The sequence below is a fragment of the Taurulus bubalis genome, assembly GCF_910589615.1.
Source record: "Taurulus bubalis genome assembly, chromosome: 1".
Classification (NCBI taxonomy): Eukaryota; Metazoa; Chordata; class Actinopteri; order Perciformes; family Cottidae; genus Taurulus; species Taurulus bubalis.
The window spans coordinates 11,482,227-11,546,055 of record NC_136589.1 but is presented as its reverse complement, the minus strand read 5'-3'; the positions used below and the strand labels follow the sequence as shown (position 1 = coordinate 11,546,055).

The 63,829-nt window shown below is 41.3% G+C and overlaps 2 protein-coding genes across 2 annotated transcripts; both read left to right on the top strand.

The window, feature by feature from the left end:
- Nucleotides 1-18,240: 18,240 nt before the first annotated feature.
- cdc25b (cell division cycle 25B) lies at nt 18,241-27,127 on the top strand (the record flags this gene model as incomplete). The annotated part of the gene is made up of 15 exons (XM_079223078.1): nt 18,241-18,458; nt 18,622-18,704; nt 19,208-19,259; nt 20,916-20,957; nt 21,114-21,147; nt 21,477-21,611; nt 21,981-22,100; nt 22,195-22,335; nt 22,458-22,535; nt 22,825-23,016; nt 24,808-24,912; nt 25,001-25,063; nt 25,168-25,266; nt 25,488-25,733; nt 26,328-27,127. 15 exons carry the CDS (start codon nt 18,241-18,243, stop codon nt 26,466-26,468), a joined length of 1,749 nt encoding a protein of 582 aa, XP_079079204.1. The 3' UTR covers nt 26,469-27,127.
- A 6,076-nt stretch (nt 27,128-33,203) lies between these two features.
- ap5s1 (adaptor related protein complex 5 subunit sigma 1) lies at nt 33,204-36,863 on the top strand (the record flags this gene model as incomplete). The annotated part of the gene is made up of 3 exons (XM_079221998.1): nt 33,204-33,385; nt 34,460-34,751; nt 35,758-36,863. The coding sequence occupies 3 exons, from the start codon at nt 33,204-33,206 to the stop codon at nt 35,884-35,886; spliced, it is 603 nt and encodes a 200-aa protein (XP_079078124.1). The 3' UTR covers nt 35,887-36,863.
- Nucleotides 36,864-63,829: the final 26,966 nt, after the last annotated feature.

The window sequence follows — 63,829 nt, the reverse complement described above, 5'->3', positions numbered from 1 at the left end:
TGGGAAAGGCCTCTGGTTGATTCCTAAAACAATCCCGGTTGGTCTAAAGCCGGACATCTGCAGGCTGGATTCATTTTAAGCGAACTAAATGAAAGCCAGTCTCATTAGGCAATGAGAAAAGATACCTGTTATTGTGAAAATACAATTTTAAACCGGAAACAATATCCTTTTGTTTTATCGGTCTCTCATTAAAGGCTTGAAGATGAAGACGCGGCTTCTTTAAAGGAAGTGATTTGCTTTCTTACACCACCGCAGCACAAAGACAGCCTCTCTTTCAACTCGGATTATTGCCAGCTCTGCAAACTTTCCAGCCTCATTTCCATCATTTGGAGGTGGCAGAGAGGCTCTGCAGAGCCCTAAGTAACTGTTAAAACACATTTAAACACCGAAGCGAAGCGCCCGTTCCCTTTGACCTCGGAGCCTTTTATTTATCCTCTTTCACTGACACTAGAATGTCTAATGAAGAGGGCAAACACAGACTTTGTCGACCTGGCTTGAACAATAAGGAGGCTTCTTCTGATGCCTCTACGACCGGACCACCCACCCCACGAGCGTGTTTGCTGGCGTGCACTGCAGAAAACCTCCGACCTGACAGATCACTCACTTCACATTTAGTGTTGAAACCTCAAGTTAACATGAAAGCTTCAAGCTGGATGACGAGTTGAATTAAGATGTCAAATGATCAGAGTCAAAGCAGCTTAAAAATAAATATCAAATAAGGTTTTTATTTAGAGAACCCTCCCTCCACCCGCAACGTAAAAAAAATATAAAACTCAATTTACCTGTTGATTTCTCGATCCCTCAAATAAGAAAGGCCAACAAGTCAACTTTGGTCAAACGTGAATATTTGCCTGTTTTCTATGAAAGTAAACAAAACTATATTTGACTTTTGACTGTTTTGACAAGAAATTTGGAAGCCTCATGTTGAGCGCTGGAAACGTTTAACATTTCTTTTGGAACATTTTAGAGGCTAAACAATTACGATAATATTCATTATTGCAACCCTAAACCCCACATCAAGTAAAGAAAACCCAAAGAGGGAAATCTTATTGCCACTTGCAGCCACATCCCCCTCCAATATTCTGCCTGAATATGCTGACATGTCTTTTTCATGATATCGGCAGTGAACCCTGTGTGTCCTCTAATGATGCTGCAGTGAAGTCAACATGTCCTCCATGTGTATTGGAGCCAGACAAGGAATACACAGACCATTGTCCCTAAGTGTCCTCTTTTCATTGTCATGGGGGAGAGGAGAAAGAAGCTGAAGGAGCTGCTCTCTAACGGCTCATGGGCCATCCTTCCCACCAACAGCTTGAAACTGCTCATCAGCACTTCATTCAGTTTCTGCGGTTGGCTACAAAATGCAAAGTGGTCACTTATTAGGATTTGTTTTCAAAGAACAGTCAGAGAAAGACTAAAGGTTGTAGAAGTTAAATATTCTTCTCATAAAGCATATCAGCGCACACAAATAACTACAGTTATAAGCCGTGGAAAAACATAAAATTCTACATATCAAATTGCCACATACTCTCGAGAATTTGTTGCCTATATGGTTACGGTGTTGTTGGGTTTTTATGATACATAAATGCGTGTTTATAAAACAACTTGACAGCTGTACAGTTGTTCACTACAATAAAGGTAGAGTTATACCTGGTATGACAGATGTAATTTAATGTCAAGCATAGAATACAAATAATAAATTACAGTATTGTTTTAAATAGATTTAGACCTGCAGATAGTGGTGTACATATTTTAATTTGTATTCCATTTGCTTGACTAAAAGTAGCAATACAAATACTTTGTTACATGTCCTGTTAAAAAGTAATGGAATTATTATAAGAACAATGAGCTCAAAGTTTCAAAGATATAAGCCCTCCATGTGATAGCTTAAATTATTACAGTATAACTATATTATTGGATCATAGATGCGTTAACATGTTGTCATGTTGTAGATGGATGGTTCTGAACTCATTACAACACTTAGCAATGGAGAGTTTATTTTATGAACCTTTCAAAGAAGATTGTAGCTCTTCACTAAAACTGTCTGTAAATGTAGTAGAGTCAAAAGTAAAATATTTCCCTATGAAATGAGTAGAAGTAAACGGTAGCATAAGATGTAAATACTCAAAGTGCCTTAAAAGTTGTACTTCAGTACAGCAAACTTTCGTATAGCTTTCAGTTGTTTAACGTCATCTATAACAAAGGTTTCTCAAGATATATCAGATTTACATTTGGAAAGTCTTAACTCTTTCTGCATGTAAAAATGAAGAGGTTTAACCTCCTGTGAGGAGATTTAAAGATCAAAGTCATGATCTCTTAACAATGGTCACTCCAAACTTTATTAATATATAGTAATGGCATATGCCAGAGAAGCGAGATCAGAGAGAAGACACTCTGTTCCGTCTCTCCTTCCAGCTCAGCTCACACGTAATTGAATGAAACAAAAGCATGGAGAAACACTGTCATCATTATTATTATTGAGGTGAAAGGGGATTGTTTTCTCACCTGGACGACACATTTAACAGCCACTGTAATATGGGCCTTTCTTGTCCACGCACATCCATCGCTAATGAGTTTATGAAGCCATTTACAGGACGATCCAGAGCGGGCTCACCCTGTCACCTTGCTGCTGGTCCTGAGGGCTCATTACTGGGACCTGCTGGGCCTCGGCCCTCACCTTGAATGGGAGTCCAGTAAAAGGCCAGGTATGCTCCGTCTGGCTCTAATACACACTCAGTCTCTGCTGGGTGTGTATTTGTGCGTTGTGTCAGTTCTTCTTCAGCGGCATGACGAGCCGGATTTGATGGAAAGTTGTGACTGAAACACCTGCCCTGAAGCTGCTGGGAGAAAAAACGCACACTAACTGTCATTTGCTTCAGAAGTGTTACACTTGATGCAGGTGAATAAATGTGGCAAAAGAAAAAAGACATAAACACAGACATCTATTCTTGTCAGTTTAGATGAGAATAAAGCGAGTTACCCTTTTCCAATAAAGAACAATTCACTGTATATAGGATTCATTTGATTTTTTAACTGTGCACATTAATGCACATTGATTACTCACTAATGAGCCTCCTGTCTGGGGAGTCTAAAACATGTCTGAACATGCACACCTGTCCAAGGTAAACTGGAGACTTTACAAACATACTTTGCATATGAAGTATTTCTGTTCATATGGATGTGAAAAGAGTTTGTGACGTTGTATTTAGGTCATATTTTAACGTACCGATGTTAAATAAAATATATCTTTTATATATGTATATATTTTGTGTCAAAGTCAAGTCTAAAGTCCTGTCCAACATTCCTTCAATGCGGACCATTGCGCTGTTAACAAGCTGTGTAAATATGGTGCTTTATAGACCTGAGACCAAAATATTTGAATGCATATTTAACAATTAAACAATGTGAAGGCATGCACGAAAATGAGAATTGGTGTCCTATCAGTCTTGTCAAACCTCTCAGCCTCCTCTCGCTCTCTTTCTCTTTAAAACCAGGTACATTAACACCATCAGCTTAATGGTCGAAATGTGAAATGAACTGACTAATTCCAGCATTGATGCAGCGTCGCTATGCAGATTCTGTGTGTTTTTCATTTACACGTGTGGCAGAAGGGGAGGACCTCCGGTCATCCGTCGCTTCGTTCTCCCGCTAAGCAGCCATTAGCATTAGCATCGACACCAGCGCTGTGAAGTGCTACTGTACGAGCTGCTCTCCTCGGGGCCTAATAGGGGCCACTTAGTTCCAGAGAGTCTTCCATCCTCTCTCAGAAAAGACAGTCCATGTCATTACCAACTTAATGAGGGATTAACTTTCTCCCTAAACAGTATCTGTTGACGGCCCCGTCCTGGGAATGGAGGACGTGTGTATTCGACCTGTCTGACGCTCCATACAGCCACTAACTCCACTGAGCTGAAGAGAAACACATTACTGCAGTAAAGGCAGAGTTTATGCATTAAAAATTAACTAAAATAGATCACTATTTCCCATCAGAAATAGCGGTACTTGCTACATGGCTCTACCTTGCATTGCCAACACGCTCAACTAATATGTTAGCATGTTGTAGTAACCTCACCGAGCTGCTAGCACGACCGTAGACGTTAAGCGTTGATGCATGTTCAGGACAAAAGTTGTATGATTTTGTCGAAAGCAGCTTGTATCCTTCTGTCAGACTCATATTCTGCTGTCTATCAGCTAACGGGGAGAATTGTTGGAAGTTCAGATTCTGAAGGGTTATCACATCAAATCCTATATTTAGGTAACGTGCAGGGATGAAATAACAGTCAAGTATCTAGAAACTGGATGAAATGCAGCATTTCAACCCTTTTGCCAGGTGAAGAGCCGTCAACATGTTGCCATTTAAAGCATGAGATCAATGTCCCTCTCATGCATGATAAATATAAAGCCACAGTCAGTTAGCTTCACCACATCTTGTTGTTACCCGGCTGGTACTTTCCTGACCTTGACATTTGATTTGTGTGGTAATTTGGTGTTGAGAGCAAGGTGTAAACAGACGAGAAGTTCTTCTACTTCACAATGCCCTTTTTGCACTTGTAGCTCATCGTATAGACAAAGTCGTTTCAATCTTTTAATTTAACTCTGAAGAAAGAAAGCCAGTAAGCGCATTTTTAACAAAATGTCAAAGTCTAACAAAGTTCAAAATAAAAAGTTAAAAGTTGTTTTTTTTACATAATCTTTTCTTATCAACTTCGGGTCCCTTTTCCATTTCTCTGCAATGCACATGCATGAACATGTTTAGCAGTTATTGGTTTGATTCTTAATAATATGCAGGAGTTCATCATGCATTTAAAAGTGAAACGTGTTTGTCAGTGTATTATCAGACCACGTCAAAGGTCAAAGGTCAGCCGCAGACTTCGGAGGGATTTCATTAATCATTTTGTAGAACGTTGATACTTTCTCACACGGTAGCTCTTTCATTTTAAAACGAAACTTTTAGTCTTTTTTTTCTTACCACTTTAGTCAAGGTAACATGGCCATCGGTTTCTTGATTAATGCATAAAATGTAAATGTCCTGTGGACATTTCACATGTTTGCTGATTTGTAGAGCTTCTTTATGAAACCAATCATTGTCGTGTTTTAAAGGGGCCCCTTCCCAGGTGCTTTGAGGGCTCTGTGGAGACCCCCCCCCCCCTTCAACCCCCTCAACCCTCTTTAATGGAGGTGAGAATTGGCGGGTTGGACTTTAACACTTGACCTCTGTTTACACTTCCTGTGGGTGTCAGGGCTTGTCCATAAAGCGCTGCTCGCAGGACTCTGCTGCATTGAAAGAAGACAGAGAGCGGCCGAGCACCCCGGCGCTGCGAGCTGAATGCACTGCTGCTCCTGGGCTGTGATTATTAGGACAGGCCATTTCCTCTCTTCACATTCTCTGTTTGCTTATATTACTGCCACACTTCCTCGACCCCCCACGCACACACCTCCCCGGGCCTTTTATAGGAAAATGATAACAAACCTGCATATTCAACCTGCTAGTTTGTGTACGGCTGCAACTGGTGATGATTCTCTCTATAAAGGGTCATACATCTAAAATGACCACAGTTACCGATTGTTTTGTCTAAACAACAGTCCAAAACCCAAAGCTTTGGTGAATCTAGACACATTTTCTGTTGATTTATCAAAAGACTGATTGTTTCATCTCTAGTTCTTAGTACTATTATCCAGACGAAACGTCTCTTTGATACTGAAATTTGTCTACATTTCTTTTACATTTTTAAGTAAATGAGTTCGTCTGGACACTTCTGTTTCTTCAACCAACAGAAAAAAACAATTCAGTTTTATTGACCGTTGCTCAGTAAATACAGGAAAAATGTCAGAAAGGCTGTAAAGGCTGTAAATATCTTAAATTACCATGGAAATATGACATTCAGAATAGATTAGACTGTGTCTATAATTATATTATGGTTATAGATCATTCCTAATAACATATATGACTACACTTTAGATCTTCATATGTAAAGCACAAGTTAATGAGTACAAAACAGTATATTTGTTATATGTTTATAATGTGCAGTTCCTCTAATAGCATCAATTTATCTTCACTGTAACGTGTCATCATCGTCAAATTTAGTAATTTCTTACTTCAAATAAAGAATCAAATGCACCTTTTCGGGGTTGCAACATGTTTTTACTTATTAGGCTCATAAAAACCCATTTAATTATTTAAAAAATGCATTGAAACAAATGAAAATAATCATAAAAACAACCAATCTGAGATATATTCATATTTAATACAATATATTTAACACAAGTCATATTTGAAATGTGGGACAGAGATGTAATAATGTACTCCTTGAGTATATTGTTCACAACTGTTTATGATTCTTCTGGGACCGACATACACTGATCAATAATTTATGTCCTAATATGCAAATCAAAGGCTTCTCCTCCCTGGTCACTTGAAAGTGTCACTCGAGGCCTGAAGACGTTGTTCTTGTTGGATCATGTTCCCAGAAGGTTTTGTTGTAGAACCTCAGTTCAGGAATCAGACAAGCTGTGGTCTACACAATAGGATTCAAGTGTCCATCGAAGGCACAAAGACTAATCCTTTTAAATAATATAATTTACATATGTATGTATAATAGAACCGTTAGGTATATAATCTTCATTTTTCATTTCTGTCAGCAAATGGCATGAAAAAGGCAAACATAAGTCCATTTGTCTGCAGCCTTCAGCCCATTAGTTCCTTCAGAGGATTTCAATCTTTAAAAACTGAACAAATAATATAGTTTTATTTTTCAGAAAAGGTGGAATAATGTCCTTAAAAAGCAACACAGTTTTTTGCATATCACTTTTTTGTCAGGGACTATTTTCAGCGGCGGATGAATCCACGTTTGGTGCTCCAGTGCAACATAGTCTCACGACAGTTCTTGAAATAATCAGGAAATGCAATCTATTGGCCATGTTTACGGGGACGCAAATGTTTCCGTGCAGCTCGGCATGACTTAGTTAGGTTCAGGAAAAGCATCATGGTTGGGCTTGAAACAAAACAAACATGAGGTTAAGGCAACAACACCACAACAACCACACCACAACACCGGTCTCGAGATTGAAGTCCTGTGTTTGTTGGACCATCCACATGCCTTCATGCCCACCATAAGTGGTCTTTGTAAATATTGAATACTACGTCACTCTATCACTCTTTCCGTTAGCGTTGTTCTCTTTCTGAGTACACACATGTACACAAAAACAACATCTCACATCTCCTGACGGTTGAAAGACCTGCTGTGATATTAGGCTGTCTATATTTGGGGCAGCAGGACGGTGTGATGGGACTGAGTCAAATGAAGCTTCAGTGTGCATGTTCCTGGTAATCAAGGAACATGGCACCCAGGGAAAAAGTGAGGCTCATATGTGTTTTTAATGGAGCTCAGAGTAAGAAGATTTGTGAGTACATTCTGTGTTGGTTTAACATTAAGAAAACTATGAAATATCTCCAGCCTTACTCTTAATTCTTTGAGCATTAAATTAAACATAAATTATAGGGCTACAATAATGGACAATCCCCATGTACAACCTCTAAACACAATTTAAACAATACATAGGATTAGGGGTTAGGGTTAGGGAGGGTTTAAAGGGCTACATGTTTTGTATTGAGTGTGGATAGTTTCAAAAGAAGACTTATCTTCTAACCAATCAGATATAAAGCAGCATTTACAAGCATCAGACAACCACAACTTAGTTTTAGTTTTCAAAATGTATGGGAATACCTGTTAATAAATAAAGTGCATTCCTGCTTTTATTTTACCGGTGGTCTAACACATTTATTTACATTTCTATTGTTTCTCTAAGGTGTTTCTTTAATGTATTTATTTTTTTAAATCACACATACGTTTGTCTTGTATGCTTTTTCATTTTCTGCTGCTTCTCTTGAAGTGTGAGTTTTCTTTTGCATTGGCGGCAGAAAGAGAGGCCCATGTTTTAGCGGTCGCTCCTCCCTGTAGTGATGTAGGTTTACTGTCATCGCACCTTTGGTTGTTGTCTATTGTGTGTGTCCACGTAACTCTGAGCTGAACAGCAGATCAAAGCAGCAGTCGCCATAGAGAAATTCCAAACAAAGACAGATACGCTCCCAGTGCCGGGCCGTGATGGACTCTGAGTGTTGGGAGAGACAATTAGTGCAGACAGCCCAGCTAAAGGCACATTACATCTCATTTCCTCGTCCTTTAACGTATGCAACAAGCGAGGGACACCGTGGCTAATTTAGTGTTTTTACAAGAGCTGACTGAACACTTCAAACAAGACCACACACACAGGCTGACAGGTGGACCGCAGGTCTGATGAACATCTGGGGACATCTGGTGGAGGAGAGAGGAAGAGGCACTTCCAGTGAGGAAAAATCTGAATAAGCAATACATCCCATTGTTATGTCTTCATGCAGAGATGCTCACATATTTTTTAATTGACCAAAACTATTATAATGATAGTCAATTCATATAAAATCAACAATTGCAAATATCTTTATGAAAAGTAAACGTAAAACAATAAAAAAAACAAGTAAAGAGCTTAACATACATCTAATAGAAAGAACAAAATGTGCAAATAAAAAGGACCAAAGGAAGAAAAACTGAGTAAACCTTTTTCACTGCAGATGAGTGCCACATGAGTGCTTTTCCTGCTTTGACATTCAGAAAATATGCTGTCAAAAAGATAAATGAATGTTCACAATTGCATCACTATCAGGTGAACATACTTTTATGTGGCGGTTATTAGATTATTCTGACACATGGCACATTTCAATTACACAGATGTTTGATTGCTTTTATTAATGTAAATCATGTGTCATGTATGAATAAGAGGAGACGATGAGCGACCAGGTATATAAACACATTCAGAACAGTATCAACACTGCCCCCATGGGGTCATTATGCAGAACAGCATAAATCAAAATCACCTTTATAAGGAATTTGTATTTTCACAGAAATATAAATAACATCTAGGGACAAGGACAACAGAGCTGCTATCTACACAAGTAGTGAAACGAAAGGTGTTTTCATAAATATTATTTAAATATACTGAAGACGCACCAGGAACCAACAATCTACTTGTACAGATGTCTATATTTACAGCATGTAGGATCTATATTGACAGTGACAGATATGCACATACCAAAAAATGACCACCCTGTTGTATATTTTTTTCTCGCTGCACAATATTTAATTCATCAATATTTTATATTTATTGTTGTGTATTTCCACACTGATATGCTTGATGCTGCATATTACTGCATATCTTTAATGTTTTATGCGCCGATAGATCTAATAACTTCACATTATTAGATTAATAGGCACATTCTGGTCAGGAAACTCTTTATTTCTGCTAAAAATGCATTTGAAATAATTCATTAGAATGCTTTTTTATAATGGACCTATGAGTCTCTTGCTATTTATTCATAAACACATAATAATCTCTAAATATCTGTGTAATTCTTCAAGAGTCCTCTGGATGGGGTTCTTACCTCCTTTAGCTAAAACAAAAAGAAACCACCACCATTGTTGCAGTCCAGAATTTGTTGTAGTCCTAATTTTAATTGTACCCAGCATGCAGTCCCACAAATCACCAGCAGGTGGCATCTTGCTACAATTAAACAGTTTATCGAGGCTCTCTGGCAGTTGCTGTCACATATCACAGGTGTAGATTGAACAGTCTGTGATATGAATGAATCAGTGTTAAAGAAGATCAAATATCAAAAGGCATTTCATTTGTATTGTGAAGGTAGATGTTGTGAAAATTCACCGCCTCTTTCAAACTTCCTAATGCATTTTTCAACATGCCAAAATAGGTTACAATATCTGGGAATTTTGTGGGAAATATGAATTTAACTTTAAGTAATCCCTCTAATTAACAGCAGCAGGCTTTCAAGAGTCTCAAGTGAACCCTTACAATCAGTACCGGCCTCGTCAATATCTTTACAGCTTAAGGATGATTTTAAATGTGATTTAATGTATTTAACCAGGCACACATGCATACCAGAATCTTAGAACAAGACAAAATGTTCATGTTTCATGGCGACATACCTACAGAGTTTCAACTTTGACTCAGACAACGTCGGAGATTAAAAAGAGACCCTAAACATTTGGGATGTTTGATGACCATTAGACGTTTTTATCAAAGTGGTTCATCTCATCTAAAGATGCTAAAAAGACAATGAGGTGTATAGTGTTTCAGGCGATGGGTGCACTGTGAAATATGATGATGAGGTCGTGTTTGATCATAACTAACTCAGGAAATGAGTTTCATCTTAACGCCCTGAGGAGCCGTTCTCTGAACTTAAACGCTCCGCTGAGGGACTCGCTTACAAATTGGCTGTAAAGCATAAAATTACAGCTGACTGGCCTCTGAACAGGATGTTTAACCCCTGCAGGGAAGAATGGCATCACTCCCCCAATTAATCCAGTATTAATAAAGAATCAATCAATCGGGACATTATATTCAAGGGCTTCTAATTCGAGTCTATGAACATTTAATAACGTTACCTTTGATACTTGTTGAACTTATTAACTTTTAATCCCTGACCTCATCCATGATTAATAACTCTCTGTCTGATCCTTTTTTTTAAATGAGACCCCCGCTTAGCCTGTGACAGATGGGCAGCCCAACCGCTGCCAACTGCTTTCCATGCGATATTCAAGATGTATGTAACACACACACACACACACACACACACACACACACACACACACACACACACACACACACACACACACACACACACATACATGTGCCCATCACTCTTATTAGAAGTCAGACAAAGGGCAAGTGTCACTGCCACAACGGGCGTATTTCTGGACTGGAAATAACTCTTTTCTATTAGTTCATCAGTAAAATAGTGACACAAAAATCATTAACATATGAAGAGCAGGCGGATATAATAGAGTGAGAATGAGTTAAAGTCAGTGTATCAGACCTTGAGGTAAGAATTCACTATTTTCAAGATCAAGAATAAAACAATTGATTTGACATTAGACTTGAACTGTTTTAAACCTGAATCTGACTATTTAAAAACACACTTTGTTCATGTTTGTTCATAAGCCAATAAATATGATTATGTTTCGTTATACTGTTGTATCAATCATTCATTAACTATTTATATACCGTTTAGAGAGGCTACAAAGGAGGAATTATGATGTTGACAAACGCATCAGATACATTAACACTTAATAATGTTCTCATATGCACTTAAGATCACATTAAAATATGTTCTAAATGCAAAAAAAGGGTTGTTGAAATCAATTGAATTTGTTCTATTGTTTTAATGTTAAAAAAAGAAGTTGATAAATCTCCACATAGTAAAAAAGACACATGTAGTCTGTGCTAATCATGAAACTGTAACTTTAACCGTGACTAAAGAGTTTGAGCCCCCGACACACAGAGGTGCTTTAAGATCATCTAATTAAAGGCTCTCAACAGACGAGTGTATTTACACACACATTCTCACATTGAGCCTGTGTTTTTTTCTCCATCATCAACAGACAGACACTTAACAAGCCGCTAAGCACAAATGCACCGAACCCCTGTCTCACATTTGTAAATTGGCCGCAGAGTGAGCGGGCGGAGACACATTTGAACAGAGAGGAGACAACTCAACAGGCTGTGGAGCTTACATCTCTGTGAATTAGCAAATGAAAGTCAAGTCAATTTTATTTACGTGGCCCCAAATCACAAACTTGCCTCAAAAGAGTCTTCGAAGAGATATATTTGTCTACATTTCTATATTTTTATATATGTAATGCTTTAATGTGGCATCTATTTGCTTACATTTTCTATTCAAAGTGTATTCACTCATGTCTCATTCAGCTTCGGTGAGATGTCGTCAGTGTTAACAGTTATAATGTTATGTTTGCTGCTGTAATCCTGCAAATATCCCCACTGCGGGACTATTAAAGGAATATCTTATCTTATCTTATAAGAACCCTTATTTGGTTATGTTCATATTCATATCTTCATCATTATAGAAACTGGGCCAACTTTACCCAGAACCAATGGGTTGGGTTATTAACCCAAACAAAACAATGGTTATATTGACCGAGTGCAGCTGTGGAAGAAGTACTCAGATCATTACTTAAGTAAAAGTACAAATACCACACTGTAAAAAGTATAATCGGGAAAGTGCTCAAAAGTGCTCAAAAATGGCACGCTGTAAATGGTATACAATTATAAATTATATCATTAGATTATTAAAACTCATGTGTTAATGGTTAAGCAGCATTATATATAAATACCAGTTTACTGTTCCAGTTGATTAAGTTGGGAATAATGTTTTACTACATTATTTAAGGCTACAACTGTTTTCAATACGGATTAATATCTTTCTTTGAGAAATAATGTTTTTCTTTGTTTTCATTTGATAAAAGAAGCCGAACAAGAACTTTGTCTCAACTTAATGGCATAAATGATAATGTAGATATTGTTGTGATTTAAGAATAGGCAAAGAAAAAAACTCATTCAAAGCCAGATTTTTAAGTACTGAACAGCTTTTGATTCCCAACTGTAGTACTTTTGGATGCTTCTCATCTCATTGCCACATCACATGAAAATAAACTCAAAGCCTCTTCAGAATTCCTCTGAACTCTAAACACCTCCTCCTTCCTTCCTTTAACCCCCATATACATCCAGCACAGCCTCCCGTCTTCGTCCCCTCCTCATCTTTTGTCTCCCTTTCCCCCCAGAATTCCTGGCCAGAGGCTCGAGCCTTCTCCCTTCGTGCGGTTGTCCATCTGTCGGCGGCCGGGCCTCCTCCGCCAGCAGATGTCTGCTTCCTCGTCCTGAGCCTGGAGGTGTGGGGAGGGGTGGTAAGTGGTTGACCGGTGGAGGGGTGACCTTTACCAGGGGAGAGTCTGCATTGACACTAGTGGGGACAATAAGAGGGAACAATGGTATGGATGAACACCAGGGAGGAGGCATGTGGGGGGGAGCAGTGGCTGACTGACTGAGCGTCTCCATGCAAACGTGCATTCATTCCTCTTTGAAAGGAGTGTGGAGATGTAGAGCAGAAAAAGTCTGTGTGGTTACATATTAAACTTGCTTCACAGCAGCACTGTGGAAAAATATGCAATATTTCCCCCCATGTTTCCTCAAGTCAAATGTTAAGTCATGTATTTCCAAAACAAAAACCTGGAATGAAACTCAGATACTTCACCCAAACTAGGATATACAAATCTAATAATGCTACACTGGGTGTTATCAACTTTGCAGTGGTGACCCTCCTTTGGGTTACTCTACTGACGAGAAACACAACGTTTTGGCAACATATCTGCATCGGCTCAGTTTGCTCATGCTTATCTTGAAAAGCCTCTTATCAGAACAATCTGCCGGCGGGAAACTAGAAATCTTCTGCTAAGGCAATGAAGCAATGAAACAGCTGGGGTTGTATGTTCATAGTTCTTTCATTGAACGGTAGCTATAGGTGTAGTCATGTCGTAGTTATTCTCCTTCTAGCCGAGAGTTAGATGAGAAGATCGATACCACTCTGGTGTCTGTGAGCTAAATGTAAAGCTACAGCCAACAGGCGATTAGCTTTGCTTAGTTCAGCAGAAAGACCAGAAGCAGGGAGAAAACATGTACATTGCCTGCCAGACTAATTACTACATTGAATGTACACAAACAGAAATAGAAAAAAATAAATAAGTTGTGGTTTTATAGAAGGCTGAGGTGAAATCGAGAACTGAAACTAGCTCCAAACTAAATTTACAGCACCGCCTCTATCTATCTGTATATTGAAACCTCTTAGTTTTGACGACACGTTGAATCATGTTGGAGTACTTTTGATATTAATGCCGGTCTTCTTTCATCTGGGCGTCCTCATAGATTAGTATTTATTTACTCCTTTGACCCTCGAGGGTCAGAGAGGGCTTAAGTTAATGTTGCTGTTGTGGGCCAAACTATTTGTTTGTACTTTGATTTAGCGAAAAACAGAGCTCATACTGGGTTGGTGGGACTACGAAAAGATAACTTTTATGGCAAGAATGCTGAAAGATTTTGTTATAAATACTGTGAAACTGATAATAGATTTTTGGCGATGGTCTTAGCTGTGCTGGTGACAGTAACTAAAAGGTCACAGATAGCCGAGAGAGAAAACACATGATAACACGCTGCTGAGGAATGACGTCGGGAGACATTTTTCCTGTCAGCAGGCTGCCATGTTAATCAACCAGAGCGTGGTGCGTCATCCGTTTGTGGAGGTCTCCTCAGTCCACGTGATAGTCTGGATGCTCTGCAATATAGCTGCCTCTGAGTCTGTGTCAATGGCCTGTTTCAACTCGTGTCAAAGTTAATGCTGTTTCATTTCATTCACAGATAGGACAAAATACAAACGCACAAGTAAGTGTCCACTCAACTGCTCTTTGACTGCTCTCACATCGGTGTCCTGCACTGAGAGTTTTAGTTCAGTTGCCCCCCTCTAACCCAGTGGTGGAAAGTACTTTTACTCAAATACTGTGCTTCAGTAAAACTTTGAGGTACTTGTTATAGAGGTATAGTTAGTGATTAAGATTTTGCATCCAAAATGTGCAACTATAACACATTTTTTTAGATTAAACTTGTTAAATTGACTCCCTCCATGGCTTTCACGTTTATTAATTACTATGTATATATACTTAATCTTTTTTATGTCAGGCATTTTAAATCTTCTACATTTAGCTGCCGGGAGGGTTTAAGTTGTTTAATATTGTGATTTGAGTCCTCGTCTGTGTGGATTATACTGCAGCTCTAACTAACGAATGTACTTGCTTTTTCAAGCATTTAAATACATTTATCTGATAATACTTCTTTACTTCCATTCAATCATTTGAATGTTGGACTTACACTCTGGTGTTGCATCTGGACAACTTGAAACTAATTATCTTTGCATTTTTTATGTGTTTTCAAAGCTGCTTTATTATTTTCTGTGTAAAAACAAGTTGTGTGTAAATTGTTTCATTACTTTTAGTTTTAGTGGAGAGTTGAAGTCAATTGAGGGTCTAAACTATGTTGACAACAAGAATACATTGTGGGACACTGAATACTGTTTTTTTTCTGGCGTTTGAAGAAAGGTCACCAAGAGACTTCTCACCCACAGAACTATAGAAGGCAGCTTGTGTGTGTGTGTGTGTGTGTGTGTGTGTGTGTGTGTGTGTGTGTGTGTGTGTGTGTGTGTGTGTGTGTGTGTGTGTGTGTGTGTGTGTGTGTGTGTGTGTGTGTGTAAAACCCTCCCTCCCTTGAAGCTACTCACAGCTGTAAATGGACGGCTTGAAAGCAGCTCAGATTGTTGAGTATTGAGGCCGTCAGCAGGGAAGAATCCACCAGGAGTGTCCCAATTACAGGTTACCTCAGTGCAACACAACAAACTGCCCGCAGATAGCCGCACACTGTGCGTTTACCTGTGAGAGGAATACAGATAAGACGGGCTCTATCATTTACACACTGCAGTAATAAACGTTATCCACAGAGCGCTTTTTATCGCAGCGTTTACAAACGTTTATAAAATGATGATGATTGTACTTTCTGTTTGACGCTTGTTTGGGCTGGTTAGTAAAATTATTGGTCTTCCTTATTTTTAAGGAAGGAAGTTCTAGCTCTTAAAAAAACAGATCACATTCTTGCTGACACAGTTCTGTACACGTGATACTGAAGACAAGGCCAAGCAAAGAGTTTCAGACAAAATAATACAGAAATCAGTCAAGAGATAAAACAATGCTAACATTAGTATCATTAGTGTTATTAGATATTTAGGGCTGCCATTTCAACATGGTGGATAGAATTAGTCCCAGAGTCCAAACTAACGTCTTCAGATGTGGTTCTGACCAACCAACAGTCAAAAAATATTATGGTTCTCTTGTAAAAAGTATTTATTTCATTTTTGCTTAACACATTATAATCGATTATCAAAACTATTAATCAGCTTAGTTACATCTCTGCCAGTCATTAAATTACTCTGTTTATAGTTTTTGTTTTCCCTTTGAAGAACTCTGGGGTGATGATGGCAAGATAAACTCAGTCAAATATTTTGAGAAAGTTTTCCCAGAATGCCTTTGTATATAATTAAGCATAATTACAGTTAGTGAAGAAATATAAGAGTAGTTATCTTTGACTTTTTTTATTTGTTATGGTAGCTCCTCTTTATATGTCTGTTGGTGTGAGCTTATGTAAAGAGGAAATCGGTCAGTGCAGGTTTGGTGGGAACAGAAGGTGTCGGGAGGTTTGCGGAGGTTTTTTATTTGGGATGAGTCTGTCCCCCCACCCCTCTTCTCTCTTCTTTTCAGATTAGGGGTATGGAGCCCGGAGTCGCAGGCCTGTGCTCTTACCTCTCCAGGGAAGTTCATTAAACTTCATTTACATTGCTGATGCAAATCACGCAGATACTTTGGTTCCTCCACAAGCCAAAGGTCGGTACACCCCCGTGCTTACAGCTCCAAGTAGAAAAGAAACTGAAAGACCTTCCCATTGGAATACAAGAGCACTGGTTTTGTCCTAAAATGGGTGCTGCCTGCATGATAAGTTATCAGATTATGAGTGACATATAACTGCACATTTAGCATCGTAAATATAGCCAGGACTGTGCATGAGAAACGTGGACTCCTGGTGGAAGAATCTAAATCAAACACAAAGTAGCAGAACACTGCATAAACCTCAGGCAGAATACTGAGGTGTTTTTACTGGTCACATCTGTCTGGTTGTGTTGGTTTGAACTGCCTCAGCAGTCTGGTTGAACTAGTTGCAGGCATGTCTGTGTCTGTTTGTCAGCAATGTTGTGTTCGACTTTATACACATGGGTTTTGGCCCCTGTTTGCAGAGTGACTAGTGCTTTAACCTTTCAAAATGGAGTCCTGAAGAGCAGCAAGATGCGAAGAAACAACCACAAATACACTGAAACTAAGTTTGCTTCCTTGTAAAGAAACATGTCCCATGCTTTGAGTTAATGGAAACCAGAAGAAGCAGTGACGATGACATTGTTTCCTTCTTTAAATGAAAACATATTTGTGACTTTTTATGGCTTTTTTCAGGGACTCCAGTTGCTAGATTTCTCCCTTTAGAGACACGGAGTGATGCTGGACATGAAATTGTTGCATCTTCTCGTCTGTCCATTTTGTCTATCCCAGTTAGAAACATTCATACATTTGACAGGATTAAAGAGAGAAGAAGAATGCATGCTCTGGTGAGACAGAAAGGGAGAGAAACAGCAAAAAATAAGTAGTCATCTGTGGAAAACTGATTTGTCACTTTGTGTGGGAGGCGTATATGTGCACAATGTGTTACTGTGTTTTATCAACATTTTGCAAAGATATCTATCTATCTATCTATCTATCTATCTATCTATCTATCTATCTATCTATCTATCTATCTATCTATCTCTTGTAAGAATTATGCAACAAATCTGAATCTGATTTCAGCTTGCATGTGTGACCTCAGTTTAGATGAATTACTGGTGTTTATTTGTGAACTTAAGTCATGTCCTTATTTAACTTGCAATGCAGCCATTTTGTAACTTAAAAAGCTCTGTCCTGTTTTAATCATCTCATTCCAAATCTTACTCCACATTTACTCTATTAAAATGAATGTAATGCCCCAAAAGCAGGTATATTTATCAGTAATATATATATATATATATATATATATATATATATATATATATTGATATATATATATATTATATTATATTTTTAATAGATCCATTAATAAAGAAAAATGGAGCCCACAGTTGAGAGTCGAGAACAAAAGACATCTGAGAGTAAAGATGAACATTTTCAAGGATTGTGTCACATCCTCTGTCCTCTCCCCATCCGGTGAGAGGACAACAGCGCAGCTCGTTCCGCGCTCTGATTGGTCCGCCCGATGTAACAACAGCGCTGATTGGCTGAAGGATTGCCGCTCCAGAGCTTCTATTTTGAACATAAATACGAGCTACTGCAGCTTTTTTTCTTCTTCTCAGAAACCAGGGGCTGTCAGAGAGAGAGAGAGAGAGAGAGAGAACGCTGTGCTGCAGCTCTCTGACGCACACAACAGCTATGTGGCTTTAGTCATTTGCAGGACCGAAACAACGTTTTACTCCACGCGGAACCAACCGAGTCACTTTAAGGCGGTGTATCGGATCTTTGGAAATGTTTTCTTAGTTTGTTGCTAGCTTCCGGGTTAGCTTGAAGTTTGGACCGTCCTGCTAATTTGTCTCCCCCTCCAAACCCCTCCATTCAAACTAAATCTTCCGCAGAACAATACCGTCTGCGGGATTTTAAACAAATTGGACTACTAAAGATGGAGTCGGACGATGTTTTTTTCTGCGGCAGTCCTGTTATTAACACCGTTTTGAAGCGCAGGCCCGATGGGCTCCCCGGGCTTTCCTCGCTCTCTCTGCCCGAGTTGAGCACAAAGACCACGGACTGCAGAGACCTGTTTTCCCGTGGACCCGCTACGGTGTTGTCTCCTGTCACCAATCTGGCTCTGGACATGAACAACTTGGCTGTACTCGGAAGGTATTGTACACATTTTACGTGTTATGTCTTCCACTTGTGTACTTTAACTACATCTGCTGCTTGTTTTTTTATTGGATGGATATTAATGTATTCCTGTTTTGCACAGTCTGAATTGAATGTCCACATCACTGATGCCCATGTTAATGCTTTCCCCTCCAAACAGCCTCTGTGATACCCCGAAAAGGAGAAAGCATGCACCCCTTGAAAAGGTTCCCTCCTTTGCTTCTGACGTCTCATCTGATGCTGGTGAGCCCTCTAAAAGACCTATTGTCTGTGTTAATTGATGCTGTTAGGACTGATGCCCAAAGGCCTAATGCAAATCTATTGCATCTCCTGTCGTAGTCATGTCCTGAAGATGTGTACATGTGATTATTCTAATTGGTGGGGGGGGGGGGGAGAGGGGTTTGTACAGAACAATAATTTAACTATTGTGTTTTTAAAAACAAAATCAAAGCATTACCCTATTTCCCCAATTCTCAATTAGGAGGATTTGCTACTTTTTCTTTATCTTGCATATTTAACTAAATATAAGTATTGTTATATGAAGCTGTTTGAAAGTGAAAATAATTGAAGCACCAATACGTGCAGTTGCACCAGTCTTAAGTGTAAAATATACTCTAAATGTACTGGTGCATTGCTATTAACTTAATTAAGTATTCAACTCTAATCCATCGATATTCATCTGGCCGTTGATGCCACTTTACCATCTGATGCAGATATTAACCTGTGACACAAATCTCCTCCTTCAGGCCTTGGCATGGATCCCCCCAGCCCCATGGATGCTGTTGAAATGGAGGACACGTAAGTAGACTGTCCTCGTCATGTCTGTTTTAATCAATCGGCCCGTGAGCTGTGCCCCTCCGCTCACCCAGACACCACCTCCCCCACCTCCACCCTGCCGCTTGGGCTCAGCTGAGCCAAGCACCATTTCTCAGCTGTAGGATTATTGTTTCTACCGTTGGCTTTAAGAGGACGGCTTCATTCATTTATTTATTTTGTACTAAGAAGATTAACTGATAAGGACATGTGATCTTAACTTTCCTTAAACTGGCAATCCTTCAGATTTAAATCCTGGTTAATGGCATAATTTCGATTTGAGTGCAAACTGTAGACTTGTGCTCTGAATTTTGCAGGCTGGAGTCGTTTTGTTGATAAATGAGCTTCAAGTTTTCTATATTGTGTTCATAGTTTAGTTATCTTGTGTGTAAAGAAATTGAGACAAACCGTAATACAGTATTTTTCCTCCAGGAATGTCACCACAGACACCCAGCTAGTAATTTAGCAAATGTATAAATATTGCAATACTTTAATCGGTGGGCCATGGGTTTGATCACCATTGTGTTTCCTCCAATGACAATAAATAGTGACTTCACAGACGTTAATGTAAATGACAAGCTTTACATTTGCTTGGAACGTGCAGGTCCACCTTGTTATCTTGGCCAGTTTGTCAGCACATCCTCGATCTGCTAATCTTGGGTGGCCCCTTCGTCTTAATTCTGAACTGGGTGAGTCTCTGCAGACATCTGCCGCTGTCTGATGTGAGACTTCCTTTACAGCAGCATTTGGTCCTCAAGACCTCATTCACCTCCAGCTTGGTTGCTAGGAGTTTTCCAGGTTGGGGGAGGACATGCCCCGCGCTTGGGTTTAATGATAGCCCGCCACCCCCTCTGGGTTTTGGCACACTCTTCCTATGCACTGTTATATCAATAGGAATAGGGGGGCTGGAGTTTCTTCTGCGTCAGGGCCATAGAAATGAGGGCACCCCAGAGAACTGCCCTCCCTTCTCCTGGTCTGCATTGAATGGGACACGCTCTCTCCTCGACAAACAAAAGGCTCTTGCCGAAAAGGGGTTGGCGGCGTTGGCTCCAGCAGGCATATGGTAGATTAGCTGATCTCTGCATCCCTTCTCCCTAGGCCCCCCCCCCCCTCACACACACACACACACACACACACACACACACACACACACACACACACACACACACACACACACACACACACACACACACACACACACACACACCGAGCTCTCCGCTCATTTAGCATACAGGTGGGCATTACTCCAATGCAGAGACCACCTCTTGCCTCTATGCATTCAACCAACTTCCTCTCTCCCAACCGTTCCTCTCTTTCCCAATAGAGCTTCAGATTCTTTGTCTTTGTAGTTTAAGAGCACAAGGTGTTCTTCAACTGCCAATGAAGGCCTTCCGGCCTCTTCAGCAGGTTTTATTATAAAGACATGTTGCTTTTAGTTTGAGCTGAAATCCTGGACGGAGAAGTAGTTGTCAATTTTGACTTTGAAAACTTAAGGATTGCTAAACAACATTTGATAACTACATAAACAACTTTTTTTTTCTCGTCATTTTAGTATAAATTATTGATTGTTGGTTGCAGCTCTATTTTTCTTTCTTGTACTTTCATCTAGTTTTTAATCGTTTTTCGTGTTTTCTGTTCCAGATTTGAAAAGGCCATTCAACAGTCGAGCAGAGTTGTCAACGAGTAAGTTGCTTTATTGTCAATAAACTGAAATCATTAACAGGTATTTTTATTGCCTCATTATTTGAACAGTATTGCTCTCTAAGGAACTAAAACAGCCTGACTGCCTTTTTGTTTTGTATTCACCTCAATGCTTCCTCTGTCCTCTATCAATTACAGGAGGATGCCAATTAGAAGAATCAACTCATTGCCGGTAAGGATATTTTTCATTTTCAAATTATATATTTTTTTACAGCTCTGCATGTCTTATTTTAATTAGTCTAAACATTGGCCGATGTTCAGTGCAGGCCGATGCTGTGTTAATTTGGCCGTCAATCATCTATAAAGCACACAAAAGGGAGTTTTAAAAGAATCCCAACTGGCTTTTAAGCCTCACAATAAAATAAACATCAAGCTGTGAATTTGTCTTGAGGGCAGTTTTTCATATTTAATGAGTTTTTCCAGTGTAATCCTACTACCGCTTGCTTAGAGTTGCTGAGCCTCTACTGACTTAGAGTCCTCTTCTCTCCCCCCCCCTTTCAGCTTCAGCTCCAGAGTTACAGTCCATCTCAGAAAGGACAGGAAACAGATTCCCACCGCTATGGAATATTCGGACAACCACCTTCCCAAATGACGGCCTCCACGTCTCAGCGCCACAACAAAGAAAACATGCCGGAGGTCAGTGATACACATCATAGATACAGTAGTGACCATAGAACTTTATGTAATGTAATACTCGGAAAACTGATTTGTTGCCATGGAAAAGGCATTGCATTATTTGTCTTAAAAGTTTGGCCAATCCTTATACCACTAAATTATTATTAGAATAATATATATATCAATATCGGTTGTTTAACCCAAACCCAGGACAAGATTGTTTAGTTTGTTTATGGTGCGTTCAGATAATGGGTGTCTGTAGCTCTGCAACAGATTAGTAGCCATTCAGTTTTTAAAGAGTTTGCTGCGCTGTAAAAAAAAAGCTTCTTAAAAAGTTGAACATGGATTCACTCTTTTTTTTTTTTTTTTAATTATCTTTCTTCTTCTCAGGAGGGCTTTGAATTCAAGAAACCAACCAAGCCGGTGTCACGGTGTCGCGTGCGCTCCTTCAACAGCAGTCAGGCCAAGGACGCGTTTGCCCGCCGGCCCAGCTCCGCACCAGCCCTCATGGTACTTGAACTTGTGATGAATGAGCATTCAGATTTGGGCACTCCGCCCGCTTCTGGAAAGACGCTGACGCATCTCCATCTTTTCTGTCGTCCAGTTTTCGTCGCCTCCTCCGATACAGCAGCTTGACTTCTACAGCTCCAGCCCCATGTTTCTGAGGCGCTCCTCCCCCCCTTCCTCGCCAAACGACGACGACGAGGACGACGGCTTCCTGGACAATCTGGACGACAACATGGAGGTAGGTCGAGTTACTCATGCCGACATACACGGAAATTATGTATCGGTTAAATTAATTTCTTTCCAGAACATCACACTTTTATTTCCATGTTAACTCACTATTTGTTTCCTCGTTGCCTGCAGAACGACGCTGGGATGCCGATGGGAATGGCCAGCTTGCTCACTGCCCCGCTGGTGACCGACAGTTCAGGAGAAGACTCTGTAAGTTTGTCTAGTAGGAAACAAAGGCTCTGTGTTTTTAACTTTATTTAAATGTGAATACCTAGTGAGACTTCAGTAAGAGTTTGCTGGAAGTAAATGTTGTCCCATGCTGTTTCACATCACATGAATCTAGAAGATGAAACTTTTACTTTTGCCCTTTAAACATTGTGCCATTTTAAAAAAAAAGAAAAAAAAGAAAGAAAGAAAGCCCACGTGTTAATCATACTGTATTTATTACGCTCATAAACTCTAAATGTATTATTGAGTTTGATAATTTTTCTCTCCTCAGCCCGTGATCCGATGCCGGCCGCGCAGCCTGTTCCGCTCCCCCTCCATGCCAAGTCCGCTCCCGTCCCGGATCTGCGCCAAGCGCCCCGACTGCCCCGGAGACGAAAACACGCCGGTCCGGGTGAAGAGGCGACGCAGCCTGGCAGGAACACAGGTCACCATCGTGGAACAGAACCCTGAATCCCCAAGACTGGTGAGTCCTCCTCACTGCCGGGCGTGACGAGGGAACAGTATTTCTACTAGGGCTGGGCGGTATGGCCAAAAATTCATATCACAGTATTTTAAGATTCTGGCGGTTTCACGGTATTTCACAGTATTTTTTTTTCCGAGTAAAACATTAATTCGTTGACGCCGAAAAAGGACCGCCCACCAACTAAAAAGCTGTTGCAAGTGGTGAACAGCTGTTTTTACATTGCAAAATAGTGTGTTAGGAAGCTAAACAGGGAGGGACTTAGGACCCAGGGAATCTCCGTCTCAGGAAGAGACAGACCGGAAGGGTCTGTGGCCCAATCTCAATCTCCACCCTCACGGACTTTGAGGCGCGCTCCTGCAAAGTCCTTGAGGGTTTAGGGGTGTCCCATTGTCACATCGTAGAGTGCTTGAGGCTCTCTGGCAGACATTTTGAGCCCTTTTTGATCCCTTTCCGTAAGTCAGCATTAGATGCTGACTTTGCCTAAGGGAATTACCCACAGTTCATTGCAATGTGACGTTAAACACACAGTTCCCAATGGAAGCATGAAAACGTAAAAAAAAGAGAAGGTAAACAAAGACACGTGGGCGTTCAGCCAGATAAAATACATTTACACTACAACATTACGGATTAAAGATGGAACATAAAAACACATGAAATCAGAGGAATGCAAGCAGAAAATATATATAATATATTTTTTTACATTCATCAAACATTTCGTTTGGACTAAAACGAGTAAATAGATAATTTAAAATGACTTCTCATCTCGTGAGGAAGATGTTCAAATCAGTGAAATATAAAGTATAAAATAAATACACAATATTTGTTTATGTAGTCATGTGATATGTTGCAGCAAAGTGCTGTCCCATTCCTATTCACACCAGTCCAAGCCCTCACAGCCTCTCACACTCAGCCACTTAGCAGCTGACGTCAGTAAGTCCCTGAGGGTTCAGGGTTTGAGGGTTTAGGGGGGAGATTGGGCCTAAGTCTTCCTGAGATGGAGTTTCTGTGAAAGTGGGCGAGCTCTACCGAGCATGCAGTTTGGCGGTGTAATTTTATAAATGTACAATTATTAGTGTTACAAATTGTTTGTCACAAACTGTTGTCGTGATGTTTTATCCTGTTAAAGAGCGTTAGTTGTGGGTTATAAAGTTAGAAACCATGACTCTCAATATGGTCTCAATACACGTAATATAAGTAGCTCCGACCGTTCCAGCAGCAGTGATCTGTGAAAAATAAATGTTGCTGCCTGCTGAAGAGCGACAACTCTTACGGGAAAAATTCATACCATACGGCAAACCGCACGTGGTACAAATACTTTAATGAATGAATCCAGTGTTTACTTAATGGCAACAGGAATTGGCTCCTCACTTCATTCAGATATTGGTTAATCTTGCCTGTAAACATTGGTGTTGGTTACTGGAGCCCAATATCCAGGACTCTAGTCACTCACTGAAAATAGGAAGGTGCAAGGTCAAACTTCAATGTTTGACCTTGCACCTTTTAGACAAGTCTAAAGATCTTTCTTCACATCTGGGCCACATCGTTTTTTTAGTTTTTCCGTGTGACTATGTCATTTGACGCCTTTTTACAATGCAGAATAATTTGACAAAAGCTCGAGTCTGAATCTGCAGGGTGGAAACATATCTGTTACCTCCTTAGTGGAGGTGGAGAAATGGCTTCTGAAACATTCGCAGAGGCAGACTGGCTATTGTCACTAGCTTTGCAGACGATCTCAAATTACCCAATTTTCTCCTCTACAGCCTCTAACTCTTTCCCTCGTCTCCCTTCCAGGCCTGCTCACTGCTCCAGAGGTCCAAGTCCTTCTGCCGGACGGACATTGAGAAGCTGCTGGACGGCGACAGTGGTTCGAGCGAGCTAATAGGAGATTTCACCAAGGTAAGGAAGTCACTACTGTATTTCTTACACTGTTAACTTGACAGTGTGAATTTACTCATCTGATAAAATTTTCTGTTTTGTCTTTCAGCCTTTTGTACTACCCACAGTGGATGGTAAACATCAAGACCTCAAGTACATTACCCCGGACACGGTGAGTGGAGGCCCTTGGCGCCAATATCACAGATATTTAGTCTTTTGTCAGCATACATTCTTGCCCTATATAGACATTATAATGTGTTCTTTGTGGTTTTACAGATGGTGGCATTGCTGTCCAGCAAGTTCAATCATCTAGTTGAGCAAGTTATTGTCATGGACTGCCGCTACCCCTACGAGTTTGACGGGGGACACATCAAGGTGAGGAAGTCTCCATTTATTTATTTATATAACATATTTGTTTGCATTTCAACACGTGACTGCCAGCAATATAATACTTCAGTGTGAAAGTATTTCTCAAGTAATTGTTTTTTTTAAATAATGGAGGACTGTTTGTATTCTGAGTTAAATGTGTTTCTCCATGAATGGCTTTTTAAATTTTTTTATAAACTAAGTGGTTGTTTTCGTCTTTGTCGTCTTAGGGCGCTCTGAACCTGCACCAGGAGAACCAGGTGGAGGACTTCCTCCTCAAAACACCAATCGTCCCGTCCTGCCCGGACAAACGCGTCGTCATCATCTTTCACTGCGAGTTCTCGTCGGAGCGCGGCCCTCGAATGTCCCGGTTCGTCAGGGAGCGAGACCGCGCCGTCAACGAGTATCCCAACCTCTACTACCCCGAGCTCTACATCCTCAAGGGCGGATACAAAGACTTCTTCCCTGACTTCCAGGTAGGTTTTGCTTAAAGTTCCTCTGTGAGCCACTCGAGCGTAAACAGAAGCCATTAAACTGTTGTTGTTGTTGTTCGATCTCGCCACAAGGCCATTCGATTCCGAATTGTGTCACTGAATTCAATTTGTTCGGACCAACAATTATTGATTATATAGGCGAACCTGTACTGGTTAAGTTGGGAGCTGTTTGAGTAAATCATGTAGATGAGCCTTTTCAACCGATAAAGTAGCAAAGGATTGAAGGCAAGAATCTCATTTGGTAACTAATTCCTAATCATGTGTGATTGACAGATCAGGCTTTTAATGTTTTGGATCTTTTTAAAGAGGAATGATGTTGGAAGTTTATTCTAGATCTTGTGGTTGGTATTTTTAATCAAATTGGCTCATGACAAGGTCCACTTACTAGCTTTTTCTTTGCACGTCTTCTCTGCTTGCATGTTCAGAAAAAACTTGTGAAGGCACCTTTTTTTTAAAATTGTATTTATTTGAGAGGATTTTGTCAGATGTAAAGATCTGCAATCCTCCTGCGTAGTGGTGGTTTGAATGAAACCCCCCGTCAGTGCTTTGAACTCGTCTCGTACTCTTCCCGCGCAGACTCAATGTGAACCTCAGTCCTACCGGCCCATGCACCACGAGGACTTCAAGGAGGACCTGAGGAAGTTTCGCCTCAAGAGTCGCACCTGGGCCGGGGAGCGCAGCAAGAGAGACATGTACAGCCGACTGAAGAAGCTTTGAGCACCTCCTCGTCCTCCCAACTGCCACTAAAACACACTGCCCCCCCCCCCCTCCCCTCCTGAACTCCTCTCAGAGCCTGAGGCCTCGCCCCACCAACGAGGAACCTTTTGGGATTGCGTCATCAGAAGGGGATTTTATAAAGTCCCTAAAAGTTTCATTTAACAATAGCAAAGTTAGTTATTTATGCAAATTAAATGAGGGGAAAGAAATGAACGCTTGACCTAAAGTGGTCGCCGAGGTGCAGTGAACAGATTTGAGCAGCAATGTGATCGTTTTTAAAAACCACTTGGACCTACTGCCTGTTTTACCTTTTTGATATGACGCTGGCATTTGCAGCACGAATCACTGCCAGATTGCAATATTACAAACCAAACCACACTGCCAGTCTGAAGTTTGTCTTTCTGTCTCCTCACTGGATATTTTTGTTTATTTTGCATGTGTCATGGCCCACCTTTTTATCTAAGCACTTAATACCTTGAGGTGGTGAGGTGCTTCTTTTTTTGATACTGCTTTTATATATATGTTTTTTTAATGAATTGTGTTTACCCCCATTTAGACATTGATCTGTTGAAAGTATGCCTGTCTTTAGGTGTCCCAAAATGCAAATTAGCTATTTTAATGACAATTTGTACAGTTTGAGTTGTTGTTCTTGATCATTTGCAATACATGGTAACTTTTTTTTTTTTTTTTTTTTTTTTTTTTTTTCCCCCCTCACTCCGAAGATTCCAAAGCAAAAACGTACTACCTGTTAACTTTGCAGTGAGATTTTTCTGATGCTGCAGGTCGGCAAGTGTGAGGAGTTTCGATCTTTCTATCGTTTTGCTTTGATTCTTTAATTTTTATTTTATTTTCAGAGACAACATGTCTTCCCCTCTGCAGAGCTAATGATGTCAGTTCCTAACGACTGGGGTGGTTTAAATATTTTGTTGCAGGCTTGTGGGGGAGCTGCTGAAATAAAGAGCCAATGTGTGTTCAGATGTGATGTGCAGGATCTTTTCTTTTTAAATGTTCAGAAATTCGTTTTTGTGCTTCAATTACTGTACTTTAGGAATCTAATCAGGTTTTTCTACAACAGCTTTTAATTCCTCAAAAGCAGGACAACCAAACTTACAAAATATTTGTAATTTCACACTTCCAAGAATAAGTAATCCTTTTTTTATATCTGCTACAGCCGCATCGCTCCATATCGAACGAGACATGAGTTGGTTGGCTAACTGCAGAGTAAAGCCAGGGCTGTGATTCGAAATTACTTCTTTGTAGAGTGCACTACAGTTACTGTCACAAGTACAAACCGTGATGGCTGTGCAGCGTTCTCACAATGTCTCACAATGTCCCACAATGGAACAAAATGTTTGTAGCTTGCCGGCTTCTTGCTAAAATGCTGCAATGCAATTCTTAACGTTTGCTGTAAATTTACATTGGGACACCACTACACCTGTCTGGCAGCAACTGATTAATGACTGACATCTTAATGTACTGCTCACTTGAATAAACTGTTTATAATGTTGGGAATAGTCAAACAGGCCTTTTTATATTTTTTTTCAAAAATAAGTTGATCGCTTGAAGTAAAAGCTTATTTGCAGTCCAGCTTTACATATCAGTCCACGTCTGGGTTTGGTTCGAGGTTGTAAACCTGCAAATAGGATTCTCTCAACGGAGGCTAGACTTTCCTCTTTAGAACACTAAGAATAGCACATCTGCAGTTTTGTTTGGTCTTCTCCTCCGCAGGGTGAGGATACACGTATTTCCTGCACACACACAGAGCAGTTCCTGTTTCTTTCAAATACTCCCTCTCTAGCCGACCTTGGGAGTGGCCTCTCTGCTGTAGCACGTGCCCATGCATACATTTACACATTCCTGTATGCAGAGGGAGGGAGGCTTTGTGGGGACGGCGCCTGGCCGCCAGCCGCTCCCCTGACATGTAGTGACGGGAGAAGTCAGCAGCAGCTCCTGCTGTAAACACGTGACCGATCTGACGGAGCGTTGTAAAAGCTTTACTCCCTCCCTTCTGGCACTTTACCAAAGTTTGAAATCAGGCAGTTTCCCATCGGCCATGTGGGTATGTGAAAGGGGAGGGTGGGCCTTTATGTGCATTCCACAGATCTAAAGCCTTATTTACAGCAAACTGTTTGTAGCTGACAAGTGTTGTGCCACTCAACTGAAGATGCTTTAACTCTTTCCTGAACGCCTAGAAATAAGTGTTGCTGGGAGAGATCTCCGTGATCTTAACATGTATTTGTCAATGAGCCTTTTCCCTGCAAATCAAAGCAGCGACCTTTGTCTGCGCAGGACAACTCTACGGGCAGTTGCCAACGTTTAAGGGGCCTCGCACCTTCTCACGAGGCATACATAAAGCAACACTTGCAAGAGCCTCACGGGACCAGCTTATGTTTTCACTTCAACAGTAGGTTTTAAAATGTAGATGAGTGCTTGGCAGTTCTCTCAAAAGAAACGAGCCAGATTTTACAGCTAGGACAGGCCAAGTAGGGGCTGGAGGCTTCACAAAGAAATGCAAAAGACTCTTAATGGGTGCTTTTTCTGACTTGCTTGTTTTGTTATGTATACTATACATTCAGTAAATCTAAAATCATCATATATAAAATAAAAGCTAAAGATTGTTTTGGACGTGCTATAATGGGAAACTAAACTGTTCGTCTCAGTCTTTTTTCAGTTTATTGGTTACGGTTCTCTTACATTTTACAATTAAATCTGTAGCCGGTCTTATAAATGTGATTCAATTTAAAGGAGCAGTACGACACTTCAGGAAATATACTTATTTGCTTTCCTGCCGAGAGTCGGACGAGAAAATGTATGCCAATCTTGTATAAAGCTTCAATCAGCAGCAATTATTTTTAGCTTAATTTAGCTTCAAGAACAGAAACTTTATTTTCTGAAGATTAAACAAACAAGATAAAATGTGTTAATTAGAGATAAATTAATTAGAGGTTAAATAGAGAAGATTGTGTTGCCTTAGGACAGAGCCAGGCAAACTGTTTCCCTGTTTCCATTCCCTATGCTAAGTTAGCATACATAATTGAAAATGGTTTCTATCTGCTCCTAAACCTTGAAGAAGAAAGTGAATAAGTGCATTTCCACAAATGTTGAGTCCTCCCTGTACTTCATATTTTGACTTGAGGATCAGGAGTCACTCATATAAATGAAAGGGTTGGTATCTGGTGTAGACGGGGGTTAGCATCATGGTTAGCATTGGGTGCCAGTTCTCCCTGTACTGAAATACAAATCCATCTGCATCTCCATCTACAGTAGGGATTCCCAAAGTGTGGTGCTGCCTCTAGGGGGTGCGCGAGACGAAAAATGTAATGGTGGTCTAATGGTGTAATAATTAATATTAAACATATTTTAAAAAAAAATTAAGTAGGATTTTTTAATTATAAAAATTCCCTTTGTAAGATTTAAATTAAAAATTAAAAACGTACAATTTAATAAATAGATGCACTTCCGGTCCGGCCGCCAGACTGTCTTTTACGTACACACTAGCTAGCCTAGCTTGTGCACCTAACGTCATTTCATTCATTCAGCAAGATCCATGAAAATATGTTAAACTGACTGAAATCGGGAAGCTGTCAGGTGGGACATCTGAAGCTATCAGTAATAAAAGAGGAGAGGGACAGACAGAGAGTGAGGAACCGGAGGCGAGAGAAACGGAGAGACCGGGAGAAGAAATCGACCGGTAGTCGGAGAAAGAGGAGATGGAGGAGACCGAGAAGGAGGAAGGGATATCACAGACAAACCGGGAGCACAGAGGCCCATTGCGGAGTCAAGGTGAAAAAATTGGTCAGATTTTATGCGGCTATAAATAGGCTCTGTTGCGTTTTTTTTTTTAAGGTGTGGGGGATTGGGGGTGCGTGAACCCGGTCGGAATGTAGAAGGGGGTGCGTGGCCTAAAAAGTTTGGGAACCGCTGATCTACAGCAACAACCCCCTGCAGAGTTGCCCTCAAAAACTAGCCCACCCTTCCCATCACCATGTCTCTTTTGTGAGTCCACCTCTCTACCTCAGGCCTGTCCTGTTCCATGCGTTTGTCCAGGCCTGTCCTGTTCCTGCCTCAATCAAAGCTGTCCTCACACGAAGCTGCAGCCTGGGTGTCACCTTTAAACCCCTGTTTGCTCTGACCTGTTGACATTGACAGTAAACTGACAAACCGGCTTGTGAAACAGGGTTCTCACAACCTGGAGAGGGTGGCGAAACGCGGAGCGTAACACTGTGGTTTCAAAAGGAAGGGTGGAGGAGGAGGGGGGGAGGTTTTGTGTTTTCTTCTTTCTGAATGTTATTTGAGGATAAAAGGCCATTTTTTCTGCTCCTGCTGGTGTTTCTGCTCTCTGCACATCCTCCTCTGAGATGATTTCACCATGAGTTCAGGATGTTTTCATTTCACCCTGCTGAGAGTGCAAAAAGATATTGTAGTCGCACGTTGTTGTCGTTAGCTTCCTTTTTTTCAAACTCGCAGGCCTCGCTGTCATTGGTCCTCCCCTTCGCCCACATCCTGTTGTTGTTCTTATTCAGCTGGTTTGTTGCATCAGGGGGAACTGTGACTCAGAGTTCAAAAACACTAAAACTTGCTCTACCTCTTTCTTGTTTTTAGAGGTGTTCCCAGGGCAGCTGCACAACCTCCAATGCTTCCTGCTTTTGGAAATCTGATTCCCAGCATGCCCATGCTGCAGTGAAAATCCAATGTTGTGGAAATCTGGCTTTACTTTCACTTTGCATGTTCACACTGATTGTGGCTGATCATTTACCTGCAGAGATTCCGCTCCTTTACTCACCTGCAAAGCGCTCTGGGCTAATTATTACACACTGCGTGGGTGTTGCAGAAAGTACTTCTCATCCACACTTTTTCTGATGAAGAGCTTCACACAGCTGGACTGACCACACAGTGTATAGGCTTCCTGGTCAGCTTGTTAATCAAACCCCACCCTAGTCTAAAGTAGGCGAAGCTAGCCTTCTTGCAGAGAGTTTGTATGGTTAATATGAAGCGACGGTCGGCAGCTAGTTAGCTTAGCTTAGCATGAAGGCTGGAGTCAGACAACATTATCTGGAGGTTCAATTTAAGCCGTCATTAGTCTTGGAGAAGTGCTAATGGCCCTCCAGGAAATCAGTTAATTCAAGGAAATGCTGAGGACTTGGAGGTTTTGATCAGCTCGAGGCACGAGATGAAAAGTCAGAGGAACAAATTGTTCAGGGTTCATCTGCTGGGGCCATGAATATGTTACATTGAATGGAAATTCATCCGTTCATTTCTGAGACAGACAGACATTCCAATCCCTAAAACTATTAATGTATGCATGTGCTGCTGCTCTCATTTTACAGCTGTAAAAAACATAAATAAAAATGATACAAGTAGAGCAGAATGTCAGAACAGGAAGATTTTAATCCCCCAAAAATATGAAATCCCACAAACAACAAGAACCATCGTATCCTCAGATCTTGTTCCAGCGTGTCTCAGCAGCAGATCTGTGCAGGGCAGAGGGTGAGAAGGGTAACAGGACGGTGCAGTGAATGTCTTCCTTCTTTTCTCTCCCCCCCCCACACACACACACACACACACACACACACACACACACACACACACACACACACACACACACACAGAGAACAGGGGCCTCTCAGAGTAAAGAAGTGTGACCAGCAGCAGCTGTTGGATTAACAGCTGCCTCTGTTTGTCTTCTGAGACCCCCGAAACAATCTCTGGCGTGATCTCTCACTCAACCTCTCTGCAGCCTCCTTCTCCTGTTTTAATCCACATCTACACAATGCTACACTTTTTCAAACTCTTATCAGTTTCAGTCTCTCGGTTCCTTCTAATTCAATTAAGGTTGATTTGATCTAATCAGACTAATTTATCCTTTTAGTAAGTGATTTCCTCAATTTTCTGGCATTTTAGACAGAAAAATTAAGCGTTTTATCAAGCAGTTGCAAATAGTTGTCTTAAAGGTTATTTTCCTTAAATACGTATAATATAACCTAATCATATATACATAACATAATATTCCATTTCTCAAACCGCTTATCTTATTTAGGGTCGCGGGGTGCTGGATGACAGCTGGATTCCCAGCTGTCATTGGGTGAAGGCATGGTTCACCCTGGACAGGTCGTCAGTTTATCATAGGGCACATATAGAGACAGACACCATTCACACTCACATTCACACCTACAGAGTTAATTGGAGACATTCAGAGTCTCCAAATAACCCAAAATGCATGTCTTTGGACTGTGGAAGGAAGCCGGAGAACCTGGAGGGAACCCACGCTGCCACGGGGAGAACATGCAAACACCACGCCAATATAATATCATATAATATATTATAACATAACACAATATATATATATATATATATATATATATATATATATATATATATATATATATATATATATATATAATAAAACGCACTATAATATATTATAACATAGCATAATATAATACAACATAATACCATAAAACATACTATATTCTAACATAACATAGCATAACATGATATAATATAACATAACATATTATAACATAACATAATATAATATATACTTACAATAATATAATATAATGCGAGCGCCATCTGGTGGATCAAACAACGAATAGCAACGGTTACCCTGAGCGGTCAGCTGACCAACGCGGAAGTGAGGAATCAGTCGCAACATTACAAAGCTTCGTAAACACTGTTCGTGAGACGTTATTGCCTCTAATTCTTTTGTGTTGCTTTTTGTCCACACATGACGACATGGTTCGGTGTTTCCTCATCCACACCGTGTGTCCCGTCAGTGCGCTGGGTTCCGGAGAGAGTCGGGTGCTTTACTCCCGGGTCTTCGGTCCAGATGAGAGCGTCTGGTCCGACCAGGACCGAGGACTCAGTCCGGAGGAGAGGCGGCTTCTGCAGAAGGAGAAGATCACTGCGGTGGCGAGGTGAGTCGTTTTTAGGAGATTACTCTTCTCCATACCCCTATATTTTAATACCTTATTTAGACTAACCCAATGCAATTCACATGATCCAGCTGTGGCTTCTTATTAGTATACTGATGCTACTGCTCGGAAAGTTTCCTCATGACATCTGATCCTCAAGCACTTCCGGTCTCTTTGGTCTTGCTGCATTTCCCATAAATCTCTGTCAAGAGAACGCTGCTCTTTTCCATGTGATTCTTCTTGACGTTGCTGTTTTGAAGTATTTCACTTATTTATTGTGGATGCCTTGACTCCCAGAAGAACAGCGCCCTCTTCCTGTTTTCTACTGTATTGCACCCCCCTCTGTTCTGCGTCCTGCTGGTTCCCTGATTGCACACGACGTCAAAAGCATCAAAGAAAGCCAGTGGAGGCTGTCAATCTTTTGCATTCGCCTCATTTGTTTTCAGCAAAAGGGCATTTATTTCACTGTGTGTGTGTGTGTGTGTGTGTGTGTGTGTGTGTGTGTGTGTGCGTGGGGGGTCTCTTCTACCACATGACATCCTGTAACTACTGATTATTGTTGTCAAAAGAGAAATCTCACTCTGTGCAGTGAGAGAGAACGACTATACGGTTTTACTGCTTCTTGTCAAGTATTGACAACAATGTCATACTTTATTTGTCTATTTTTCATATTTATTTTCAAGCATGAAGGGAAAAACGGGCAAAAGACCTCATTAATATATACTACTAATGATAAAATACTGCACTGTGTGAGCTCAAAAGAAGGCAACGGGGCTGGGAAGCTTTATCCAATGTGGCTGTGTGACTAACAAGTTCTCAAATATAGTATTTTCTTGTTTTCCTTTATTTCATATCATTGTAAATGAAATACCTCTGGTGCTTTGTTTGACTTTTGGCCAGAAAAAAACATCATATTTTCCCATATTATTTTATTTCACATTATTTTCTAATCATTTTAGATGGGGATTGAAAATGACACAAAAACACCCCCAAAAAAGAATAGATTATAAGGTTAATTATGATCCAGATGATCCAGAATTCTGGTTAACTGCCTGTTTCTATATTTCCGATCCTCAGGCAGGTCCGGAGCGCCGTCTCTCTGTACCGGGAGGCCTCGGGTCGGCTGCTGGTGGAGACGGTGCCCGGCGAGGAGGCGCTCGCCCTGCAGGAGGCCGACGGCGGAGTGGTGCGCCTGAGAGCCGGAGACCCCTTCTCCGAGGAGATGAGCGCCCTGTGGCTGGGTGTCCAGAGTCTGGGCTTCACGCTGGTCTGCGAGCCCCACGAGAACCTCCTGCTGGCCGAGGGAACCCTGCGCAACCTGACCCGGCACTGTCTGGAGACTCTTCACATGCTGGGGCAGGGCAGTGAGGTGAGCAGATGCAGGAACCTCAAACTGGTAAACGTCAAACTGGTAAAGGAGCACAGGTCGCCTTTATGCAGCGGCAGCTCCAAGTGGCACCAAGGAGTAAACATTTTAGTCATTTTGAATTCCTCCAAAATCCTGTAAGACGCTGAGATGAGACTGTACTCAGACCAGTGTACTTAGATCTGCCAAACCATCAACAATGCGTAGCAACGGTTACCAAGAGCGAATGAAGAGGGAGATCTTTCAAAAATACAGTTTCAGGGGTTTTAAGCAGTCTCGGAAGTCTCCATTTTCAATTAAGTCTACTGGTCCACGATATTCATCACTTCCATGCTTCCATTCCCATTCAACATCTATGTAAGTTACCTTGTTAAAAAACATTCTGAAGGATCACCGTCCCAAATAAAATGTAAATAGTCATTTAATATGCGTTTCTATTATATCGCTTTTGGGATAACAATTAATGAGCTTTGTGTATTACCTACATTTTTCTTTTTTAATGGAATCCAACAATTAGGCAGAACCTCTGTGTCCCTCTGGTTGAGATGTTGTAAATGAAGGAAAAAAACTGTCAAAATTACAATTTTTGTGTTTTCACAAATGGACTAAAGGTTTCTGAAATCCAACTGGGGGTCGGGGAGGTTGTTACAGCGATGTGTAGTACCTTGAAGCGGTGTGGCAACAGAGGATCGGCTGAGAAATATTACTATCCCAGAAGTAACCCTCCGCTTTCAAACTTAGAAACGTGGGACAACACTTGGGACAACACTTTCAACACATCCCATGAAAAGATCAAAACCAACCAGAACAGTAGTCCAAGCTTCATATCTGGTTTTCCTTTGTGAGCTCTAAAAACACACCGTTGCTCTGGCTGACACTGTAGTCTATTTTGATTCAATCCCACACACACCGTCCTGCTGATGTATACAATACAACGCAGGTTTTTAATTACCATCTGTAACTAAAAAGAGTCCGTACGGCGTCGTAACTAACAACACTTCCCCTCCAGGTCCTGCTGAGGAGCAACCGCGTCGACGCCCTGCTCAGCCGCCTGCTTCCTCACGGGCAGCTCCTCTTCCTCAACCACCGCTTCGCCCAGAGTCTGGAGAAGGAAGTGACAGCTTACCTGGCCAAGTGACGCCGAGCTGCGTGAGCTCCGTTACTGCTGTCTCTACCGGACAAACTGGCCGGCTGTCGTTTACCGTTGGTGCCATTTTTCTGCGGCGGTAGAAGAGGAAGGGACGGACCGGCAGCTGCTGGTTACTGATTGCACGAGGTGGTAAACACACCGAGTGGTAAATATCTCCCTGAGCCACTTGCAGCTCACTGGTGACTGTTTACTGAGTGGGAGGCTTCAGTTCAAATCCTGTTTGTCAAATTAAGGAGTGGAAAAGAAAATGTGGCAGATTAAAGAGTGCAGCTGAAGAGGCTAGTTAAAAGCTACTCGTCAACATCAAAGGCGGGGATTTATCTGATTCATCATACTTTAAATGTCACAGTGTGACCTTGAGAAACCAGACTTCGCCTATTTTTTGGTGGGGAGAATCCTTGGAGTATAAATTAATCTGAAAGTGCTTTATTGCCTCACCGTGACTTCTAAACGCACCTTTTGTTCCTGAGGAGTGGGAGGAAACTAGCGTTTGTTTTTGTGCGGTGCAAAGTATGATTCAATGCTTCGTAAAAAAACGGCAAAGAAAGATCAAAGTCAGAGCTTTATAATGTGACTTTGAACCAAAAATGTCATCGTTGTTGAGACATATGAGGACAACGAAAACCGTAGGTGACATGAAATAATAATAAAAAACATGTGTAGAGATGTTGGCGTGCAAAATACAGAATAAAACTGTATACGAGGAAGTACAGCAAAGACATGCAGAATCAAAAAAACAACACATGTAATCCTGTACTTTTTTGAACGTATGTTGTACCTCCGACTGTGTCCCCCCATGAAGACAGACTCTCCTGCTCCTCCTCCAGGTCTCATATAAACCAACCAGTTGTTTTTCTGCTGGCAGCCAAAATCAAAAACCAGAGCGATGAGAAGAAGAAAAAAATCTGTCTAGATGCCAACATCAATTGCTTTGATCTTTTTTTCCGTATCAAAGAAATAAAACAAATTTTTAGCACCACCCAGGGCGTATTCCTTGAAACTTGTGTGCTCTGCAATCAAGGACACACGGTGCGTTTTCCAAAAAGACGAGGCCCCGGGGATCCCACATGAGAACACACAAGAGAAGGATTTAGAGGTTGTGTGTGTCTCGTGGGGGATAAAAGAAAAACACAAGCTCAGTGTCAGCTGGATAAAAACCTGTGAATTGAACAACAAAAGTTTTTATGTAAACCAGCAGAGGGCTATGTTGGTCCTGTCCGTTTTAATGTGCGGTGAAAGACAACGAGTGAATCTTTTTTAAGGTTCTCTCGTCGACGTTCAGAGCATTTATTTAGCATCAAACAATGGTTAGCTATGTCAAGAGTTTGTGCTTGTGAGCCTAGTCCGCTGGTCAGCTCAAGGCCACCCAGTGCACTGCTCTCAGACGGCAGTTACAACTGATAGCACCCTCCGCTATCACCCCGCAGGTTAACACTGGGCTCTGTCAGTGCACCGTTAGCTGCTAACTGCCAGCAGTCCCTGCTATGTTGAGAGCCACGTGGAGGCAACCAATATGGTATACATTTGGAATAAAGCACCTTTTTTTTAAAAGGACTTGAGAATACAGACATAATTCATTTAAGATAAAGATATAGCTATGAACAGTAAAGTGCACAGCAGCAAAGCAGAACGTGGTAAATAGAGCCAGAACATTGGAGAGTTACTTACATACCCCTGTATGTCTGTGCTTTAAAATTAGAATTTTAAAGAATTACAGCCATACAGGTGCAATGCACAAAATCAACTTTCAAGTATTTATTTTTTTCTAAATATTTGTTGCAGTCTAAAATATTGTCAATCATCACTTGAAGATGTTTCTGGTTTCAGCCCATCACTTGTCCTGGAAATTTGAAATAGTGCATCATGTCAAATTGTCAAAGTAGTTGTTGCGTTTTCTTGCTCCTAAAAACGCCACTGGTAATGCTCTTTCTGCCAGCAGCACTTAGGAAAACTATCTTGACTCTAGAGGTAACATTTTTTTAAGGCAGATCACCCAAATAGAGTTTCCAATTTAAGTGGGATATATACTTTGCCATCCATCTCCTTCATTTAGTCTGATGGGCTTCACTTGGGAGATATATCCAGAGCATTGCTTTCATTGGGGTGGTGCACTTAAACTGTCAGTGCGCCGCTCGCCTGCTGCGACATCGCTCACCTGAGAGATATCACTTATATCAGATATCAGCTTCTACAGCTCTTCACACAGCTCTTCATCATCCTCACCACCCCAGCATCCACCTGTACACTCAGATTCCAGCTGTAGGACTTTCCTCAGAGTCCAGCTCAAGGACTAATCTCTGAGTCCAGCTGTAGGACTCGCCTCTGAGTCCACTATAGCAGCAGAGTAATGCTCACGGCTTTGGAATCAGTCACTCTCATGTGGATAAAGGGTTTAGTCTTCAGTGCCATTTTCAAAATACCACACTTAATATCAAAACACTCAATATAAAAAACAGCCCAAATCATAACCTTGCCAGAAATCCGTCTAACACTTTTTACATCATCAAATAACCAAAAATAAAACGTTGAATATGATGTGAAGAGTGCAGTCTGATAACCAAATGCACACATTGCCATATGTTCGATGACATCAAGGTAAGTAGGTCTTATAACTACAATTGAATAAAACTACTGTCAATCAAATATTTTTATTAATATCTCAATATCAAACAAAGTTGACAGAATGTTGTATGTGTTTAACCATGCAATTAGAGCTTGTTTGGTTTTACTGGGTTTTTTAACAATATTTTCAAAAACCTGCCAATTGTTGCCAAAAGCAGCCCACAATTCAGCTACTTCATGTCACCCTCTGCTCTCTCCCCCTTTCCTGATTATCACTATCAAATAAAGGCAAAAAGCCCAACATTTTTGACCAGATAATTAAAATGTGATATATATTAATGTCCGACACAAGTTATTATTATTTATCAAAGCAGTGAATTTTAATTTATTTTAATCAAAGTCAAATTCAGCTTTATTGTCAATTCCTCAAAAAACGTTTCTCTCCTGTCCAACATATAAACTGAATACAGATAATAAAGTGCAAATAGATTAAATAAAAGACAACATATATATTAAGAAAAACTATCATTCTGTATTTAGCAGCAGTCAGACATTGGCGTCTAAAAGAGAGGAGGGAGTGGGAGAGTGGATGATCTTTGATTATTAGACTCAAATTAACTCTTTGACGACCTGTCACCTGTCAGTAGTTCATATAGTTGGTCTAAATACCTTCAGTACATATTAGCCCTTGAAATGCAACATTTGGTTTTCTGAAGTTGTCTCTTTTAGCTGTGCACATCCAGCTGTTTGGCTTCATAAACATCACTGTATTAAACCTTCATAACAGACCTCAGATCAGGACCGACAGGTCGGCACGTCGCCACTAGGGGGCAGTGTGTCGTCGGACATGATGAGAGCTGCAGTCTGATGATAACAGACAAATAGTGACACCAGAGCACAAATCCACCAGGCAACAAAATCAGCGACGTCGCGGCTGCTTGGAAACAATTTAAAAGTGAGCCGCGAGACATCAAACACGGAGCCGAGATTGTTTTCATGTGTGAGTATTTCCACTAATTAGCGATGCGCAAACATTGGAAGTTGATCTCTGTCTACAAACAGCTGTTTGATAAAATGCACAAGCAAATGTCAAGTGGAGATTACAATGACGGCCTCCGCTGCAGATGTTTGTGTATGTTGGTGTGTATGTTTTCTCTTTCATCCCCTGTGATTGTGAGGTCTGTGCACGTTTACACCTGGTTTTGTAGGCAGGATTTAACTATAAGGACAAAACAGTTGCTCCCTTTGATAGATAAAAAGAACTCACGGGGCTACGTTGATGTATTCTCCGTGAAAAAGGGGGCCGCTCTGAGGTCAAAGTTAAAAGATTAAGTGGCTTAAGGTTGATGGAGGATCTTCTGAAGCCCCCACAACATATGCACTTTTTTATTCCAGCCAAACTCTGATTACTCCCTGATTAGCACCAGGCACAAGCTCATCGGCCAAATCAGCTGCTTTAATGTGTAGACGAAATACACTCTCGGGCTTCAATAGCACTTACAGAGGGAATAATACATTTAAGGCCATTAAGTGTAGTACGTACAATTCTCATCACTAAAAAAAAAGAAGAATCTTGTACTATTCACTCATTTTGCAAAGTGTTTTCTTTTTTTAGCAGCCCCGATGTTTAAAAAGAAACAAAATAACAACAACTAGATGGAGAGTTCGAGGGCGACCCAAAGGTCAAACTACAAAGGTCAACTGCAGCAGATCAGAGGCAATGTGTGGGAAGCTGATGTCCAGAGCTGCTGACTCAGTCACAGAGGGAAGGTCCCGCGTGTAGCACCTGATACCTAAACGTTTAGGAGAGCGGGGAAGGCTTCCCAGATCAAGATGTGAACCCGCAACCTTCAGGGACCGCCTCCCGCAGCTTATGCAGCTGCCCTCATATCCACTCGCCGTCTGTGCAGGCCGACCAGAGCAAAGCTGACATTGTCACAGCCCATCTCAGTCACTCGCTCCATCTCTTCTTCCTTCCTGCGTTTTGTTCTCTCCCTCCCCGCCGGCCTGAAGCTCCAACAAAGACTTTTTACTCATTGAATTTAGAGACCGGCCATTGAATATGCCAACTCCCAGAGTTTAAGGATTTTCCACTTAATATTTCTCTCTCCTGCCTCATTAGATGTCTCCCTGACTATTGTACGGCTCATGGCGAGCGCACTGTGGAGAAAATGGGCTCCAGCTCCAGCCGGGGATACAATATGAATTTCAATGCCAGCTGACGACTTATTCACTTCAGCCTCTGTCAGGGCACGCGGCGTGAAATACCTGAACGTCACGGCTCCCATTCATATACATTAGCTATCATTTCTATTCCCTTTCATGCGTACAACTCCGGAATTTCAAATACTCCTCCTCGCAGGCGGAAGCTAAGTGGAGGTTTCTTTTGGAGCGGGAGGTTGAGAAATGCTCAGTGATGGCAGCTAAACACCACTCATATCAGGTGTCACAACAGATCTGCGCTGTCAGTAGATCCCCTGCATGCCTGTGTAGGAGGGAGATGTTTGAGGTACAGTGTGGAAGCGTTGGTATGCTAAACTTGGATTAATGCCGTGGATCCTCATTTCCTTATGTTTGGTTCTTTTTGCTATAATTCTAGCAAATTATACCTGAAATTCGCTCAAAACATCCCCCGGACACACACTCAATTTGCACAGAGAGAATTGAATTGCCACTTCCCTCCCAGGCTCATGCAGTCTATCAAGCACCAGAAGAGAGATGTTCTCTCTTAGCATCTCAAATCGTGTTAGATTTCCAATTTCAAGCCATTTATTTAATGTTTCTCTCCCCCCCGAGCCCCTGAAAAAAGTGTCCACATTTCAACAGATCTTGAGGCGCCTGCTGTCTTAAGGTGTCAGCGTGAGACTATCACACCACTTCAAACAACTCAAGTCATTGAACATGCAAGTCAATTATTTCTTAATTAAGCTCACAGGATTCCTCTGTAGGTTTCTCGTCGTCGTTGCTCATTATGAATGAAGAGGCAGCGCTGTCTGCCGGGGAAACAAGTCGACGAAACAACAACTTCACAAGATAAGAAATGAAAACTTTTATATCTTAGACTTTTTGTCCCCCCCTACCCCTCCTCCCCTCACCACCACACACATTGATTTGTTGATCAGTAAATAAGCTAAATGATAAAGTAACCCAGACTGAGAAAAAGGCCACATGCTCCTTGTGCACTGATAGCGACTCAGAGGGGATTATGTGGCAAACAGGATGCCATCTGCCTCTGCAAAGGAAGGCAGTCTGATTATTTTTCACCATTATTTAAAAATCGAAGCTAGACAGACGGATACTTTCTAAACTCTCCAAACTCCTGCAACTTTTAACACCTTTCCATCTTTAACTACAAGCTCATTAGTAAAACATACTCATATATTTATCCAGCAGAAAACCTTCTGCTTCTTTATTGCATGCAATCGGTCATTAATTGCAATTTTTTAGTAGTAATTAAAGTAACTGTACGGAGGTTATGGCTTGTTTGCAGTGTGACACATCATCGGGGATCATAATCTTAACAGCTCCGAGCAAATGTGATCATATCCAGTACAGAGCAGCCGCTGTAAAATGTTACGACCTCCTCGATAAATCTACATCCGAGGAATGGCTGACTCTTTAATGGTAATGTTACAGTGAAACTGTATTTTACTCAGGCCTGGAGGGTTTAATGGGTCGTACCCCTTTATCACACAAACACTCCCTTACATCTCCTCCCAGCTTCTCCCAGCGTCAGTAAGCCCTGTTCAGGAGGACGAGCCGAGTTGGTGGCGGCTTCAAAGTATTCAAGCTATTAGTAATAGGTTGTGGTTGTTGTTGTAGAAATAAAACTGTGCTCAGTTCACCATGGCACTAAATATATAGGAATGTAGAAAAGAACAAGAGATTCAAAAGTGTCATTCAGTTGTTTAGTTTATAATGATACATTTGTGGGATTAAGAACTCCTCACTGTTGTCAACCAGATTTAAGTCAACATTCACAGACAGCCCTCACACACCTTTTAAAGCTTTTTATGGCTAACACGTTAGCAAAGGATTACGCATTGACACATTCAGCAGACACAGAGTAACATTAGTCGTGTTTGTGTCCATCCGATGGGAGTTTGTCCCAGTTTTTAGCTCTGCTTTGGTCTCCACTCACTCCTGAGAGAGAAATATCTGGCTCTTATTTCTGTGTGTATAGCTTGTTTGTTTGAATTGAACTGTTTTGTGTCACTTTATTCATTTAGCCTGACATTGTGTTTGTGTTAATGCAATTCGGAGGGGGGTTGTTTTGCTCGAATCAGTAGCGTTTTTTTTACAGTCAACATGGAGGCAGTGGTCAAGTTTGCTGGAACAGGTAACGTTTTCCATAAAGATTAAAGAATTCCATTGATTGAATTAAAAGAACCTGCACTTCTGTTGAACTTCTCCATATTTTGTACCTTTTGTGACCATTATCTCCTCGATATGTAGCTAGCTAGCTTGCTAGCCATGAAGAAATCCCCGTTCTTAATCCAGCCTTCAACGCTCTGATTGCTCTTTTCTTTGGTTTAACAGCCTATTTAGTGGATACTTTAATAAATCGACTGTACACCACCTGCCTGAAACCAAAGACACAGTTATTGACTGAACCACCACCCAGATCTCAGTTCAGGGATTCAACTAGACCTGGTGTCTCAATGACAGCAGGTGCTGCCAGCTAGAGAAACAAAATCAACCTAAAACTGACAAAAAAATCTCCAAAGAGCTGCCGAGTTTGTGAAGAGCCTCCGTGAGTTCATCATTATGAGCGACGCCTTTCATTTGACACGCAGCCATTTGACTCGGTGTTAATATACAAACATGATTAATGAAGCTTTAAAAATGCTACCCACAGTATTTAAAAAAAACACCTTTTTAATGTTTGATGTCTCGTATATTTGGCTGGAAATCAACAGTGCTAACCGAGTTGTGGCTGTAAGCGCCATGACTGCTATTCAGTCACATTTTCTCTACCGTTTCTTGGAAGTCTAGCTGGCAGACTTTGAAGTCACAAGATCGCTTTTTTCATCTTTGGGCTGCTGCCACTCTCAGTTACTTTGCGTAAATAAACCAGTCAATTTGCAGGCCCTTAAAATATGAATAGTATGAACGTCTTTAGCTTTTTGCCCTTACGCCGGTTTACCACAGTCCATTAACAGCTTCAAAATTAACCACACAGTGCTGATGGCACGTGGGAGCCCAGACCGGGGAACTGTGCAAAAGTGCCTCATTAAGGCTGCTTTCCAAATTAAATGGAGAAGATGTATTATTCATTTGTGGAGAATCCCCTGTGAGTGAAGCCCAGCAGGAAAACAGGAAGTGTGTGGGGTTTTCTCTCTGCCAAGCCACTTAACAATTGGTTGATACACCCGGTTCTGCAGTTGGGCACCAGGAGACACAATGCAGCAGGAGCTCTCCTATAGAGGCCTTTTCTTTGAGCTGCGTCTCTTTATACCTGATAATAACATTTCTCCTGTCTCCACATGCAGCAATGCAATGCAGCATTCTTTTTTCCTCAATTTGAGGCCAGGATGTATTTATATCATATATTGATACAAAATATAAATAAGACAGGCAGCTACATACCAAAGCTTGCCATAATCCTTACAAAGGTAATCATTATCATAAATAAACATAACCTAATATTACTACCGGTTCTAGTCGTGTACTGCACTTGTGTTGCCGTACATTAGCAGACGCTATTGCTCCACTTGACTGCATTTTTTCGAAAATATTATGACTTTATTCTCATTAAATTATTACTTTTCTCATAATATTACTTTTCCCCCTTAAAAATATATAATGATGCTTGGTAAATGTTTTGAAAGTTTTGAACATGAGCAGAAATCTTTTTGAAACACATCTGAGCTACTAAAGTTCAGAGGCGTATGAATGAATTAAAAATAATCAATGTATCATTGAGGTGAATATGTGCCACATGCACATTTTAAGAGGTTGCTTTCCCAAGCAAAAGATGCAAAAGAGGAGGAAATATAATAATGCCTCTAAGAGTGTTGACTCGGCAGAGATAACGTGACATGAGAAACAAGAGAATACATATTTGAAAGCAAGACAGCCTTACTGCATTATGTTCCATTATATTTCCTTTTTTTTGTGTTTTATTCCATTAATAAAGAAATACCCACCATAAATTAAACCAAGATGAAGTGTTTGACGTCTGACTTCCGGGAGCCTCGGCTCTTGATTTGGACGACATACCTGGAGTACATTTTCCCGTCCCCGGCATCTCGCAATCTATTGTGCACTGATGAGTTGTTTAATGGAGCATCCTGGAGATCCTGATCAAATCCTGGAGTCAAGATAAATCACAAGACCACATTGTATGTACCAGGACTTTTGGATGCATGTGGGGACTCATAAATATATCACCTGAACAAGACTAATGAAAAAGCCACTGCAGGCTGTAAATAATAGAAATCCAGATGGAGAATTCACTATTTGTTCTTGTTAGCAGCCTGAACATGTTGTTAATAACAGGTTATCACAGTAAAAGGGAAGCGACGCAAATATTCAATGTGTTTTAACATCAGTTAAACACTATATATTTGAAATATACTGAAAACTGACTGCATATATACTGTCCATATCCACCTACATCATGTGTATAAAGTAACCTAATATATTAGTCATTCTGCCTTTTTTTTGTTTTCCTTTTAAACTGACTCAGAGAGCATCTTGCATCTTGAATTCCAGCATATTTGCACTGGCTGACATTTTTTTGTTCCTTGTTGTGTTGTTTATATATTGTTTGTGTATTTTTAAAAAAATATATTTGTTATCTTCTTTCAGCTACAGACATATTTATATCTATATTTATCCGGAGTCATATTCTTGGTATGTTTTGGTCCATACCTGACAAATAAAAATGATTCTGATACCATCACAGTTTCTCCTAAACTGTTTCATGGGACATGACAACTCTATTGCATGTCTGCAAAAAAATAGTAACTCACCCAGAACATTTCAATTATGCTTCAAAACCTAGTAATTATATCAATACATTTGCCAATGGTTCCAAAATGAAAAATGAAAAGACATCATGTGAGTCGTACTGGACAAAATAATATATTTTTCTCACCATGCTCACCGGCTCATACTGTAAACCTGGGAATTATGGAAATACTGACTGTTGACAAGACATACCTGAATGCACTGTTAATTTTAATCTTTGGGGCCAGATGGTCTTATTTAGGGACGTGGGTCAGGTCCCCTTGAGGGCCACTTAATTCAGAGCATCTAGTCCCAGAATTGGCCACACAGCTACAAATATATGAAATATATAAAAATATATGAGCAAAACAAGTCGTGTCCAATGCGTAGAACAGCGTTGTAAATATGTATGTGTGTTTTACGCAATAAACCCTCCTCTTCTCTCCCATTAAAGACTAATTCCCCTTTGCATGGCGTGTGAGCCGCTGCAGACAGTAGCTGCACGTTGAATCCCCCTTTGTGCATAGTAATACAGTTTTAAAGAGGGAATTGCAATTAGGGGGAAAGTGGGTCACAGATGACACCGGGGTATGTGCAGCAGAAAGCACTCTGTGCTTGTCATGTCATCTCTCGCTAAGCTGCAGTCACTCAGGACCGGAGCCGCTCGGAGTCGGTGGCGTCATCTTGTGCAGGTGGAATCCATTCTAAAAAGCAAGCTCATCCAAATGATCTCGTTCCTGACCATTACCTTTCCAGTGAGAGCCAGTGAGAGCCTCCGCTATGTTGGATGACAGATGTCATGTCTTGTGCCGCCCCCGTGACTGCATGCATTTAATAAGATCAGAGCTCTGTCCGAGCTTTACTTCTGATAGGAAAGCTCAGGAAAGCAACTTTTCTCTATATGTCATGCCGGTGATGTCTGGTTATTTTGAGGAGACACAGTATAGGAGCATCATTCATGTGTAATGGCAGCTTAATAATTACCCACGAGTGTGGGCCCCGGCCTCTATGATGCAGCCTACAATTTATTACAACACCACAAGGTGAATGGATACACGGGTGTATCTATCGGCATTAGGGGGGCTCAGGATTTCTTCCAGGGAGAATTTATGGAGACCCCACATATTCTTTTGCAAAAACTCAAACAAACATCTTAAGGTTATTTACTGAGGAGTCATTGGCCTCATCTTTACTAAAACATATGATATTTTGATCCTGCTAACCACACTTGTTCAACATCTGGCCTCATCTTTGCCTAATTTTCCTCTTGCTTGTTCCAGCTTTAGTCAACACAACAGCAGCTGCAGGTTTTGGTATTTTGAAAAAAAAAGAATTTCAGGGCGTCGACTGTCTATCAGTTTGGGTTGGTCGTGATTTAGAAGGTGACACAGGAGTAAAAGGTTCTTCCCTTTCAGCTCAGTACCAATTTATTTCTTCCTGTCCCATCCCAGTGTTTTTTTTTTTTTTTTTTTTACTTTTGTCCCTTTTCCTTTTACTCTTGAATCCTGTTTCGGGTTTTACGTTCCCTTTATCACATTGGGTCTGTGAGGAGTAAACGGTGAATTAGGAGTGAGATACTCTTTACCTCCTGCAAGGCCCAATTTTTTTTTATTCTTTCTACGACCTTTGTTCCTGTATTCTCCAAATTATTCACTATGACTCCTAATCCTCGTTCAGGTGTTACATAGCTCCTTCCTCTCTGCATTGCACCTCTCTCACCTGTAATACTCTGTCTGTTTACAAAAAGCATTTCATTATAATCATATACCTAAAGTTACTGTGATGAACTTTCATTTTGTGTTGATTTTTGCGCTCCAAAATGTGGTCCTTTTTCGAAAACCTAATTTTACTGCAGCAGGTTCTGACAGCCTGCTCCGCTCGGTACTGGTTCTGGTTCTCCCGTTGCCTCCCTTCTCTCCAGTGGGCCCAGCAATACGATCCAGGCCTCCAGCAGCGTGGTGTCGGTGTCGGCTGCCCACGAGGATCGGTGGAGAAACAAGGAAAAACTCTGCTCTGAGCTAAAGATGTTTTCATCAGATTTTGAAAGAATCGAACCTGGAAGCCCGATGACAAGCATTAAGAATAACTATATAGAAATAGCCGATATTCTCGCTGAATAATGTAACACCACTCCCCCAAAGAGTCCGGCACCACCCATGGGACCCTCAGGATTCCTGACTGATATTTCTGCTCTACAGAATAATAGCCAGGTAAGCTGTTGTTTTCCCCTCACATGATGCTTCAATTTGGTCCTGACAGTGGGGATGGATTTACAATTTGTGCTAGCAATGTGGGCGTCATCCATCAACCCCAAATTACCTTTTCTTGGCTACCGTGGACAGCAATATTTGATAGCTCATTTACTCCCAGTCATGATGAGAAATATTTCTGTCCACAGCTCTCCAACTGTCCTAGCTCATTATAACATGTTTCAAAGCTTCACCCACCTGAAGTTTGATGTCTTTTCAAACTGGAGCTTTGCTTTGCTGAAAAGTAGTCAGGTGATACACATTAATATATAGCCTGATAGTTCCAACTGTTTCAAGTACTTTTCATGATATAAATTTAGCATTTTCACCTTCATTTAACAGTAAGAGGGTAATGCCATACAACAAAGGTATCTTGGGCAGAATAGAACCCAGGACATTGTCCGCAAGTACTATTTGACAGGACAGAACTAAACCCCCACAGACCTGTGGGAACGAGCCTCAAAGACCATGAGTCCATGAGTGTGGAGATCGGGGTCCAGTCCCAATCTCTGTTGAACACTTTCCATGGCCCAATCCCAATCTCCACCCTTTATGGACTCACAGACTTTGAGGCGCGCTCCCACTAAGTCTGTGAGGGTTTAGTTCTGTCCCGCTGTCAAATCGCTGCGTGTTTGAGCCCTCTCTGGCAGACATTTTGAGCCCCCGAACAGGTGACGCCAGTAAGTCCCTGAAGGTTTAGGGTTTGAGGCCTTAAGGGTGGGACATTGGGATTTGGGTACATAAATCTGCAGACTTTCCCTGAAGTCATTACCCACAATTCATAGCATTGTGACGTTAAACACATACCAGGGGAAGCCAGAGTGGACAGCGCAGGATTTTTCAGTCTGGCATATTAAATGTACACAGAAACATTACGGTATTGAGCTGGTACATAAAAACACATATATTTAAAATAATCTATCTTTATTATATCTCATAAAGCAAGAGCCTGGAAGACGTTCAAATCAGAGTGTATAAATATAAAAGAAATACCCACAACTGTACATAATGACCTTGTTATGGTAAGTTAACAGACTCAAACCTTGATCGATGACTGATCATATTTTTGCAGCAATTAAACAGGGTATATTACACCTGGTATTCAAAATCAAAGTGTGTGCCATTAGCCTTCGCTGCAGACAAGCAGCCTGAATTTTGAAGTGTCTTGTTGAGGTTCAGGCCTTGAGCCCGAGGCTGCATTCAGCCACGCAGCGTCATTTGGTGCATAAGCGCATTGAAACTGATCCTTTTCTGATACCACACAGCCTTTTGGAGCAGCCGTTGTACAGCCATTTCCCTCCGCAGCTTTTCACAGGTGTCATATATTCCACAGCAGTCACACAACCTCAATGCTATCACACTGATTCCTGATAACGACTCACATGCCATTAGTCGACCCTCCTTCATCCGTCCGAGGAGCCACAATTAGCCAACAAAACGTAATCTCAATCCATTTCAATTTCACCTTTTGTAGAGACGATTGAGAACACAAGGGGTTAATTATTCCCCCCCCCCCGCAGTATTGATTGGTGTTACTCGCTGGCCTGTTAATTAGGGTGACTGATTTGGCACCAGGGTTGGAGTGAGAGATAAATGATCAGCGGAAATGGAGGGGACCGTGGAGTTATTCCTCGCCCGCTACTCAACAACTTCAAGCCTCCTCTGTTGCCGTCTGTCCTCATCTTGTTTCTTCCTCTCATCAATCCGACTGTGCTTTTAGCTGAATAATGTGAGTGCAGCTTACATTATTCCCCCCATCCTAGTTATGCTTGACGAATCGGGCTTGATGGAGGCATTTGCTGTCACTCCGCAACGCCGGAGACTTTGCATTCCACATGCCATTTACCTGAGACAGGAAGACGCTCTGCAACACATAGTTTGTTCCTTATGCATTTTTCATGATGTGCCGCTTGCAGCAGATGGCATAAAAGGTTATCATTCTCTTCCCCGAAAGAAGATACCTCTTCAAGCTGTCTTGTTGTTTTGTCTCATTGATGGGCGTGCGATATGGAATGAATAAAAGCCAGCCGCAGAAACACTCCCATCCTTTTGTGGGAGCGTTCCATGAGTGCCGGGCTGCCTGCCGCTCGGCTATGCTTGGCTACACAGGTGACAGTATGGCTTAGCTGTGAAAGTGAGGCGGGCAGAGCTGCAAGGCAATCCTAATTGAAATCCCCTCCTATGTGAGACGGAGTAGATGGAGCTGTAAAAGGGCCTGTAATTACTGAGGCCGCTAATGAGAGATAATTAGGTCATATGGCAATGCCTCTACAGGGGCTATGCTGCGAGAGATGTGGTTAGGAATAAAAAAAAAGGTGGGCAAACTATGAGCTCCTGTTGCTCATCACCATTATGCACCACCATTACAAATGAACAATTAATTTGTAATAATAAGTTATCATCTTTAAAAGACCCTTTGTTCATCACCAGCAGAGCGTAAACTACAGAGACACCTAAATATGTGAGTTAAACAGCTTCCTGGTCCTTGTTTTTTATCACATTCTTACATATCTTTGTTTTTGTCCTGATTTTATATTCGCTTTTCTCACAACATGACAACTAAACGTCATGCCTTTCCTTGAGTCATTTCACACTTTTCTTCTCTATATTTGCAGACTTGATTCTAGAATATTTTTTAATATTGATTAATCTGCCTATTGCTTTCTTAATCAATAATTAAGCAAATAAAAGGTCCAAAAATTGTGAAAAAGTAAAGTTTTCTCTTTTGGATTTCCTCTAACCAAAAGTCAACAACTTAAAGAAAGTTATTTTCTAACAATATTGAACAGAGGAAAGCAGAAGATCTTCATATTTGAAAAGCTATTGGTACAATCACATTCCTCGAGTTGTATCGTTCAGTGTTGCCCTGAAACAAAGTTTGAAAGTGTTTGAAAGTGTGCTTCACAAAAAAAAAAAAACAGTTACGATAAAATAGGTGAGAATCCCAGTGAATTTGACTCATCCTGCATAAGTGGACCGACACATTAGTAGGACTTTCGTATTCACAAACACACACATACTCGTACACAGGCCTCATGTTTAATGTTCAAAGCACATCGGTCTTTTCTCTTTACATTGATGCCCCTTGTTGCTCTTTGAGGCACTCCTAATTGCTTCTGTTTTGGAAAGAAAAAGCCCTCATGAATACATTTAGATTCATCAGATGTCAGTGCAGTGATTGTGGGGGTTCGGAGGGAGGCCGTTGGTGGGACGGCGTGACTAATGCAGGAGATGCTGCTATGATGTTCACGGTCAGAGCAGCGTGATTATGAGGCGCTGCTGCGCATGAATGACTGATCTCCACACACCGCGCGTCCCGCTGTAAAATACATTATACACCCAGTCCCTTTACAGCTGCGTGTATTGATGTTGCAATTCATGTTTCTCTGGCTGTTCAGGGAAACATTTGTACATTGTTTAGTTTACCATCTCTTTTGCAGGGCTAACGCGGAAGTCGATATTTCTTGGATTTGTTTTGTGAGCAGTGCTTAGTTTGTGGAAAGCATTGATTTGTTCTTTGGTATTTTTCTCATGGCTTAGCTGAGTTGTTGGAGGATAAAGTTTTTCCACTGCTTCTACTGTGTGCACTAGCTTAGTGAATGTATGATAGTGTGTCTGGATGATTGAGCCCACAGACACACACATGCATGACTGCACGCGTTTCTTCAGATTCAGTGGAGGTAAAACGTTTATTAAACAGGCCGGCAGAATCAGCCATGTGTCTTTTTATCGGAGAACCAGAAAACCAAAGTGGAGAAGTCATGGGTCCGGCTTTGGAAAGCCGTAATGGGCTTCTTCAGAGCTCTTCAACATAATGACCTCTCCAGCTTGCCAACCGTTTAAGTGATCTCCAGTTAATTGGGCTGGAACTTCAATCGTGTCGACGTCCCCACCCCCCATCTGACCCCGCTCTCTTTTTACCCATTAACAGCATTTTTATTCCGCACTGTTCTGGGCACCTTCAGAGAAAATCATCTGCAGCATTGAACTAGAGCTAGCATTTGTAATCTTCTTCGAAAACATGTTTCGTTGTAGTGGTTGAATTTACATCCCGACAGCAATCAATGAGTCAAACGCTCTGACAAAAATAAATCTGGTAGCTAAATATGGAAGTTGTTCCTTTCATTATATGCATGTAGATGTTAATGAAATGGTATCCTGCATGTGAAACAAAGACAAAGAAAAGGCGGTTTTAATAATCATCCACCTGCTTAAACTGGGTGTCTGTGTGCAACCTGTTGGACTTCTCGCTTGTGTTCCTTCCCTGTTGGACTGCCGCTCAGTTTCCTGCTTTCTGGAATGATCTTGATGAGTTCAATGTTATCGCAGCTGATCAGAATAATGGCCGAAGCAATGAGAATATGACACAGCTTGTTGCGAAATATGTCAGACATCGTCTTATAAACCAAGCTTTTATCAAATGTTTTGCCAACTCTGCGCTCCTTCAGTCGCTCTCATATCTGTGACGGGCAGCAGGGAAAACATCAGAGGACAGGGCCGTCACTGTCTGCGTCTTAACCCTTGTTTGATGTGGCTCAGATGAACAGACTGGTGTGGGGTGGGCCTCCCACAGTCGCTCCGTCCTGGCACAAGAAACCTTCCTGTGGGTCTCGCCTCGCCTGTGACAAACACATGGTGGCATCTGTGCGCTGAAGGCCTCTACCACACAGCGACTTGAGACACGGCTATCGGTAACGGGATGAATATTCATCACAGGCCACTATTTCACCCCATCGGCTCCACGCCGGCTGTTCGCTGTCCTCCGACAGAACCAGGAAGGCAGAACGTGGCGGAGAAAATGTGACGATGATATGCGGTGAGGCGCCGGGGTCGAGGAGGAAGTGAAGCAGATTGAGGGAAAGAGAGGGGCTGGCTTTGAAAGATACTTTGACCAGATGAAGCAGACAACTTGGGAGGGAGGACTGAGAAAAAAAGAGAGACGGCCGAGGTAGGGGAAAGGATTGCTTTGGGAAGATAACTAGACAGCGAGTGTGACCGAGAAAGGAAAAGATGTAGGAGGTTTGAAAGAGAAAAATGGCAAATGGTGTGAAAAGGTGAGGGATCGGCGAGGAGTACCGAGGAAAGGTGACAGGGATTGCTTTGGAAAGATGAGTGAATTAAATCAGAGTGAAAAAGTGGAGAGGATATAAAGATGGCTTCAGAGCGACGAGTAGACGGCGTGAGAGGAGAGAAAGGTGTGGAAGTTTGGCGTCGGCGTAAAGAATGATTTATCCCCTGATGAAGACAGAAGCAGACACCACCCCCTCCTCCTCCTCGTCCTCCTCTTGCTCCTCCCAGCTCGTCCTGCTCGCTGGCTGCTCGTGTACCTGCGGACAGGCTGCGGCTGCTCTCTGGTCGAGGGATAAGTAAACAAGGCTGTTGCTCGCAGATGGCATTGTCTGAGATGGATGGCCTTGTCTCAGATACAAGCCTGCGTGCGCGCACACACGGGAATCCACACATGTTCACATTGTGCCGAAGTATGGAAGAATGGAAGAGGGGGGTGGGGACAAATAGTCGCGAATGGACAAATCTCATTGGGAAAAATCACTTTGGGCAAAAACAAGTCTTTTTTTTTGGTGGCGGGCAAGGCCACAGAGGAGGAGATGAGTCAGTATTCCTTTCAGCAGAGGTGAAGCTGGGACAAAAGCTGGAAACAAACCAGCGTGGCTATGCCTGATGTGATTGACTGTCACTGTGTGTGTGTGTGTGTGTGTGTGTGTGTGTGTGTGTGTGTGTGTGCGTGTGTGTGTGTGTGAGAGAGAAAAGGAACAAACATGATGGTGAACTTCATGACGGTGTGTTACTCTCTCACATTCAAAGTTTTCTTTCGTTATACCGAGATCCATTACTGCCGCGCTTCCTTTTAGCGCGACTGTCTGCCTGCATTGTGTCGGCGGAGAAACAAATAAAATGGAAAAAGTAGTCATCGACCTTACATTCTTTCATTTGTCAGCGAGGCACGAGCGTGACGACGTCGCCCCCCACACGAAAAATGGAAAATACGAATGCAGAGAACTGCAAGCTTTGTCACTCTGCCACCTCACGCATAGGACAGCCCTGCTCGGCGGAGGGGGGGGAATCCATTATCTCTAATGTATTCTAATGCACCCAAGTGCCAAATTTCATCAAAGCAGAAGAGTATAATAGTCCAGTTTTGTTAGCATTAGTATGTATGGAAGTTTATATCCAGCCTGAGTTTGACTACTGTGACTGTCCACCTCTATGTGTGATGATTTGTGCGGATGACGGCTTCGTGATGAAGGGACGTCAATGGATGTTTTTTAGCTTCAGCCGGCACGCTAATGTATACAAGTGTACGTTCAGCGGTTAAGTTGTTTCTAAAAACTAATTACACATGTGCCACTTCAACAGGGAACTGTGGGAAACAGACGACTGCATCACTTTAAGTTAAGCTCAAGTGTAGTAGTTCTACGTCAGTCCTGCATGGTGCAGGGACAGAAAGGAGGTTAATGTCACATTTGTGTTCAGTTTCTATGTTCAAAGTATAATTCCAGTTTATTCAAACTTGGTTCTTATTTTAGAAACTGTGGTTGAAAGAAAACAGTTCCTACATTATTCAAAACAAGGTCTGTGTATTGTATTTAGTAAAAGAATGGTTTCAGGAAAGAGACCTTGCTGGGTTTTTTTTTGAGGCGCTTTGTGCACCACAAGCCAAGTGCCATGTCGTCCCAATATATTGGAGAGAAGCTATAGCTCCAACACTTGCATCAAAACAATCGAGATTGACAAAGAAAGAGCACTACAGGAAAAATAGAAAATATGTAGTTCTGATTTTTTGGGGGGGACCGTCCCTTTTTAAATTAAAGAAAATAAATAAAATACTTAGGGAGAAGGAAACCAGCAATATAATACACCACAAACATCCCTTAAACCAGTGCAACGTCTCTGTATTAGTGTTGTATTTCCTACAGAAGTGCAATGTTTTTTACACACCTTGTCAGTAAGCAACCCTTTCGGTGATTTTCAGATAAAAAATGTACGCATCTAGTTTAAAAGAAGACAAGGTACGACCAGATCAAGGCTAAACGCGTTCTCAGCAGCAACAGGAGGGGGTGAGTATTCGGTCACCCAGAGTAATAGATGTTCAATGTTGGGAACTGCGGCACAGTTTACTCACACTGAGCGCCCGTCTGATTTATGTCCTGAATCCTTTTGACAGTCAAAATAAAATGGTCCCACCGTTTCCCCAAAGCCTTCATTGAAAAAGGAAGTTATGTCAGTGGAGATTTGTATGATTTGCGCTGGCATATGCCATGATAGAAATGCCATCCTCTCATCCACAGTGAGCCAATTTAGACACCAACTGGTCGGCATTTTATCACAGTTCTTCCAGCATGTTACCCAGGCATCTTTCTGTATTACATCACATTACCAGTGAGATGAATGCTATGAGGTAAGATCCCAGCAACAACTGTCACATGCACTCAAAAGTGTGTGACTCACTGAGCTTGAAAATTAATTCCTATATAATAGTTCATGCACTGTAGAGTTGACCGCGATCAGCAAAAAAATCGATATGGAAACACCCCTATCTCTCATCTACTACCTCCACATCACAGAGAGGAGAGGCAGCATATCTTTGGACAGAGATGTTTATGTATTATATATCGCTGATCACTGCAGAATTCATCATCAAAGCTGGTGGTTTCATTTTTCATTGGTTTCCTCTCTCCTGCGCTTCTATTTTCCTCCTGATAACGAGGAGAGGCGTTCATACGGCACCCAAATGTGTCCTAATCAAAAGTTTTTTCCCCCTCGAGTGAACCAAATTGGTGTTTTCTCACCAGTATGAATGCAGTGGTGCACTTTTATTTAAAGGAATAGTTGCAACTTTTCTGTCTGATGTCAGTCTCGTGTTTGTGTATCGAGCACTGAGCTGGAGTGAGGATGTGGCTCGCTCACCCTCACACATCAAAGTCTGTTTACAGACATCAAGGAGTACAACATGTGTACAAACACGGCTTTTTTAAGTGAATATACATTTACAATGAATAAATCACACACAAAGTATTGCCTGTTGTATAGCATAAGCTACGGTAAACTGTTTTATTGATTTTTTCTTTTTCGGATCTGGTCTGCCTTTGTCAAGGTTGAAAGGAGTATTAAAGTTTTCACAGAGGCTCCGTTAACAACGTGATTGGTTGATGCCTTTATTCAGTGTGAAAGCAAAAAATAAAACAAACCTTCTCCAATTAATATTGTCCCTTTTTCACAGTGTAATATTCTCCTTCTGCATGATAAAACTAATGTATTGCAAGACAAAAAAGGCTTTAACACTCATATTGGAACAAGCAGAGTTGCCATGATAACACTAGGCTTATCACCTGACCATTATTTTGGTGGCAGCTGCTTGATTGAATCATCTTCAGCATGAAGTACCACGAGAGGCAGCATAAAGAAAACCAAAAGCCAACTTGACTGGCATTTGGGGAAAAGCCTCAGTTCAGCCAACATGCACGGCAACTGAAGTCTGATTGAACTAATTCCAGTCAGGTGTAGCGGAGCAGGTAGCTATGGAAACAGATGTTGCTTTGTTTATTCGTAGCGTGTGTCTTCTTACCTCGTCGGTTAACGTGTTAGCAGATGTAGATTACATCCCAGAAGAGAGATGAAGAGGAATCTCACAGATCAGGTCCAGTAGCAGCAGTGAGTCAGAATGGAGCCCGAAGGCCCCCACAGAGATCAAACCTCTCCTTCGTTTAGAGGAGACGAACGGCAGCGAGGGGTTGAAGACGAGGCTTCCGCCGAGACGTTTCTCTGCTCCCTTCCTCTGCTCCCTTCCTCTGCTCCCTTGCTCTGCTCCCTTCCTCTGCTCCCTTCCTCTGCTCCCTTCCTCTCAGGCAGCTCGGTCACACGAGGGGCCTCTCCCGCACATGCCGTGAAAAATGGGGAGCTGTGAAGTGACAGGTGGTGGATTTTCCATCACAAAAAAACATTTTGCTTGTGTGAAAAGAAATGGTCCATTTCAACACATACTATTTCTATCAGCATTTAACGGCAGCATTTTTGTCGCCAAAGAGGTCGTCGTCAAGACTCTTCCCCAGACACAACACCGTGCCTGTTGAAAAGCGTAAAGATGGAGAGTGGTAAGTCTGTGTGTGGCATCTCTCCTGCGATTAGCGTTGGAGAGCCCATTCACAATTTCCCCCCTCTGGTGTTGGAAGTGGACATTTCCCTCACAGGAAGCAATGAATCAGAACAAACCACCGTTTGAACAGCATGTTTTTTTTCAACTTTTTCTGACATCAGATCGTTTGGTTCCTCATGGCCCAGTCCGGGGTTATAATTGTGAGCCCATCACGATTTCTGCATGTTTAGCTTAATCATTTTCATTAAGTTTACCTGTTATGTCTGCAATATAAACTCAAACACGTCATGCTACAACTTTTTTGCTGCTTGATGCATGGACTTACGGCTCCCTGCTCCCTGGGTGTGACTATGTTTGACTTGTTTACAAGAGCACAAAATTGTTTACCTAATAGCTAGATAAACAATTTTAAAAATTAAAGGGGCTAGAACTAGATTCTAGTTCTAGCCCCTTTAATTTTGCACCAGCAAAGTGCAGCTGCTCGGTACAACGTGAAACAAGTCCCTCATAGTGGGACTCCCACAGAGAATTATCACACAATTCTGCAATTCCCCTCAGATCTGAAGTGTTTTAGCACCTTTCAACTCATTGTTTTGGGATTTCCGGCCTACGACTTTACTGTACAGTGTGTCATTCCTGTTTTTATAATTTGAGCCAATAATCAATGAATGCAGCTTTAAAAAAAAAATTTAAACATCAATAGATTAGCTGAAGCTATGGATTCATTTCATTACCTCCGCTAAGAAAGTTATGTTTGGTTTCGTCTTTGGTTTGTTGGTTTTTCTGCTTGTCAGCAGGATGACAGAAAATGTTGAAACTTGTTGGAAGGATGTATCATGGTCCAAAGAAGAACTTGTTCAATGTTTGACTGGCTTGGCCTTGGTAGGCCTGCCCTCTCTGAGTGCCCATCTAGTTATTCATTTATCTATTGATATTTCTTCGTTGAATAAGTGACAGAATAGACCATTTCTCAAAGCTCAAGGTTATATCATCAAGTTGCTTGTTCTTTATAGACCAACATACAGAAAGCCAAAATATATTAATGTATAATGACATAATAGAGAGAAATGCTATAACCAGTCAGTGTCCTCATTTTTGCCTGATAAATGACTTGATAAATGATTAATAGATGTTCAAACATATTACTGATTAATTTTCTGTCTAGCGACTTATTGCTAATCAATAGTCCGTTATTTGCAGGAAAGCCATTAAGGATTAATGCGCCAGAGCCCATCATGACCAGACTGTACCAGACCTAGAACACCATTACACTCAAGGCTTTTCCTGTAACCTCCAGCTTACCACAGTGAATCCGTCTGAAATTAAATTCCGTTCCCCCCCCGATCTGAAAACATGAAACATGTGCACATTTCAGTTCTGGTGCAGAAGGCTTTTGATCCTGATCCATCCCTTTTCCTGTGGCTTCCAGGCGGCGGCTGGTATTTACTGTATGTGTCGCATGTCTCTGGTGTATTCTGATCCATCAGATGAGCAGCGTCTCTACTGGTCTCTGTTGTACAAACTGGGCTCTTCAGGTGACAAAGGAATTTCTCCCTCTGGGGACAATAAGGCCTTATCTATATATATATTCTTATTAAAATGTATTTCCACTTCATACACATTTGATGTGTTGTGGGGTTATTTACACTCTGTATTTGCACTGTATGAATCATTCTTTTCTTTTCATCAATAATGCCATTTTTTTGTCACTTCAATTTGTGAAGTCAATAATATTCAGGAGGTGCATAGTCATAGTTGATGGTGAGTTTCGGACACTTTAGCTCTTTTACGTTTGATAAGGACATCATTTCTGTTTTTCTTTTTTTGTGATGGGAGCTGATAGAATCATATGGGAACACAATAGAATGGACATCTTTCACTATTAAATAAATGGTGTGGAGTGCCATTCAAAATTACAGAACCCATTAGGCAGGAACACTGCAGGGACTTTTAGAGCCCTTGGAAGGACATGCTGTAAATATTACAAGATCAAATGATTGCTATAATTAAGCCTTATTAATCCAAAGTTTTGGGATCGCCTCCATGAAGCATCCCTCTTGGATCATTGACACCTGTCCGTTGGCAACCTAACAATTTGGCGATGAACATCAGCAGGCGAGAATATGCAAAATCCTTTGAAACAGATTCCTACTGCCTCAGGGTTTACAGATGGAAATGCTCTCAGGAACCCCAGCTGAGTACATATTTCCATTCTTTAAAAAAAAACAAAAAAAGTGTCTCTTAAAAGTAAATGGTTCTTGATAATTCACCACTGAAATCAAATCATGTTTTTTAAATTTATTTTAAAGTAGACTGTTACGGGAAGCATCGGCCCATTAGAGCATTCGTTTTTATTCTGATAACATGCCGTATAACTTTGATGAGGTAATGGCATTTTGTAGCATATACTGTTCAATTGTCCTTTTACCTTAATGTATGATGCTGTTTCCCTAACCAACTTTTAATAGACTTGTTTTATATAATGCGCATCGTTTGCTTGTTTTTTGTTTCTAGTTATAGTTTATAATTAGAGCTCAATATTTTTACTTTTTTTTAATAATAATTTAATAATAATTCCAAATAATAAAAAAAACTGATTGGAAATTCAATCAAAACAAATTCTACTGTTTGCATTGCAATTTTAAGTACATTGAGGAACCCTTGCTGATCCGATCTGTGTGGGAAAATGAATTGTAGGTGAAAATGAGTTTAAACTAGTATACTACCAAGTATTTCTCTCAGAAAAAATGAAAAATGTAAACCTTATTATTGCTCATATTGGCTATAAAAGCGGTGACCTTCATAGCTGCAGGGTTGCTGTTACGGAAGACGATGAACTGCACTCTGAATGAATGCCGGTTACTTTGAAATATAACCAACCTGATGAAGGTCTCAGCATTGAAATGTGTTTCTGATAATGATGTTGTAGTCGTAGAGTTCAGCAGACAGTTTGCTGCAGCTTTTTCTCTTTCTCTAGTCTTCTCCTACGCACCTGTCACTATGGCCTCGGGTGTTCTAAAGCTCTCCTGCTTAGTGGACTAAATGGCAAAAACTGTCGGGTATTATACTTTATGTCACAGACTTCCTGACTGTTCATCACACACATGGACACATTATAAAACATAAATAAAGACCCTGAGACAGAAAGTAGCCTCTCTCTCTCTCTCTCTCTCTCTCTCTATGTCTCTCTCTCTCTCTCTCTCTCTCTCTCTCTCTCTCTCTCTCTCTCTCTCTCTCTCCCTCCAATAAATGGCTTACATGTTCAGTGCTTTGGTCTTTAAGAATTCAACAAATATTTCAATGTACATCATTCTCATGCAGCTCAGATAGTTGTGTCAATGCTTGAGTCATTAGCTCCACGCCTCCTCAATTAGGCACAGTTATCATTATTAAAAGATTATTTCAAACATCTTTTGTGGCTTCTAATGGAAAGAAAGTACCTATAATGCATTGTAGCTCATCTCGCCATCAGTTGTTAGGAAAGCGTCAGATTTTCTTAGATGGCCCTCATGGCCTTTAATGCGAGAACATAAATACACATTTCATTACGTTTCTAAGACAAGTCCAATATGGCAGATTGTATTATAAAAGTTGATACATTCAGACTTGTGCTAAAAGGCATTTTATGCCCAGAGTAAATTATTTTTAAATGTTACATGAAATCCATTATGTAACTAGAAAAGTGCACTCAGTAGAGTGCAGATCTTGCCAGGTGTGTCTGCAACAACCACTGTAATGTCTGAGTGAATGGATACAAACTACTGTCGAGACCGTGTATCAGACACGGTTTTCAGTCACATTCGCTCTCATTTTAATCCATGCTGCTGTCTGCACCAGCTCTGTGCAGGCCAGCGTCCCAGCTGCCTCTCATGGACCTAAATGTGGGCTTTACACTTTTTTTTAACATTTCACATGTAAACGTGAGGATGATGTAGGGTGTGCTGATCTTTGTCTGGAAACCGGTATATAACTCACTTATGAAGCATTTTTGCTTCACAAGTAAACTCTAACCTGCTCTGTATAACGGTGTGTTCACAGGCCTCTGTAAAAGGTAAATCAGAAAGCTGTAGCTGATACAGAACGCTGCAGCTCGAGTCCTCACTATGACCAGGAAAGTGGATCACATGACTCAAGTTCTGAGGTCTTTGCACTGGCTTCCTGTCCAACAAATAATTTAAAATCCTGCTGCTGGTTTATGAAGCACTGAATGGTTTAGGGCCTAAATACATTTGTGATCTGCTGCTACCTTATGAACCATCCCGACCCCTTTCTGTTCCAAGAGTCAGAACTAAACATGGAGAAGCAGCGTTCAGCTTTTCTGCTCCACACATCTGGAACAAGGTTCCTGAAAGCTGCAGGTCTGCTGAGACCCTCAACTCCTTTAAATCCAGGTTGAAGACTTTTCTGTTTGCTGTTGCCTTTAATTTAACCAGTTTCAAGGATTTTAACAATTTCTGCATCTTACTACTGCATTTTATTTATTTAAACTGCATTGCAACTTTTATTCTATTTTTTGCTTTTTGACAGTTTTTTAATGTTTTAATGAATGTTCTTTCTTAATTGTTTTTAAATATCTTGTTTTCTTTTGCATTATGTTTTGATGCTTTTAATGGTTTTATGTAAAGCACTTTGAGTCACCATGTTGTTGAAAGGTGCTATACAAATAAACTTGCCTTGCCTATATTTCAGTGCAGGTTATTCCCTCTGTTCCAATAAACACCTGTCATGAGCGCCACCGCCGTCTTTTTCTTTTAACCACACGCTCGCTATGCACACGCACTGAGCACTGTCCCATTGAGCCGCGATCACAAAAATGCCAATAATGATGGGAAAAATAGATCAGGTATACTACTCTACCATTGTTTGCTTGCTGGCATCCCTATACCAGCCTCTTGAGAGTGAGGAGTCAGCAGTCAATGTAGGTATTAAACAGTCAATAAAATATGTTTTTAAAAAGTGTGAATCACTGAAACCACAAGAGGCCCTTAAGCATAGAGTCATAAATGAGCACAATACATATTTGGATGATAGCACACTCACACACACACACATTCACACACAAACACGCAATCTTCCAGGCTCACGTCCAGGGGGCAACATCCGGGCAAGTGAAGGCAATGCGGAGGGACTTAAACCTGCATTCTCTCTACTGTCCAGCGGCGGGAAGCTCTACTACTTATTTGATTTATTACCTCAGTAAACATTGTAAACATGAGTTTATGATCTCATTCTCTAGTTTAAAGTCTTCTTCAATACAGCATGATGTTCATTTAATAAATTATGCTCCATTTAGAGTCAAATAGACCATAAAGCAGGGTATGCTTTAGGGCAGGACTTACTGTGATTGACAGGGCCGCTACCGGAGTCGTATACGTTGTCTCTACGTGACCCCTCCACAATCCACGTATGGTAACTTCCAGTCATTGGTTGCAAACAAAATAGCCAAGATGGCGACGGCCAAATCGCCAAACTCAAAACAGCAAAACAATGAGTGAGGTCCTCATGACTAGGCCCACTTATTATATACAGTCTATGTTCACTATTGCAGCTCCTATAGACCTTTTTGTCTCATGCCTTTATTCAACAGAGGAAAATGTAGTCATATCCAACATTTTATCCCCTCACGAAACTTGGCATATCTTTCTCGTGTGGCTTCTCACACGTTTCACCAAAGAGAATTAATCCAAAGTGCAGCGTCAGGTCAGTGAACCTTCTGCAACGGTTTCATCTGCATGTTTCATAAAAGCATCCGGAAAATAATTACATGTCTGGGTTTGGTTGCAAATGTTCTCCTCTTTCTTCCCGGTGAGCGAGGTGAAGAATTTACAGTACGTGGGATTTCTGACCTTTAATGACTTCAGCATGCCCCAAGCTCTATACGTGATTACTGAGAGCCCGTTATCCTTGAATCTTGGGTGTTAAATCTCTTTTCTCCAGTGGCCCTTGTTGTTGTGTTTTCCAGCAAAGGATTTTATCGGAGGAGAGCAGGATGATGGATGAGTTCTATTCCCGGATCCCCCCGCCCAGGGAACGTATCATCAGTGTCAGACTTTGATAGCAACTCAAGGTGATAGGTGTCAAGGGCTAAAGCAGCGGTGGGAGGAAGGGAGGTGTGGGATCAGAGCGATAATGGTATCCTCATCATGACTGTGTCGTTCTGTGGTTAATCGCTCAGCTGTGGACTGTGTACACTGTTAAAGAGGTGTCATTTTTGATACTCCATTGTGTCTGAAACGATTAAACCAATAATCTGACATTTTCATCAAAGTTACCTAAAAACAGGAAGGTACGTGTCTTGACCAAAGACACGTTGACGGGGCACATGGCTGGTGATGGATGCAACACTGGCTGCAACAGACTGAACCGGGGAGTTACGTATCTCATGTAGGACAGGCCCGCTTTGTCTTCTTTGTCGTCCGTTTTAGAATTGTACAACACCTATAGTATATTATTGCCTCAGAATAGCATGTCCTCCATGCAGACATGCTCTGGCCCGGTGGAGACCTTCGAATCTGTCCACTTCGCCGACATCGAGATGACTAATTTGTCCAGTATTCTGGCATGAAACAGCGGTTCCTCATTTAAAAATTGTTGAGGGGCGGGACTAACGCTGTTGTCAACTGTGTGCTGGAATCGAAGACTAAAGTTTTGTTTATGCTCAAGCTTAGCATCGTAGCGCGACCTCTCAGATGGCACGCGAGCTCTGAGCATGTACAAAGGCAGTTATGCTCAATGCTCGGTGAGTTGCATTATTCTCCAAAACGCCAGAGTGTACAAACAAAGTGAACTGTGAAGAATCAAAAGGACACACGTGAAACCGGCAAAAAGCCATAAACCAAGCTACACTATGCCGAAGAGGGATTGTAATTAAGTGTAAACCCATGTCTCATAGTCTTTATTGCCTTTTTATAATACGGGTAGATCAAATCAAGCATTCTGATTGGTTGAGAGTGAGTCACGGGGTGTACTTTATTCAGCCATTAAGTACTGTACAGCCTGTTTACATTTAGAGCGTTCCATATCAGTGCGCACATAAAATAACAGGTAGATTTAA